The 72,089-nt window shown below is 37.1% G+C and overlaps 2 protein-coding genes and 1 pseudogene across 5 annotated transcripts; 1 reads left to right on the top strand and 2 right to left on the bottom strand.

Annotated features, from left to right (window-relative positions):
* Positions 1 to 29,417: 29,417 nt before the first annotated feature.
* On the bottom strand, positions 29,418 to 32,126 carry LOC109107709 (annotated as a pseudogene).
* Positions 32,127 to 32,203: 77 nt separating this feature from the next.
* abraxas2 (abraxas 2, BRISC complex subunit) lies at positions 32,204 to 41,558 on the top strand. 3 transcript variants are annotated; one of them, XM_042774638.1, is made up of 9 exons: positions 32,204 to 32,236; positions 34,262 to 34,352; positions 35,601 to 35,637; positions 35,739 to 35,805; positions 35,961 to 36,151; positions 36,330 to 36,470; positions 36,978 to 37,062; positions 37,744 to 37,861; positions 37,949 to 41,558. In XM_042774638.1, exons 1-9 carry the CDS (start codon positions 32,219 to 32,221, stop codon positions 38,401 to 38,403), a joined length of 1,203 nt encoding a protein of 400 aa, XP_042630572.1. In that variant the 5' UTR covers positions 32,204 to 32,218; the 3' UTR covers positions 38,404 to 41,558. The 3 variants fall into 3 exon arrangements, with proteins under 3 accessions (XP_042630572.1, XP_018976185.1, XP_018976186.1); XM_019120640.2 differs by lacking the exon at positions 32,204 to 32,236 and adding an exon at positions 32,445 to 32,597; XM_019120641.2 differs by lacking the exon at positions 32,204 to 32,236 and adding an exon at positions 32,732 to 32,750.
* Positions 41,559 to 42,106: 548 nt separating this feature from the next.
* On the bottom strand, positions 42,107 to 71,880 carry LOC109107363 (rho GTPase-activating protein 5-like). 2 transcript variants are annotated; one of them, XM_019120639.2, is made up of 7 exons: positions 71,596 to 71,879; positions 65,819 to 69,708; positions 65,353 to 65,506; positions 48,181 to 48,258; positions 46,379 to 46,510; positions 44,052 to 44,157; positions 42,107 to 43,851 (listed from the first exon to the last, which is right to left on the bottom strand). In XM_019120639.2, the coding sequence occupies exons 2-7, from the start codon at positions 69,533 to 69,535 to the stop codon at positions 43,536 to 43,538; spliced, it is 4,503 nt and encodes a 1,500-aa protein (XP_018976184.2). In that variant the 5' UTR covers positions 69,536 to 69,708; positions 71,596 to 71,879; the 3' UTR covers positions 42,107 to 43,535. The 2 variants fall into 2 exon arrangements, with proteins under 2 accessions (XP_018976184.2, XP_042630525.1); XM_042774591.1 differs by lacking the exons at positions 42,107 to 43,851; positions 44,052 to 44,157 and adding an exon at positions 44,182 to 44,912 and having other exon boundaries at positions 71,596 to 71,880.
* Between the last annotated feature and the right edge of the window lie 209 nt (positions 71,881 to 72,089).

Here is a 72,089-nt window from a genome sequence, read left to right as displayed (position 1 = left end):
TCGACAAAATGTGGCCTGGAAAAATATGGCTTATTTTAGGCAATTTTGTGGAGATATTCTTCTGCCTGGTCTGTTAGAACGTAATTACAGGTCCTTAAATTAGATTTAACGAGTGAACGAACAGCTTCATTGAGTGAGATTGAGTGCATTCCCCTGACAACGGACAGAACTGACCCTTGAGGACTGAGAGCTTCGGCTTGTCACATAATGACATCGCCAGGGACAATTTGATTTCTACAACACCAAGTGCACACCCACATAAATGTCATGAGGCTCAGAGTTGTGGAACCTTTCTCAGTTTTGGATTACAAATTAAAGAAGCACACATGATTTTTTAATGAGCTCTGCTACTATCAGGGGTGAGAATTGTGGTTTCAAACTAGCACGTAATGGGAGCTTCACTTGGGGTACATTCTGAAACATAATTTCCATTGATGGTTGATCTGGTGTCTGGAACGCAAAGCTAACATTTGCATTGTGACAGAAGCTCGTTCAGCTACAGCCCACATGCCTAATTCATGTGAAAGATCATCTGAGCTTGGGGGAAAGTTATCATGGCTCTATTATTTTAAATGAACAGCTGAAGCTCATCCAAAGTGCCCCAGAAAATTAAGCAAAATGGCAGTATGGGCTCACAAGAGCGTACAAATAAATAAAAACGTATGTAATGCTGAGATCATGAGTAGCTAGGCCTTATTATTTTGTCAGTATAAGAATTTCTAGAAAAGTAAAATAGAATATTACTCTCCCTAAATTATCATTATTCCTTCTATGCATAGTGGGGTTGTTCTGTAAGACCATGTTTTTTTTACGTTCATCTGCAATCATAATAGTAATGAATCATAATTGACACAGTTAAGCAATATCACACTAACAGTTGTGTTGCTGATCTGAATTAACTGGGGCAATCAGAACAGCTGTGATTACCTTGCTTATTTATTTTTATACAATAGTTCAAAAAACAGGAAGTTAATATTGACTAACTTACATTTTATACACAATATTCCGAGTTAGACTTTTGCTCCTCCAACAAAAATGTTTCAAAGTCAAAACAGCTGCATCTCTGACACTTTACCATCCCATGAGGCCACAGGAGAGAAGCAGTGAATGGTAGTGAAGCAGCGCCACTGGTGCAAACATGACAATGACAACGTGGTAGATGTAATATTTTCAGATTTCATTCATACAACACTCGCTTATACTATATAGAACATTATTTTTTTTATCAGTTGCAAAGTAGGTTTTAATTCAAATATAGTAGTGTGATTTCTGAGCTTCGGTGTTTTAAACCAATCTGTTGCGTGAACAATTCAATGGCTTAGAATGTAGATTGATTAATTGGGATCAAGTATTCCATTAAAACATGTTATAATGTGGTTCACCTTTGTACCTGATTTATATTAACTATCAGAATCAAATGTTTTGAAGTTGCTTCGTGGGGTCGAGAGGAAGGCACGTATTTTCATCTCTCCTCTCCCTCTGTAATCTGCATCAGAAAGTTAATTAGTGCTACAGTCACAGCCGCACCTCCTTGTTATTAGTGCTCAGCAATTACAATCAGCACATTGTCACACTGAGCACAGAGGAGAACAGATACCACATTAACCTCACTGACAGTTGGCACTCATCCACATGAACTTTGTTTTTGTTTTTTGTTTTCCTATGAAGCACTGCTAGCATTGTCATGGTATACGAAGGTGTATAAAGTGCCCTTGAATGTAAAGAGAAAAAGCAGTCGGTTTATGCAAAATAGTGATTTGCACTCAAAGATGAACAGATTTTAACAGCATATGGATTCAGACACCCACGTATATTGAATGAAGAGTAATTTATTCAAGGTGTCCGGCTGTGTGAACACAGGTCACATCAAAAAATAATCACTGATGTTATGATAGCAAAATATGGAAACAATTTTAGCATCTGTCATTTATATGTCATTAACAAGTATAAAACGCTGAACAGTTCAGTAGTTCATGTATATTTAAATATGAATATATATAAAAATAAATGAATCAAACTTTTGACATTCCTAATGACATATTTTATCAATTTTCAATTGATATGAAATTAACAAACTTCATACTGTATATGCCAATTTATTTTTTCTTTGAATCAAAATGTTGCTTCCAGAAAATCTTTCAGAACAACTTCCAGATTCATCACCTATTTCTTAATAACCCATTTAATAATTTATGTGTAAATGTATTGGTTTTCAAAGCTAATTCTTTTTGTTTTTTTGAGAGAAGTCCTGTAAAGATGCCCTTTGGGATTTTTTTAAATATTTGTCCCTGATTTATTTTTGAATAATACAAAATACAAAAAAATACATTAATTAAAAAATATTATTAAAAATCTGCTATGGATAATTCAAGTCCATTGCATGTCTTTCATTGTTATTGTGGTTATTCTTAATGTGTCACAAAGCTGTTGGGAAAGTACCTGTTCTCCATTCTTCTTATCAGGCAAAGACAGACTTATGCAGGATAAATCTGCTGTACCATAAATATCATGAAGTTCGATTAATTGCTGGGCAGGATGTGTGTAAAATTGATTTTGTGAGAGAGTGAGAGCATGAAGAATAGAGAGAGAAGTAAAGGCAGGATAGAAACATGTAATCATAATCCCAGATCATTTTGAGTGAGTCTGAAATCTACAGAACTGCTTCAGCTTTTAAGGAATCAGTCTTTTAAAAGGTGAATATTGTAGTTTTATGACTGAACTTCACTTAAGATGGAATGAATGTGCTCAGCTAAATCACTGTGGTCTGGATTTAAAATTTGGATCCATGGCATTTGAAGAATTTGAAAAGTATTTTAATTCACAATCAATCTGTGATACTTTTTTAGGATACTTTGATGAATAAAAAGTAAAAAAAAAAAAAAAAAAAAATAAAAAAAGAAGAAGCTATGTTTTTAAAATATAAATATTTTGTAATAACAATATACACTACTGGTCAGTAATTTGGGGTCAGTAATTTTTTTTCTTTCTTTTTTTTAAATAAAATCAATACTTTTATTCAGCAAGGATGTGTTAAATTGATAAAAAGTGATAGTAAAGAAAATATATTATTAGAATATATATTATTAGAAAAAAAAAATTATTTTGAATAAATGCAGCTCTTTTTAACCTTTTATTCATCAAATATATTAGACATCAGAACTGTTTCCAACACTCATAATAAATCAGAATATTAGAATGATTTCTAAATGATCATGTGATAGAGATGTTACATGTGACACTGAAGGCTGGAGTAATGATGCTGAAAATTCAGCTTTGCATCACAGGAATAAAAAATTATTTTAAAAAACAACATAATAAAAAAAAAAAAAATCAATTAAATTAATAATAAATATATTTCACAATAGTACTGTTTTTTCTGTATTTTTGATCAAATAAATGCAGGCTTGATGAGAAGAAGAGACTTATTTCAAAAACATTAAAAATAGTAATGTTTCCAAACTTTTGACCTGTACTGTATATATATAGTCTATATCAGTGTTTCTCAGTGGTATTGCTAATGTGTCCTGGGTGGTTTTTAGCATGTTGATTCAATGTGTCATGATATATAACCAACCCAACAAATCAATAAGAGATCGATCTAGCAGTGTTGTAATTGTTAATAACTAAAGCAATTAAAATTTCCAGTAACTGAAATAAATAAAATTCTGAACAAAATAAAATACAAATATTAAATTAAAAACTGAAACTGTTAAAAGTTTGCTCAAAGTTCTAAAATTACTAAAATTGAAATAAAATTAAAGAGATATTTAAAATGAATAAAAATAACAAGAGCACATGACAAAATTACTAAAATGGAAATGAAAACTAAAAATATAAAAATAAAAGCAAATTCAAAAATATAAAAAAATATATATGATGCTATATAGATAATATTAAATGAATATTGTCTAGTTAGTTGGACAAGACACCCAGAAAAACCTGTTAGATCCGGTGTGAAATGAGCATGAGAGATAAAAAAAGAGAAGGTGCCTGTTACCTGTGAGTTTTGTGCATAAAGAATGCTATTTACTTTGCGCACTCCAGAGAGTATGTGCCTAATCAATGGCCAATTATCTCCCCAGCACACAATAAAATGAATATGCAGACGGGATGCCTACAGTAAGATCCATATATTTACCTGTCACATGCTAAAATCATTATATTGCCATGTTAGAGATGCTCTCTGTGCATGCTAGGTGAGATTATGTGCACGGTTATTGCCAGTAAATGAAGCGTGAACACTGTGGCTGAGGCAAAGACAAACAGCTTCAGGCTCTGAGTGCCAGAGGACTAGATGGATTACATAGCTGCCCAAATCTGATGTTGTGCAACTACTTTGTCATAGCAGCAACTGTTAAGGGGATTTAGACCTTGACAAAACCAGAAAAAAAAGTATCATATATGAAATATTTTACAAGCACATTGTTCGACGGTGCTTTGTAGTTCATTTTAGTACATGTTAATGAGCGCAGAGGTCTGCGTTATGACCCTGAACCAACACAGTGATATTAGGGAGCGACTGATCAATCTAATGGACGATTAAAGCTATAATTTTGTCATGGAGTTATCATAGCTTAAATAATTAGTCTTATTAACTGATGAAAGCAAGCATAAGCATTCATTTTTAAGCAGATTATCCTAAGCTCCTGTTTCTAAGGAGGAGTAAATTAATTGCAGAGCTTCTTATAAAAATATTCATGGCAGATGTAGGTATCGCTGCCCCGGTGAGTTCTGAGATCTATTTTGGAGCTGATTTTGTGTATGAGTGTTTTCTGTGCATGTCCTATCCCCAGGATACTAATAAAGGCAGTGGATTCAGGTGCAAAATGATATGCATAATAAGAAATGGGCACTCAGCAGAGCGGAAGTGTGAAGAGGTGTGAAGTCATAGATTCATTCCTGGAATATTAAACTCGGCCTTCTCTTTTTTCCAGTCACTCATATGAAAAATAATGTTTCCATCATGTTTTGGAAACTTCATTAAGGCTTTCCTTGACTTTTTCCTTTTGATGTTTATTACTTTTCTCACCATATAGATCATATCAAGCCTCTGCCTTACAGACATTCTGAGAATAAGGCTGCCCTTATGTTTATTGCCTATTGCTTGAATAAAAATAATATCAATTTAAATTATAACACGTGTGCAAACATTGCCACAAGCTTTTATTCCGCTTTTATCAGAATCCTTATTGGATTATTTCAACAGCCACTAGCATTAAATTTAAATTTCACCTTCTAAAATTATACTGTTTTCCAAGACTCTGATTAAGCTTAGTTCTGGATTAAACTCTGTATAATAGAAAAAAAAACTTTTCACTTTGTATCCAGGCCTTTGAGGCTGTTTACACTAGTGCGTTTTCCTTTTAAAACACATAACTTTTGCTACAGTTACACCTGTCGTTTACAATACTCTGCCAGTTTGAAGGAGAGATTGGAAAATGCTTCAGACCCCGTTTTAGTTTGAAAACTCAGGGGCTGTGTTTCAGTGTAAATGGACCAAAACAGAGACTTTGAAAACGATGGCATGGCTGCCAACATTCGCTCTGCGTATCCTTGATGACCGTGTAAACAATAACATCATGCTCATTGTTGTACTTGCATGAATGGTCATGTGACATGCGTTTTCGGTTGTGTAGTGTGGACGGAGATCGTTTCTGAAACACAAGTGTAGACGAGGATCTTTTACACTGAAAACGCACTGGTGTAAACAGGGCCAAAGTCAGCAGGCTGAGCAAGATTCCAACAGCACTGGCACTTTTCACTGTTTGTATCACTTTACTGTATTTGCACAGTCCAGACAGACTGTCATTCTATGTATTAGTGGTGGGGATTTTCAGTGATTCTTTCTGTAGTTACACTGCAAGTGTCCTTAGTCATTGAATCATTCAGTCAACCCGATTCGTTCAAAAACCATGATTCATTCTGGAACTGGCTCTGTGAGTGTGTCATTGAACTACTTTGTGTTGCTCAGAGACATGCAATGGTCAATTTTGCTTTGACTTAATCTGAAATAATTATGTTAGCTGAGCAAAAATAGAAAATGTTAGTGGCAATATTGTGTAAAATAATATCTCCATACTGAATGTTTGACTGACTGATCCTTAATTCATGCTCACCTGATTACAGTTAGAATATACTTTATGAAGCATAAGGTTGTTTTGATTGAGAGATTATCTCCAGGTTTGTCGATGTGTGAAGCAGCCTTGAGATATGAAGATAAAATACTAGACTGAATTATGCAAGAGCCTTACAGAGCAGTAGGCTATTGGTTTACTGTATCTAACCAAACAGAGGACCAGTTCTCAAATCTGCAGAAGCTTAGAAATATTTGCAGAGTGCTTGAATTTGATTAGTCTTGTCAAAATATCCCGGAGTCAGTTCTGCCTGACGTTGTCTTTTGATAGGCTTCTTTGATCACTGCAGTGGCTGGCCGCCTGTGAGAAACTCATGGTGTTGTTGCCGACAGAAGTACTGTGATACTGTTTATGTGTTTGTGTGTGTCAGAATTTTCTGTTTCTTGGCATATTGGCTTTGTTCTTGGCAGGCTCCTACGCAAATCTCCAGTTTCATCTCTGGTCTTAACACAATCACGTCCTGGTCCACCATGTGCCCACACAACTCTCATCCTTGTCCGAGGCTTCCCCATTCTCTACATTCAAAGTCAGATATAATTTTGAATTATTATTATTATTAAATACTCAGCTTTTTATTTTACAATATAATAGCAATATATTTCTTTACTGATTTAATAAAAAAAAGTAAACAATAAAAAAATAAGTTTGAATAATAATAAAAATTATTATTAAATATTCAGCTTCATATTTTACAGTACAATAGTATTGCAACAGTAATTTATTTATGTGTTAATTTGTTTGTTTGTTTTTAATTTTTAAGATTTAAATAATAACAAAAATATATTGAATAGCAATAACAACTGATCATATGTCTGTGTTCTTGTTAATAATTAATTTATTATCAAGTCATTGCAAATGTTTTATCGTTTCCTGTGTACATTTACGTGGGTGCCTCCATGTTCATGAGATGTCATACACCCACATTGTGTTGAAATCAGACTTGTCTGAAAAAGTTTCCAAGTATACAGTTGACTGCCAGTGCTGTTTAGTTGCATTTTCCCAAGGAGGGGGGTTAAACATCTTTCCTTCCGGGCCTGAAATGAAGCATTTCTCATCCAGGATTGTGTGGTATCCTCTTCAATATCCAAGCATTAGATTCAGTTTGTTAGCATGACACAGGCATATAAAGGTACTACAGGAGCAGGTAGATGTTCAGAACTGTAAATCTCGGTTCTGGATCAGCCCAAGACTACCATATTCTGTTACCATGGTAGGGTATGAATTCATCACCATGGAGACAGATGGTGAGGTCGAGTAAAGTTCAGCCTTCCCTGAGTTTCATTTCCTGTCAGGAGGAAAAAAGAGGCTTGGTCTAACCATGCGGTGACAATCAGGCAAATATCAAGAAAGAGTAATGGCTTGTAGTGATAAGCACAGAGCCACATGTTAATAAAAAAAGTTCTCATGCCGCAGTTACATTGCAGTAATGTTACAAAATGGGATGTTACAAAAAGTAAAAATGAGCTCATGTCATCAGTGACAAATAAGGGCACAGTAAGAAACTCGACAGGATATGGTGGGCACTGCTGGGAATTGCTTCACTGCGGTTTGATTTATTTGTTCTCACACGTATCAATCCATCTGTGGATGACTTAGCAAGGACATTCATTTACAAGAGTTTAGTCATTAGTGCATTTTTAATAGGTTACTTATTCCTGACATGAATATGCAGTGTTCTGAAAGAATTATTGGGCTTTGGTTTAATTGGAAAAGCCTTTTCAGTGATGAACACAGAGAGATTTTGTGCGTGTCGCAGCTATTTTGTAAAGCACTAAGCAGACATGATGTCCAGAGTTCTCTTGGCTACAGAACTGACAATATGTTTTAAGGATCTTCTTCAGGAACTCCTATTCATTTTTAATAGCTCCATTTCCTTCCTCTCAAACAGGCACTGGTTCACTATAAGTGCAGAGCACTCAAAGGGACAACAGCAGAGATGTGACACTCCGTAATGACACTGAGGGCAGACTAGAACAATCAATTTCAGCAGCAATCATGAAGCTTTCTGAAATGAACCAAGAGCAAACAAAAAAAAGTTTAATTTTCTCTGTATACTATGAATCATTGATGAGATGACGTTGAGTTATCATGTTCCTACTTTGTGTATAACTGTAGGTGCTTTTTTGCAGGTCAATAAGGGCCTCAATCCTCTGTATGCAGTACATATTGACTACGAATTTAGCATATATTGACAGTAAAGGGCACCTATCATGCTTTTTTATTTTATCTTTCATTTAGTGTGTAATATAGCTGTTTATGCATCTAAGCAATCTGCATCATTACAAAGCACAAAGTTCGTCTCAGAGGGAGTCAACAGAAAACACTTGCCTGAAATGGCTTGTTTGTAGTCCTGACTTTATTTATGTGACTTGTCTATGTTACAGTGTTACACATTTGCATAGTGCCTGCCCTTCCACTTCCAATACCAACACCACCATATGTTTAAAACAGTTTACAGCTGTTCATGAAGCCTCGGGAACTGAAACCCAATTATGGTAAGCGGTGTTCTAAGCCATGTTCTAAGCTGCTGACCAATCAGAGCAGACTGGGCTTTTTCGGAAAGGCGGACTTTAAAGAAACAGGCAAAAAGCAGCAGGCAAAAAGTATACAGATGTCCTGCTACTTTTGGCTAGATTGTGAACTGTGGATCCACTGGACACTTTACGATCCCATGAGGCCATGGGAGAGGATGGCACTGAAGCCATTCATGCAACTGATGCTGTAGGTCACATGGTGGATGTAGTACATAAGAATTTCATTCATTCTAAACACATTCATACTATATAGAACATACTTTTTAACAGTCACAAAGTAAGTTTCTAACCAAATATAGTAGCTACTGTATGCAACTTCAGACCCAGTAAAAGCATTTCAGGCAGAGAAAAATAATGTGTTTTGAACTTTAAATAATGTAAATGTATTCTAGCAGACCCCAAAAATAAAATCATAAACTTGTAAATGAGCATAATATGAGTGCTTAAACATTTGACTTTCAAACACATGCTTTTCTCTCTTCTCTTTCCCATACACATGATCACAAACCTGCTCCTACCAAATGCAGATCCCATGAGGCCCCTCTCTGGAGCCGATGCCCCTAGTGGCAGACAACTTGTCCTACATTAAGTGACAAGGTCAATTTGGCAAAAAAAAGGGGGACATGCACATAGGCTAGCAGGCAAACACGAGGATTAATAATAGTACAGAGGGTCTGGAGGTTCTGCTATACTCTCTGAAAGACCCTCATTTTGTATGCACCAAGGGGTCCATGTGTTCTACTTTTGCACTTTAAAATTTGTTTGTAATTTTAACAAAATGGAGTTACATATTAATTATATATTAATTTAATTTGACAGTTTAATTTTATATGTATGTGTGTGAGTACAGTACCATCAGATTTAAGTAGGTTGGGATATCAGTGTTATATATAGAATGTCTTCCTGTAATGCCTGAAACTTTGCTACCATATATTTTCAGGTAAGTGTGTGTAGACTTTTACTATTTTCTAGAGGTCAGCACGTGCCCCTGGCTATCCAAGGGCCTGGGGCCCATTCAGCTGTGGTTAAATAGAAAATATAGCATTTCAATGAATTTTTGGTTTTGTTTATTTTTTCAATAACATTGTATGTGACACTTTATATGACCTATTTTCACCATTTGGATGGGATCATTTTAAATTTGGCATTAAATGAAAATTCAGCTTATGTATTTTCTAAATGCATGTTATAGATCTTAAAAATTTAATGGCATAACTGTCATTCTCTCTGGTGACCTATGCAGAATTTCTCAAATCATTTAGTCACTTCTCAACAACCTATGCATAGAACACCACTCTACATTTTTTTTCATTTCTGATAATCCATTACACTTTGATGTACATCACAATACAGAAGAAAAGATCTGTTGCTACTTCCGTTTCATGCAATTTAAACAACATAAGCGTAGCAAAGGCCCCAAAAAGCAGTTCTTTAGTATTTTCTTCCTAATTTATTTATTCTCCATATCAACTTTTTGAGGTAGTAGTGTCTGACTAGGCTTATTCTTCACTGAGACCCTGAACCTCATAAAAAGTTTAATGATCAACACAGTGATGTACCGACCAGCAGCCAAGAGCATTTCTTATACCTAACTATCGATGCACTGTCAGTCTGTCTCAGTCTAAAGTTATGTCAAGCTGTATAGCCTATATGGGAGGCTTCACTTCTGGGAATCAGACGACTTGTGATCAATGAGAACCTCTACTTTTAATGTTTATATTTTACAGTTATAGCATATGTGCAACACAGTAGTTAGGCTTGTGTCTGAGTCTACCTGTGAAATGCTTCTATTTTGCATTCTTTTCTATTTAATATGCCAGTTTTCATTAATATATTTTCAGCACAACAATTTAAGAGACAAAATTAATTTATGCAACTTTTGCTATAAAGACTGCAGTTCTTGAACTAGAAAGTTTGTATAAAACCTGATGAATCATGTTATCTAAAATTATTTCAGAATGATCCCAAAAAATAAAAAAAGAGTTACCTTAAATTAATCATTGTCACAAATTTGCTTACATTTGATTAATATACATAGATATATATATATATATATATATATATATATATACTTTTTGCTTGTCTGACATCTAGCATAGTGAATGTAATTACTTTTTGCTTGTCTGACCATAAGGAACTACGGCTTCATAAACAAAAAGCCCAACCTAACCTTGAGATTAGTGAATCATTACATTCAAATTGTAACAGACAATCCCCCATACAATGGACATTAATTAATGTTGTTATCTTCAGAGGCCTGTATGCTGTGTATGTAAACCAACAGAACCTCCCTTCCGGAGCTCTACTTATTGAAATCAAATCCACTGAATAGGCATGGCTACTTAAAGACCTGACTCTCCTTGGAGATGGTTGCCGGAGCAATACTGAAGTGTTTTCAACCTCTTTCAAATATCTTATAATAGTACTAGAGGATTAGAAATCGAATAGCTCATATAAAAGGGATCCTGTAAGACTAATCCAAATCTCTTTTTCCATTCTTGTTTGTTACCAATTTTATTTTGTATTATTTTATACTGAACTGTGTTAAAATATGATACTAGTCATCAATGCTGCACAAAATAATAGCCTCAGTTTACGGCTATCGATTAGACTCAACTTTAGAAAGCAGCTCTGCATAATTAATGTGATCGTGTGATTCTCTTGACAACAGCCATTTCAAAGAAAGTCTCCAGATTTGGTGCTAATCATCATTCTTTCCTTGTGCGGAGACTCCTTCAATGGTATAATGGCACAAATAACTCATATTAATATTGTAGAGTGACTAATAAAAGCTGGGAGGCCCGTTGGTGAAGCAGCTCTCGATTTTACCCCTTTTGAATTTGTCTGGCTCTATTAAAGCAGAAACGCTCCTGTTGATTGATGATGCGCTTTGTGTGTAATCAGTGCCCTCATTAAGAGGTGCCACTTATTATTCATCTTCTTCTCCTTCATCGAAGCAGATATAAACTGAGCCATTCCCATCGAGCACGAGAGGTGGGCAAAGATTCCTACACATTGTGTACTCTGACATCAAAGTTCATATGCATTTTAAGTTCAGCAGGAGTCAGTTATTTTGAGCTTCCAGTGAAACTGAATATTCCAGTGACTATTACTGATAAGCTCATGAGTTAGGAAGAAGAGCATGAATTATGTTTAGAAATATTATAATTTATGATTTCTGAACATAATTCATGCTCTTCTTCCTAACTCATGAGCTTATCAGTAATAGTCACTGGAATATTCAGTTTCATTAACCTTTAAACAGTTTTCTCAGTTCTCTGGTAAACTATAGTTTGGATTACCACAGCCTTGATTTTCTAATTTTTTGATCCATGATAATAAAAATCTATGCCCTTAAAATCAGTAAGTCATGTACTGTACACTGAGAAACAGATTCACTAACAAAGAAATAGCTTACTTTGTGCATCCAACCAAGACATAGCAAAAAAAAATTGTGAAAATTTGATTGAAGGGGGAGAAAAAAAATATTCTTAACTGTTCATAATAATATATGATATTCTCTTAAACTGTCTATTGGTCAAAGAATCTTTTAAAAAAAATCAATGTTTCCATAAAAATAAGCAGCACAACATTGATGATAATAATAACAAGACATGAACAGCAAATCAGCATCAGAGAATAATTTCTGAAGGATCATGTGACACTGAAGACTGGAGTAATGATGCTGAAAATTCTGCTTTGCCATCACAGGCATATATTGCATTATAAATAAATTACAATAGAAAATAGTTATTTTTGAAAGGTAACACTATTTTACAATATTTCTATTTTTGCTGTATATTTGATCAAATAAATGCAGCCTTGATGAACATAAGATGCTTCTTTTAAAAACATTTTTACAAACATTTAATAAAACCCCAAACTTTTTAATGGTGGTATATCATAAAACATAATAAATGATACATATGCATATACTGTGCATATACAAATATTGTATATGCACAGTAAATATTGTACAGTATAGATTAAAAGACGCCTGACAACATTGTCTAAGTTGGTGTGTGTGTGTGTGTGTGTGTGTGTGTGTGTGTGTGTACTTTTGATACTTCCCACTGATTATTAATCCACCATTATTTCGCATTTGACAAGTCAATCAGACTGACAGAAGAAAAGAGACACAGGCCCAATAATGCTTTTTGTGCCTGATCTCCACCAAATGAGATAATAGTGAAGAATCACAGTCTCTCAATCTAAGCTAAACATCACTTTATCACTCCTCTTGCATCTTCTGTCTTCCCTCAGTGTCATCGATTTACAGGGGGCATTTAATGAGACAAATTGTGGCTATTATTCACTTGTGCACCAATAGTAGGGCACCCAGCTTCTGTAATTAGGGGCTCTTCTGCAGAAATGGGTGGCACCCCACCTTCTCAAGACCATAGACAGGCCAAACGAGAGGCTGTTTCAAGGCTATCTCCAAACAGCAGGGGACCAAGAGACCAGGTTGTGTGTGTGTGTGTGTGTGTGTGTGTGTGTGTGTGTGTGTGTGTGTGTGTGTGTGTGTGTGTGTGTGTGTGTGTGTGTGTGTGTGTGTGTGTGTGTGTGTGTGTGTGTGTGTGTGTGTGTGTGTGCTTGCGTTTGCCAAAAAATCTGCCTCTAAATCAGTGAACTTTTCTGCTTTGCAGCAGGAGATGAAGCATATTGATCCAAGAGACACTTCCCAGCCTGATAGCCAGAGCACCAAACACTCAAACACACACACACACACACACACACAGTGTCTCCAGGATGGATGGGCATGGGTGGGCGAAGCACACAAAAGCTTGGGTTCAGACTCAAAATAATCTCCTGTAGGGCAAATATCTAGTCAAAAGGGTTTTTTTCCAGGTATTCCTAACTATCACTGTCTTAAGCAGCTAGTCCTTTAAATGTCCTTCTCCCTCTAAAGAGGGAGACAGCAGTCATTTAGAAAGGAATGGCTTTCATTTTTATATTATTATGGCCATCAAAGACTCCCATATGAGACTACAGAGGTCAAACGTAACACCCACACACAGAAAAATACCATCATACTGGTAGTCTCTGGGTTGAGAATGACCTTGTAACATATTGTCTGACAAAAACCTTGCACATATTTATCCTTAAGAAGAATTTGATTTTTCTTATTAAAATATATATGGTGCCTGTCTTCTATATTTATATGTAGAACCTGGATTTGGCTGCTCTCTCTTTGCAAAATCTTCAAAAGCACAATCTTGGAACAATCAACAAGGGATTTAATGAGAGTGTAAATGAAAATCAATGAAGAAAATGCCTTTGTACCAGTGTTATTTTAGTATCACTGATAAACTATTATAGTTTTTGTTCATATTTTGAATCAGATTTTATTTTTATATTTTGTTTTCACTTTATTTTAGTAAGTTTTAGCGATTTTGTTGTTTTTTGTCATTTTTATTAGTTTTTGTGTTTTTAAATATGTCTATATAGTTTTTATTAATTATTTATTAATTTTATTTTAGCTGTTTTTAGTTTAAGTTGAAATACTAAATGAATTTGAGAACTGTTGCCTTGGCAGCTAGCTTAAAAATAAGTTTATTGGGGAAAAAAATGTTTTTTTTTAGGTTTTTATTTTTTTATTTTTTATGGTTTTAGTTTTAGTAAAAAATAACCCTGCTCAGTATGTTGAATAAGCTGCTTTTGTGTGGGAACGGTTCAGTATAATAATTTGAGCTTCATGTACTGTGTGTAGGGTTCGTCCTCAGATCTATATATGACTGATGACAGTAGCCTCTCATCACCTAAAGTGCTCTTACATTATGATTCGATGAGGGCCTCCACTGTACCTGGCCGCCAGTGGAGGGTTATGGACAGTGTTGATTAATAATTACATAACCACAGCTCGCCTTTCCTCCCACTCAATGAGACACATAATCATACATAATTACAGACATGGCTGTTCTTCCATCTGCCCTCACCAATGGAGCAAAAGCCGCAGGCTTCTCTCTACAGTGTGACACATAAAACACATGTTTGCAATAGTAATGATTACTTTGGAGCCAAATCACACCTTGAACTATTGCCGTTACTGAATAATAAAGTAAATGTTTGGCTATATAAAAATATACAAAACACATACAGACATCTTTCAAGGGATTCCTACTCCTAGCATTCACATTAGATTACAAAGAAATCCAAAACTGACAAAGAAAAACTTAGGGTTTTTTGTTGTTGTTGTTGTTGTTGTTGTTTTTACTTCTAACTAAAATAACAGAGCTTGTTTCTAATGCCCAAACAGCTCAATACTTCAAGTAAATTATAATGTTAAGACATCACAGCACAGACTGGAGGAAATACAGTAGAAAAGTGTCCCTATTTACAGTCCATCCCTCTCATTACAGTCACACCCTTAGAGTAGGTTTCCTCCCCGGTGAACAATTACCAGCGTGCCCCATTCCTCCCTCTCTTGTGTGGGCTGTGAGACGGCACAACAACACTTCAGTTCTGACCTTGACAAGCCACTCCACTCACACAATAAATGAAGCACTCTTATCTCCATGGCGATGAGAGCCCTTTTCCACCCCCGCATGAACAACGATTACCGCGGATGCCATCAACTTGATTCATAACTGCAAAGTTGTCAACCGATTTGTAATGTATAGCATAACAGAATTTACACAAAGGACATTTTTCAGGTTTAGGCATGGTCAGTTGATGCACTGACTGTATAAGGTTAAAGATAAAGATGTCCCTAGTTGAGAGAGTGCATCTTAATGCATGCAATTGGTTTACTGGTAATATGGTGCAAGGGTAGTTTATCCATTTAGATTAGCTGTCAGGTTAAACTCACTGTGATTTAATAAACAGCTACTAATCTACTTAAGGGGCAGCAAAGCATAGGTAATAGATCAGACCTACATAAGGTTGGCATAACAAAAGCTGTTAGAGGAATGGTTCATCCAAAAATTAAAATTTGCTGTAAAGATACTCACCCTCAAGCCATCGACGATGAGGATGAGTTTGTTTCTTCATCAGAACAGATTTGGGGGAATTCAACATTATATCATTTGCTCACCAATTGATCTACTGCAGTCAATGGGTGCCGTCAGAATGAGAGACTGAGCAATGTTTATAGGCGAAAACAGTCCAAAACAGTTGTTAATAAATATGTTGGTGGATTTCAATGTGAGAGGACAACAGGTGATGGACTTATACACTGGAGGAAGAGTTGTTATGGATTATGAGCTCTTTCTTGGCTTTATGTGGAATTTTTAAGATAAATGCATTTGTGATTGTTTTGTTTCTCACAAACATGCAGATTTTAATTTCACAAGATATTAATTGGTGGACTGGAGTCATGTGGATTACTATGATGTTTTTATCAGCTGTGTGGACTCTCACTCTGATGGCACCCATTCACTTCAGAGGTACCACTGGTGAGCAAGTGATTTAATGCTAAATTTCTCTAAATCTGTTCTGATAAATAAACAAACTCACATATTTTGGATGGCTTGAGAGCAAGTAATTTTTTAGCAGATTTTCCTTTTTGTGTGAACTATTCCCTTAACCAGTAGTGGATTTTTTTTATTATTATTATTATTCATTTAATTTCAGATAATCTATTAAAATGTATTTTGTTCACCAGAAGGCACTTGAATCATTTGAACATTTGTATCATAATCATTTGAATCCATATAAACAGTTTTTGCTTCAGTCAGAAAATATTGAGAATAATTGCCTCATTGAAATTGTATAGACATTAATTAGAACAAATAATGGGAGGCCATCATTTTTGTATAAACAAAAAATAGATAAGCAATTTTTGGTACTATTTTACCATCTGAAGCTAAAAGAAATTTACCGCATAGATTTATACTGTAAATAATTTTCCGTTTTTCTCAACCTAATGAATAATTTTAAGTGAGGGATTTTCTATTTGATGGCTGTACTTTCACCCTGTGTCAACTTTCTTTCGATAGCTGTTATTTTTGTTCTCAGTTTAGTGTTTTGTTTGACTAAAGTCTGTTTGATGTCTATTCAGGACTCTTCGTTCCTCTCTCAGTGTGCACTGAATAAACCTCAAACAGCATGATGCTCTGAAGCCAGATAAATTCAAGGTAAGCTTTTGTATTAATTTTAAATGCTGATATTAGTCAGTTTATTATTTTATTTTATTTTTTAAAAGGTCTACTGATTAAACAAATTGTGTCTCGCTATTTTCTGGATAAGGCACAAAGGATTCATATCTGAACATGCTAATGATGTTAAATCTCTGACCCCACTGAAACCTGCACTGATTTCATAACCAACTGACAGCCATCTTGTCATTTCATTATTAAAAGTACACTATTGTATTTTTGTGACATGCTATCCTTTTACCACACTGTCATCATGTTAACAGTTGCTCATATGGGTCTTCATTTAGTCATTAATTACAGTCACTGATGATCACATAACCTAAACAGCTTTAGTCAGTGAACTCATTGATAAGATCAGCAAACTCCTCATGCATTTGTAATGAGCATTGTTAGATGCTTTCTATACATTCTATGACTGGTTGGTCATATTTGTATCAATTCTACATGTGAACACATTTACAGGAAAGACTAGATTATTATGCAGTGCGATGTAAGTTTTGATCAATTTAATATACATTACCATTTCAAAGTAAGCATGATTTTTTACAAATGTTTTTGAAAGAAGGCACCAAAGCTGCATTTATTTGATTAAAAATACAGTACAAAACAGTAATGTTGTGAAATATTATTACAATTTAAAATAATTATTAATTAATTATAAATTAATATGAAAATATAAATTAATTTATATAAATTAATAACTCCAGTCTTCAGTGTCACATGACCCTTCAGAAATAACTTTATGCTGATTTTCTGCTCAAGAAATATCTCTTATTATTATCACTGCTTAATATTTTTGTGTTAATCATTATACATCTTTTCATGATGTTTTCAAACTGTTTTTCTTGTTTGTTTGTTTTTTTAAGCATAAATCTTTTGGAATATTATAAATGTCTTTACTGTCAATAATGATCAATTTAATGTGTCCTCACTCAATAAAAGTATTTATTTCTTTGAAAAAATAGATTATTAACCCAAACTTTTGAACATTGCTGTATATATCTTTACATATGTTAAAATACATTTTTTCAGTTAATCACTGAAATCAATTTATTCAGTTTATCAATTAATTTACCATATACATCACAAATTTATATAGTATCTTCTAAAAACTAAATATTGCAAGTTTTTCATTTCTAAATCTTACAGCTGTATGGACATCATACAGCAATCATCTGATGAGTTAAACTAAATTCATTATGTAACTCTTTTTATAATAGTCATTATAGTCACTTATAATAGCTAAATCACTTAAAACTATCTGTGCTTTTTACATGACATGACAAAACTCAGTAGAGATTTGTGTAACCTGTTGATTTTGTATGCAGTATATATATTATTCAGCACCCTAGATTTAAATATAATAAATTCATAAATGTAGGCATGTACACTCAAGAGTCTTATATATTTATGGGTAAATAGGAGAGAAAGAGACTGAGAGGCAGAGAATGTGTGTGCCATACAGATGTGCACAGAAGTGTGTGTTGGGATAGTCATGCTGGCTAGTGCTGTTTAAGCGAGGACAAATGTCCAGCATATATGACTCCTGAAAGGGGTCGAGCCCATTGAAATCAATCACCTGAGAGGCAGGGTACTACAGCGTACAGTCAAGACATCAAAGAATAGCACAGACTCCCACTAGCTGGGACACGACTTACATGTGCAAATCTAACTGAGAAATTACGATGTCCATTTTTTTGCATGTCAAAGCAAATTTTCGACATGGCAATAAAGTTTTAGGTAAGTACGTTTTTTTTGTTTTGTTTTTCAAGAAATTAATCCTCCTATTCAGCAAGGACACTGATCAATCTGACTCAACTGATCAAAAGTGACAGAAATACATTGTTTAAAAAAATGTCTATAAAATAAATTGAGTTCTATTGTTCATAACCATAAATATTAATTTGCGAGTGACGTTTTTGCTGAGGTCGCCACTTGTGTATGCTAGGTCTTGGTGAATTCCCACTGTATAAAACATGTAAATTATTTAGTTAAAGATTAGCATTAAAAATTATATATATATTAAATTAAGCATTTTCCCAAAATGGAAGCTGTGGTGTAAAATGTGTCACATGCTCTGGTGTAATGATTTAGTAATCATATTTCTGTTCCTTTGTTATCATTTAATCTAATTTCTCCATTCGTATAGGACAACTAAAATGTGGCTCCTCTTACCCCACTGTCAGTAATCACTGGACATCAACTGCAAAACCATTCCATTTCTCTCATCGAGCATTTCAGTAAGAGTCGATGGCTTGAATGAGAACCTTACTTACAAAGCACTGCGGCTCTCACTTCAGCTGGTTGGAGAATTCAATTTGGTGGTTGCCTGCATTTTGGAAAGAGTCATGCCTTGAATTGAGGCAAAAGGATTTTTGATATCTGTCCTAATGCTGCCTGTTAGAGCCAGACAGCTCTCACTTGATCAATACTGAAAAAAAACTATTATACATTGACTGTATAACAACATAAATAAGGGACAAGCATCTAAATATTCATCATACACATATACAAACGCAACTGGAATAGATTTCAAATCAGATCTCCTCTGAATTTGTTTAACTGAGTCATAAAAGGGATTTTATTTTAGAGGGTCTTAAAGCAGAATATTCTATTAAACTACATGCAATGTAATGAAATGATGACACTGATGATGGCAAAACTACTTCTACTTCATCATAATCAAATGTACCCTGGTTTTATGATTTACATCCTTAAGCTCACAGCATGGAGAAAAAGCAATATCATACATCTGAAATATAGATCTTTTTGAGTCACAACTGAAACATCTTGCTGCGTTATGAATGAAACAACTTTTTTTCTCAGAAATATAAAGGCAGATATGTTCATTATCACTGCTGTGATGAATAATACAGACACTACATGGGCTAAAAACCTCATTGAGGGTTTTACGAAAGTGTATTGAGGAGCTCACAAATTTGTAAAAAATAAGAGGAACTCTGCTTACTAATGCAATACTAGTAGAACGCACCCCTTGAGGCTGATGAATCACAGAGAACATAATACCAGGCTGATCAATGGGCTTGTTTCAGGACTTGAGTCTGATGATCGAAGAACAGCAGAACTCCTTCATATAATAAGCTAGAGAGAAGTCTCGGTCGGCCTCTGTGATGGATTCCTCATTAGATCAGAAGGGGCGTACAGATAGTTTACTTCATCAACAAAGACAGAGATCCAATAAATCTGAGGCTCCAGAGACACTTATCCAATTACCATTGCAAGGGTCAAAACATATTTGAGCCGTTATATGACCGATCGCTTTGAAGAAATTAATGAGCAATTAAGTATGATGATTATTTTATAAATGTCTTTATTTAATGATGCTTATCTTAATGGTCCACTGGTTTCTGTTGTTTGTGTTGCACATCATGGACTTATACTGACTATATTAAGCCTAAATTGTATTCAATACTTCACACAAAGCTGTTATTCCAGACAATATTTAATATTTACACAATTTGTTTGCTTTTTTTTTTTTCGTTTGGAAAACCACGACTATTATTTTTGTATTATTTATATACTGTTATAATATTTTGAATTTGCTTTTATATTTTTAGTTTTCGTATTAATTATTTTAAGAATTAATTTTTTCAATTTTCATTTTAGTATTTCATACTAATTAAAGTTAGTTGCCAATGCCACAATTCCAATTGTCATTTAAGTTTAATGTTTTCATCTAATATTTATATTTTATTTAAACTTTATTTTAATGTAAAATTTTTAGTTAATAATAACAACACTGAACTATATATTGTGATGAGCGTCCCGAAGCTTCATCAGCGTTGCCCTGGAAACAAGCGAGGAACACCTGCCCGTCCTCATCACAGGCTGATCGGTCACACCTGCAGCTCATCAGGCGGCGGCTACATAAGCCACGCAAACCCTGCCACCTTTGAGACACTTCTCCATGAGACTGAGCATTAACTCGCCCTCTCATTTCTCCCACAGACAGCAGCGTGTGACCGACCAGCCCCGCACTGGGACGAAGGAAGAGAGCACTCACGGCACCAAAGCACCCACCTGGACCTTTCTCTTAAATCCCACTCACTTGTAAATAAATCCACCCTCCGGGGGATTTACTGAGCACTCCTTGTCATGTGATTCTTCACCCTGTGACACTGGTGGAGAATGCGGGCATATCACTGAAGAATTACCGACAAGCGATCTCCTTCACCTCACTTTTTTTGTCTTTTTTTTTTTGTTTCCGGTTTTCTGTCACAGGCGAGCGCTTCTCCCCCAACATGGACAAAATCCTCCAGCGGCTCACCGAGGTTAGCATCCGCCAGCAACAGATCGTTGAGCACCTCGCCACCTGTCAAGGGGAGACAGAGCAGGAGCTCATGGCCCATTGTGCCGCCACCGCTCAACGCATTCTGCTGCCGGACCCCCGAGTACAAGCCACTAAGCTTCTACCCAAGCTGACCCCCCATGATGATGTGGAAGCATACCTGCAGATGTTTGAAACCACGGCAACCTCGGAGGGATGGCATACAGATGACTGCACGAGTGCTGGCTCCCCTACCGATGGGTGTAGCCCAGCGTGCATAATTCGCTCTTCCCGCTGCCTCTGCCAATCAGTATAAGGAGGTCAAGAAGGAAATTCTAGCCCGCCTGGGGTTATCCTCTATCTGTGCCGCTCAGTGCTTCCACGTGTCAATATATAACCCCTGTCTGCCGGCCCGTGCCCAGGCTGCCGAACTCACGTGACTCGCGCAGCACTGGCTGCTGGAGGGGGCTCCATCGGCTAGTCAGGTGGCAGAAAGTGTCGTGATAGACCGACTTCTCCAAGGCCTTCCCCGATCTCACCGGCAGGCAGTTGGGATGAGGAACCCAACCACCACCTCGGAGCTCATGGAGGCTGTCGAGCCGGTTGATGCGACCCAACATCGGGATGCTGGGGAGTGAGCGCCGCCGTTTCCCTGGAGGGTGGTCCAGGAGTGACGTGCACCAGAGGGCAACCAGCGACCAATAAGCAGGCAGGCGGCTCCCTCTCCGCGGGATGAGCCCATGCCAACAGAGGCCTCCGTGCTTCCTGCACTGACCTGGCTGATAGGCTGTATTGTGCACTGCGACCTGCCGGTTGGAGCGCCAGAAATGGATGTGAAAATAAATGGGAAACCGTTCCAGGCCATCCTGGACTCCGGCAGTGCAGTCACTTTGGTACAGTCTCACATTCTTGCCCCACGAATGGAGTATAAAACCTTCCTCCCCATAACCTGTGTCCATGGAGATACACAACAGAGTGACCATTTCTGCCGCTTCCAGCGCCTGGCCACAGCTACGCAGCCTGCCAGCCCAAGAGGGGGCCGCCGAATACGGAGGCCCACGAAAGGACCTCGACAGCACCCCGTTCTTCTAGCCTCGAACAAGGAAGCTCAGCCTGGCCCCCACCCTCTCCCACATTTCGTCGTCCAAAACATCCTGCCCATCATCGAGGTGCCCTTCAAGCGCATCGGGATGGACCTTGTGGAGCCATTGCCTAAGTCTGCCTGGGGACATAAACACATCCTGGTGATTGTCGACTATGCCACCCGGTACCCAGAGGCAGTTCCCCTCCGAAAAGCCACCGCCAAAGCCATTGCCCAGGAACTCTTCCTGCTCTCCAGCCGAGTCGGCATCCCAGTGGAGATCCTGACTGATCAGGGTACCCCCTTTATTTAGGAGGCCTGGGAACAACAGCCAGCGGCCCATCGCTCGGTGATCGAGCACATATAGCAGATGTGGGAAAGGATCGACCGAGTCATGCCATTAGTCCGGGAACACTTAAGTAAGCGCAGCAAGCTCAACAGCGCCACTACAACTGGGCAGCCCAACCACGGGAGTTCCAGCCTGGAGACAGAGTCATGGTCCTAGTCCCCAATGCTGCGTACAAGTTCCTGGCCACCTGGCAGGGTCCCTACACGGTGCTGGAAAGGATTGGGCCGGTGACTTTCCGTGTGCGTCAGCCAGGAAGGAGGAGAGCCGAGCAGCTCTACCACATCAACCTGCTGAAGAAGAGGGTTGGGACTAGAGACCAGCTCGCAGCCCTTGCCGTCTCTGATCCCGTGGTTGTCGATGTCAATCCCCACCATTCGCCAGCCCAGAAGAGGGAGCTGCAGCACCTGATCGGTCAGTTCTCTGATGTGTTCTCCTCTCTTCCCAGGCAGACCAGCATCCTGAAGCATGACATCTGGATGCCGCCAGGGGTCGTCGTCAGCGAGCTATTGAGGAGGAAATACAACAAATGCTGAAGTAGGGAGTGATAGAACCATCACGCAGCCCATGCTCCAGCCCAATCATGATGGTCCCGAAGCCAGACGGCACCCTCCGTTTCTGCAATGACTTCCGCCACCTCAGCGAGGTTTCCGAGTTCACCTCGGAGCCCGTTCCCAAAGCCCCGGACTTTAGCTGCCCCCTTCCTGCTTCAGACGGATGCCTCCAACACAGGACTGGGAGCCGTCCAGTCACAGATCCAGGAAGGTGAGGAGCATCCTGTCATTTATATCAGCAGGAAGCTGACCCCAGCCGAGAGAAACTACGCAGCGGTGGAAAAGGAGGCCCTGGCCGTCAAGTGGGCAGTCCTGGAGCTGCGGTACTACCTCCTCACCCTGGTCACTGACCACGCACCCCTTCAGTGGATGGTATGCGCTAAAGACACCAATGCCAGAGTGACCCGATGGTTCCTCGTGCTCCAGGACTTCGACTTCGTGGTGGGTCATCGGGCTGGAGCCGCGAACACCTACACTGACGGCCTCTCTCGGATCTGGACAGCTTTCGCAGGTCTGTCAGGGGTCACTCCCCACCCACCCCCTATTTCTACTGTCTCATATCATCAATAGGACCAGGGCGAATTTTTATTAATTTTATTAATTTACTCATCCTCATGTCATTGCAAACCTCTATGACCTGCATTTAACACAAAAGACGAAAATGTCTTTCTTTTTTTATGTCCATTCAGAGAAAGTCATTGGGGTCCAGTGTTTGGACAACCACGACAATTTTATTAAAATATTAAAATATGACACTGCAGTGTAGCCATATCATATTTTAATAAAAGATCATTGCAAAATTTTAGAAATTAATTTACGTAGTCTCTGACGGCCATCTGTAGAGTTCGGTTGAGTTATTCCATGGAGGTAGAGTCCCTTGTAAGCTGCAAAAGTGCATTGTAATGCGCCTTGGCGAGTGTTATGCAGTTCTTAATGAGATTAATCCACAGGCTGAGAGAGACAGAAAAGAAGAACACCAGCATGATTTACAAGTCTTACAGGATCAATTAGCAGAGCTGCTTAAGCGGCCAATTGCTCAGCTGAGACAAAAACTGTGTCACAGAATTTAATGCAAAGCAATAAATCAGCAGGAGGCCTGAATGATGGAGGGGCAGTGCAGTGTTTGAGGAAGGGAATGATGAACTATAATGCTTCTTTAACTTGACAGACAAGGGTCATACCAGGAATTTAAAGGGGTCATATGACATGTTTTTATGTGGTTTAAGGTTCAAAAAACACATTATTTTCCACATACTGTACATTATTGTTTCTTGTCTATGAAACGCGTCGATTTTTACGAAGCTTATCGTTCTGAAAAGAGAGGTTTACTCTGATTGGCCACCTATCCAGTGCGTTGTGATTGGCTGAATACCTCAAGCGTGTGACGGAAATGTTACACCCCTTACCATACTGTGATGCAGTGTCCCGATGCGACGAGACAAAACCAATAAAAACCCATTACAAACGAGGCATTTTTTCTCATCCAGTGGGAACATAATTACTGATTATAATGACTTATATTGTCTTTTTACGCATTGCGTTACGTATCGCGCTACATAAACATATGAAAACACACTTAAAACACACTTACAGGCTGTGAATCAGAACAGCCGGCTCTGCACACATCTGAATATTTGGGTTGAACTTTTCTGGAACAGTGTTGTAAATACAATTTAACCACTGATTTATAGTTGTGTCCTCTTTTGGAAAGCCAAATAAAGTATTTTCGCTTTCGCAACGAAACACACAGTGTCTCCACAACACGGCGGCGGCAGCGGCAACAATACCACAGCAAGAATCAATGTTACGCCTCCTTTCTTTGCGTGAACATTTGGGCGGCGTTATGCAAATCTTGCCACACAGTGACGTAGACGTGGGGACGTGTTCAAACGATGCGTTTTAGGGGGCGTGGACGAGTCTTATCTTTTAAATAGAATATCTCCTTGGATTTAAGACTTTAGTCTCTGCAACTTTAGGGATCTTATCTATTCATGAACAGCTTGTAACACTCCAAAGAGAAAGGAAAACCTGAAATCGCATCATATGTCCCCTTGCAGTCAAAGGTTACTCATTCTATTTTATTATATACACAAAATTACAATAATACACACACACATGCATTATTAATACACACATACATTTTAAAGTCATATGTAATATATTAAATCAAATATATTTTAGCTTTCTCAGTAGCCAGTTCTTCGGTAGTTACCATTCTCTGGATTACAGCTCTGCACATTCTAGGATTCTCAACTAATTTTATGCATCCTAGAATGCTTTTAAAACAGTGTTGAATGTGTTCCCACACTTCTTGGCTGCTTTTTCATTATTATTCCATCTGTTTCATCCCATCCATTAAAAAATATATAATAATAATACATGAGGTAATTTATATTCTGCCAAGTAGGCACAATTAATCTAAAACTTTTGACTTTCATTTAATCATAAACCATTACAAAATATTTGAAAATTCCTGAGATATGAAGTGTGTATTCAAAGTTTTAACTGGTAGACCCATGAAAAATTATGGACAAAATGAAAAGGTATAAACATACATTTGGACAGTTTAGAAGGGAATAATAATAACACGGTATCAAATGTGCAAACAAACAATGCCCTAACTTCACTTTCCTTAGTCAATTTCACAGTTGTTCATCAAATTAATCACAAGGTGATTTTTAGTAGACTTGTGAATCCGTAAGTTCACACAAGTGTAGTTATGGGATTGCTCACCCAAAAATAAACTCTAAATCATCAACATGTTGTTCAAAAATTGTATGACTGTCTTTCTTATGTGGTACGTAAGAAGATATCATTCATTCAATATCATTTAAACAGGTTTGCAGCAACATGAGGTTGAGTAAATGTTGACAGAATTTTCATTTTTTGGGGGGTGAACTATGTCTTTAAGTGTGACTGACTTTGTCAGTCCTTGGCACAGCCAAAAGGGCAAACGGTGAAAAACATGGACCAGTGTAGACAACTAGCAGGATGTCACCTGATGACATGTCTGAAGCATCTGTTCTGTCCAGAACGTTAATAGCACATCCGTCTGCACAGTCCCAGATGCAGACCCCAGTGAGCTGCAGATGCTCCTTTAGCCTCTAGTTATCATATGGTAATTGGCTCTATGAACTCTGTGCAGAAAACTCACACTTGTGATCTAGCCAAGGACTAGCAGCATAATTCAAACCTTTCAGCACTGGCCAAGTACTTTCTGTTTCAGCTTTATCGATTTTGTGGCAGCGAGTTACTGTAGAGCCATTGAGTTTATATGCCATGTTGAATTTGAATGAACGGTTGGGTTTTTAAATCTCTTTTGGACTGAATGGGGGTCAGACGTGCTACTTTTGACTGCTCATTAAATCTTACCCAACTCCATCTTTGCATGCATGTAATTTGGCACCTTCCAAGATCTTGGCTCTTGGCTTGCAAAGTAGATAACAGACCAGTTCCTCCTCCAAATGGTTATCATTAACCATGTCATATACACAGTGTTGGGCAAACTACTAATAAGCTAAACTGAAAGCCACAGCACCCTTCAGAAAAAGAAAAAGAAAGAAAAAAGAAAGAAAAAAAAAGCTGTTTAAGCTGCTTCACTAAAAAATTGAAAATAAATAATGTACATAAAATATACATTGCTCGCTGTTTGTGTGTAATGAAGGGAGTCTTTACCTGTAGTGAGGCATTCACAAGCTGCAGGTGGACGTGTTGAACTAAGTGCTTCTTCATCGCTAACAGACGATTATGATTTCAAATGATTGCAGGTAATTATCCACTTCATCCAGTTCTCTTTTTGCTCACTGTATTTCAAAGTGTCCAATTTTAATAAATGAGATACTGCTCTAAACGGTTCAGTGCATGGGTGAGCGGAATGATTCAAAATCATTAACCGATTCAGTTTTGCTAAACCCATGTGACCATGTGTTCATTGAAAAGAGAAGAGTGATTCATTAGCGATTCGTTGAAGAAGAAGAAAATGACTCACACAGAGTAATTCATTCACAAACTGATTATTGATAGTTTTCTAAACAGTAGAATAGATCATTTAAGCGTTATGCTGCCTCAAAAGTCTGTCAGTTTGGGTTCTGCTACATTTCAACATTTTAGTTCATCTTTTCAGGATCAACCCAATTAAATGTAGTTTAACCTCTACTATAATAAAACATAATTTTATTATGATGGATGAAGAAATAGAAAGCTTCAGAGGGCATTAGGTACTTATTTTAAAAAATATCTGAAAGATCAAAACATATTAATTTCCCTTTTCCACAGTTTTAGTGTCCCAATTTTACTGCAGTTCATCTATATGAACAATGACCTGGCCCTGTCAGCATCCACACAGACCCTAACTCAAAGAATTTCATCACTGAGTTCCCATCCATCTCTATGAGGACCAAGCAGGTGCTACATCTCACTGCATGTTCTGTTTTCGACCGCTCCATCTTTTCCCAGAACTCTCCACCTCCTCTTTAAACAAAGGTGATGTATTTTAGTCCGACCATTAGTCTGTGCTCAACCTGCTGGGGCCCATTCCTGCATGACGAGAGAAGAACCGAGTTTAAGATGTTACAGAGGAGCCTCCACCCCAGTTCTTTCTCCTCTGTGAATTTACATCTGCTGAAGAACCTTGGAGAGTGCTAAACTAGTGACAGAATAAAGCAAACTTTCATTGTAAAATATATCCTGCCTGTATTTAGCCGACTAGGGAGAAGGCAAACTTGTAGTAAATTAATTCAGTTAAACACAAGGGATACATTTTTCTTCATTAGCGAACCCTGTGCTTGGATGTTGAATTAAAGGCTTAACACTCTAATTCTTCAGATAAATGTGAGACAAATGAAGCCCTAACCTTAAATTCAAGTAGAGGATAATGGTCAAGAGTCATGAACAGTCAAGACTTTTATATTTAAAAACACTGAGTGGCTTTTCACACCAGCATTCATTATTGCAGCCTGTTGAATGATCATCACCTGGCAATGGAAACTGATTTTTCTTTTTTTGTAATGGTTTTGACTGGAAGGTTTAAAACTGAATTTCCTGATGGCAAATAATAAATCAGATTTAAGATCACAATATCACATGAGCAAGAGAGCTCTGGGTATCAGCATGTTCGTGATTAAAAAAATAATAAAAAATGCGTCCCTTTTCTCTTCAACACAATAAAGCGAATAAGTTACCTTGTGTATTGTTGATCCTCCAGTAGAGATAGTTCCAAACATATTCAAAACAGAATTAATGTCCATGATTTGTGTGTGTGTGTGTGTGTGTGTGTGTGTGTGTGTGTGTGTGTGTGTTCATTTAAGTGCCACAGAAGTCCCCAAGTTTTATACCATTCTGATGAAGTTAAAAATATTTAAAAATGGAAAAAGACTACAATTTTTCACTCTAAAATGCCAAATTAACTTACATGGCTATTATTGTTTTTCACCTGCAACCATTTACCTAATACATGTTTGTCCATGAAAACAAAAGACTATTAGGCATTAAAGTTCATTAGCAATTGATGACATAACAATGATCACATGATTTGCACATTTATGTACACTGGCTTCCTATCGATCTCACACACTATTAATTTACTATTCAACATCTCTGCTTCAATAAGAGCTGTCTGGATACTCTGTGTTCTCAGATTCTTACTGACAAGAAATGCTGATGCACAGAAAAAAGGTGAAGTTTTTGCACTCTCAATCCATTTATTTAATGTAAACTTCTGTTTTCGTCTCTGGAAGGTGCCAAGAGAGATTTAAATTCAGGTCTTTGTTTTTCATTTCATTCTCTGGCTAGGGGACGGGGTAATAACCAGAGAGGTATGGGGGATTTCGCTCTCTTTAAAGCACCACAGCATCATGGCCCAAAGCCAGTCTTTTATTGCTCTTTCACTGTTGCCGTGGTAGCAGTTGTGTCCTGGAAGCTCAATCATTTTCTTATCAGGTGCAGCTGTCAGACTTTTTCTTAAAAATGACCAAGAGAAAGAGAAATATACCCAAGAAAGAGAGAGGTAACAGAGACCGCATGGACGCTATTTCTGAGGTGTCAATAGTGTGACCCAGAATATAGCGAGAGACATTTGTTAATGTTCAGCCGTTTCAAAGGGACACACATTCACATTAATGCAAGAACTTCGCAAGAGTGCTTGAAAGCTTCAGGGTAAAGCTCTGTTCAGCAAAAAAGCTTAATTACTGGATGTTTAGTGAATGGATAAACAAATTATGTTGCACAAATAAAGGGGCTTTTTGACAATATTGGTTATTTAGTTAAATTGATTTTATAATTTGGTATTAAATTGGCTTTTACAGTGCCGCCTGAAAACTTGGCATTAAAAACAAGCAATTAAATGGAAATGGAAATGTTATTTAACAAATTCCACTGCACTTAACTACAGCTGGCATTTTCATTACATTCAGTTCCATTGTATGGCCTCAATAGTTTTAGACAAAAAAAATAACTTTACCCAACAGTGTACACAACAATTAACTACTCCATGTTTGTACTTTAGTACATTAGTACTTTTTAAGAACTGCGTAAAAATGGACATAACTTTAAGATTAAATGTAGCTCAATACTGCCCTCATGTGTTCCTCTCAGAACAATACACTAGGTTACATGTATTCTTATTACATTTCTTTCATTACCTTAATATTAAGAAAAACAAGTTCAATATTTCAATATTTTACAAAATAGTTTATTATAGATGTACATAACTGATATTGCAAAAAAAAAAAAAAAACGGAAAGTTTAAAAAACTTGAGGATTAGTCAATCTTTTTCAATTCCAAAGCTGTCACACTGTTACCCGTCACACCACCACACTGGAAACGTGGGGTGGGCAGCTCTTGTACCAACTCAAACCCTGCAAGAAACACAACTATGTTACAATCATTACAGTATTTGAAACATTATTCATTTAAGAAATATGCCAATATGTTAAGGTACCAGGTGTGAAGATCTGCAGGAGCTGCTCTTTGGTCCAGTTGCAGGAGGTGATGATGAAGAAGCCGCCTGGTTGCATTACAGTTTTTAAAGAGTTCACATAGCACTTTTTTGCCTCCTCTCTGTCCTCTGGGCGCAAACTAATGGCATCAAATGTGCCTTTATCTATACATACATCAAAACCCTTCAGTTCTGCGCTGGGGTTCAGGAAATCCACCACCTGGAGTCACATGTAAAACAAAAAGATAAATAAAAATTCTCTTTTATTCTGTGTTCTTTTTAAATGTGCAGTGAAATTATTTATTTAATTTACGTATGTTAAAAAAAACTAATCATTACCATTACCTGAATTTTAAAAAATTTTAAGCCTTCCTCTTTCAGAATATTTATGGTGAGCTCTACAGCAGCCTTAGAATAGTCGATTCCAGTGAGGTTTGAAAAACCATGCTTGGCCTTAAGGGATCATTCATAAGATTATTATTTATACTTATTTACATCATCCAGGTTTCTGCAAGTTTTATGACGGTAAAGACTTTTTAGGACTTAATAATATAATAAAAAATAAAAAAAAAGCAAAAATAAAAGGAAATTTTAGTACTAAATTGAATAAACTAACATGATAATTCAGTATGGTAATAATAATAATGTTAATGGCTTGAACAAGCAATGCTTCAATGTATGAAAAAACAACTTTATGAACATTTTTATTAGTATTTTATTGTTTTTGTTTTCTTTTTTTTTTCCAGAGCAAATCTCTAAAGACTTCTAAATCAAGATACATTTACTTAAACATTAAAAGTCTTCTTAAATCAAAAACTTTCTTGTTTTATGAGAAATTGATGTTTGTGTTTAAAACAGGAACACATAACAGCCAAGTTGAAAAATCATGAGTCACGCCCTCCTGACAGATGTTTGTTCTTGTTTTAAACATAAATCCACTTAATTTTGTTAACATTTTTAGAAAATAAGACTGCATATGTTTAATTTGCATCTCAAGTAAATGTATCTTGATTTAATAATGTTTCGATATTTACACTGAAATAAAAATATTCATATATTTATTCATATATGTGTGGTTGTATATGTATGTATATAGACCTGCAGAAACCCTGATTATTTTGATCTAAAAAAAAAAAAAAGTATTTAAATTAATAGAATGATTGAATATAACTAAATGCAGAGACAGATTGAACTTTGACTTGCCAGTTCCACAAGGAACATCCCATTTCCAGTTCCAATATCAAGTATGGCAGCATTTTCAGGTAGATTTAGTGCCTCCATCTATCTGATCACTCTGTCCATGCTTTCCTCACCAAACCTAAAGGGTGACCAGAGGAATACTAATTGTCCTAAATTGCAGAACACAACTAATATACACCAGAAGATGGTACTGGTTCAGATTCAGTCATATCCTTCCAGAACAGACTAGTACTGAGACACTGTAGTGTTTATCTGATGAAGAAAGAGCATTCATAAACAAAAACATGACACAAAACAGCTAAATTACCATATTTCTCCCACATCACCAATATCCTTATAAGTCTGCAGCTCTCTCTTGTAAGCATCATCCCAGCTTCAAGGAAAACGGTAGAATGGCCAGGAAAAAAAAAATTAATAACAACAAGCTCAAGTCAAAAGTCTGATTACATTGAAAGTATTCGAAACAACCCAACTTTTTTATTAACAAATAAAGGTGTAACTTTTCACTTGCAGCAGTTGCTGGGTAGAATATACAATATTCTTGTGAATATTGCAGAAGCAAAAAACTCTTACTACTTCTTTGTTACGAGTTTTGAAGGAGCAAAATCTTCTTCTAATTCTGTACACTGCACTTGTGTGCTCACTGACGATTCCATCATGATGACGTCTCGCCTCATCAACTTCCGCTGACGTAACAGAACATGACAATCGACGTGAAACTCCAAAAAAAAATAAAAAAAAAATAAAATAAAATAAAAAAAACTCCAAAATAAAGCTTTGTAATACAGGTAAAGGTGCAGTTTTATTGCATATTCAAACCTGAAAGCAAAGCGATACTAACTGAATACACGGGTATAAATTAAAACAATTAAAAATAAAACTAAGTAAATAAATAAAAACATCACGCAGTTGACAAACGTGCACTTTTTTGGTGAACATAATTCTAAACAGTTCTTTATGTTTTACATCACTCCACAGTCATGACGTAATGTGTGTCGTCAGTTCTGATGAGTATCATTGCACTTATTTCAATACTAAATACAGAGACAGATGGATGTTGTTTTCAAGGTAAACACTATGGGTTATACAACAAGTATGTAGATACATGTAATTTTAATTTTTAAAGTGTTATTTATTACGTTTTAAGAATGTTATGGTAAATATTAAATTTAAATAACAGTAGATAAATGTATTGTATGTATAACATTTTATTTATATTATTTAATTAGTCCAGTCAAGCGTTTAATAAGTAAATAAAAAATACATATTTTAGGGTGAGAATCTTTCACCTCAGCAGAGGGTTTGTTTATTCAGTGCGTGCGCAAAGGATTGTGGGCTCGGCGCGTAGGTTTTCATCATGGCGGCGTCAATTTCGGGATATACTTTTAGTTCTGTGTGTTATCACAGTGCCAACAGCAATTCCGACCATGTAAGTACTCTGCCATCTGACTTTGAGGGTAAATGTTTAAGAGCACGATCGCACAGCGAAACAACAAACAGTTTATTCCATCAAATCAGCGTGAAATCATTTCCCGGTGTCATCTTCCTGGTGTGGCTTCAGCGGGGCTGGTATGAAAACCTGGTGAGCCGCCTACCTAGTCAGCTTTTGTAACATTCGAAGGTGCGATAGAACGTTCAGAATTCCGAGTCAGCGGGATTTTTGTAGTATTTCATGGTATTTTGGAATGTCGTAAGTCGAACAGAGCTGACTCAGTACACGCCTTTCGTGATGAACAGAATGCGGTCTAGGTAGGCAGCACACTAGGTTTTGAGACGCTGCCTGGCTGACAGCTAGCAAACCTACAAGCCGAAAGATTTTACAAGCTTGTCAGAAAGTGTCATTGCCGTTTATTCACTGTATGATTGCTCGCTGTCATAAATGTGCACCGCCCAGTAGCGACTGGTGAATTAAATCTCGTCGATGTCGTCTTATAGGTGTCAAGATAGTCACATTAGCTGGCTAGCTAACTTATTTGTGAGCAATAGCTGTCAAATGCAAACTTGAATGTCTTAACAGACATATTAAATGAAGTGTTCACAAATTGCTTAACATTTTCTAGCCGTTTTTGCTCTGTGTCATTCCCTCTAGTGTACTAGTTGAGGCATTAGGAAGTAGGTGATCTGTCATTGACCCTGCAGGCTTCGCATAGTTTAGTGCTGGTTAGTCTGCTGTTATGCTTAACCTGTTTTATTTCAGTCAAAGATCTGACAGATTTTACTGTTTTTCCTTATTGAATATCTAAATGGCAACCATTCTCATGTTGATTGGCGCTTGTCTATGGGATTGTCAGTTTGCATGGTGTTGTTATGTGGGCTTTTGATACTAAACCACATTCATAACGTAATTTTATTTTAATTGGAAAAAAAGAAACATCTGCTTTTTCTGTGTGATCTGATCTCAAACGGAACAAGTAAATAACCAGGGAAGTTGTGTTGTGTTCCTGAAGAACAGTGTTTCTGTTGTTCGATCATTGCAGCAATGGTTTTCAGACCTTGTAAAAACTTGTCTATTTTGAGACATTCATTGCATGAATTCTGGGTACATTCACCTAATATGAAACATTTTGGTATCCCATGACCATTAGAGGTACAGATTCGGTTTTTGTTTGCTTTTTAAACGCATCAAATATCTGTATTCCCCTTAAAATGGCATTTGCCCTGTTACTGCAGGGAAAAAATAATTAAATATACATTTTTAATTATGTAATTATTATTAGTTTGTCAACTAAAAACTATAACCTAGTCACAGACTAGCAAACCCTGACTAATTGACATCTTATAGGCCTATATGATCAAGTTGAAATGCAAATTTTTTTAGATAAGCAAGCAAATAAATAAATGTGTTTGTACTTTTAGGTTGTTTTTAATATTTGTATACTTAATGTTTGTTTATTTCATGTTTATTGCTAAGAAATTACTAAATCAGACATCCCGAATTTTGAGTAATAGTAATTATTACTTTGTTTTAAAACAATTGCAGGCCCTTTTTTGTACCCTGTTTGTTAAAAGTGTCTATTAACTTGTGGTCATAATAACATTCTGTCTTAACTACACTGTCTTTGCCATTGAAATGCCATTTTATGCCTCTTTTAGGAGGGCTTCCTGCTGGGAGAAGTGAGACAGGAGGAGACTTTAAGCATCAGTGACTCACACATCGGTAGCTCAGAATTCCTCAATGTAATAGGTAAAACCATGGTTGATTATTTTTTACCGTCCCAAAGCTATAAAGACAAACGTTAATGACCATTTTAGTTTGGTAAACCTGATCATGCAAAACATGAAGGCTCAAATCACAGACATAACACGTTTCATAGTGAGGACGTGACAGCCTTCCTGTGCGAGCAGAGGGACTTTATCAGTTCAAGATATGACTTGATGTTATCTGTTTCAGTCTCAACCATTCAGTACTTTAGCAAACTGTTCTGGTTGTCAATAACCTGATAATCCACCCAACTGTTCGAGAGAGCCAGCATTGTACATCAACATAGATCATTTTTTGCTCCCAAATGCTGGAAATAGCTCCTCTCCAACATTAAGAGATCATGTTTCTGAGTTTGGCACTGCTCCCAGGAACCCTTCATCTCTGATAACTTCACAAAGAATTTCACAAAGACATTCAACATCAAAAGTGGGACCCGATAGTATCTTATATTTGCAGTAAGATGAGTCATTATAAAGGTCATATTGTCCTAGCATATGAGCATATATATGAGAGCATATTTTTCTTTGTCTATTCCAAGTTGTCTGTATGTATATTAATATTTAAATGTTTTGAACAGCAGTGTTGGGGAAGTTACTTCCAATATGTAATACACTGTATGTATATTACTTATTACTGTCTTTTGAAAGTAATTAGTTACATTACAATATTACTGTCTCTGAATTTTAATGCATTACACTACATTTGAGTTACTTGAGTTACTATTTTTGGTCATACAGATCATTCGAAACTGCAATGTGTTTATTTTTATTTTAGGATGCGCTTTCTGTCGTCTCGGTTTCCTTTCCATTTGTAGAGTGTCGCACCACACAAAAATGAACCAAACTCGTCAGCATATACACTCAGACTTTTCCTTCCATTTTGTTAATCTGTTCATTATTTAAGTCAAATATATTTTGCGGATTCATTCCTTTTAAATATAGACTATGATTTAATAAAAATAATTAAAAATTTTGTTGTTTAGTTAGTGTTTGTGGCACCAGTCCCGGTGTTTCTTCAGTTACTCATTTGTTCTATTTCTCGATGTTGAGAGTTAAAATATGTTGTGTTAACGAGATTGTAACGAGTATAATATTACCCAAATTTTATTAGTAATGCGTTGTATTACTGCGTTACAGCAAAAAGTAATATACTACTGTGTTACTCCCAACACTGTTGAACAGTCACAGCATACTTTACTGAGATATTGAAAATAATTCACTTGTTTTTCAGAGGTCCATAATCATGAACCTTGTGCACAGCTGTTTAGGTAAGAATGTCTTGGATGGGTAATTGGATTTAATAGATGCGTTCTTTAATGTTTGCTATCTGTAAGTTTTAACTGAAAAAAAATTCCTTTGTATGTTTCAGCTTTTATGACTATGCAGGTAATGTCAATGAAGAAAATCTCAACAGAATCCTCAAGGACAGAAGAAAAGTAAGCAGTTATCAGGACATATGCATGAAAGTTTTAGAGAGGAAAATAAATAAATAATTAGCAGGTGCTTTGACGGGTTCTTTGTCCTTTGGTGTTCGACTTTGTGTGTTTTAATTCAGCCAACCTACTTCACAATGTCTCTTCTTGCTGAGCAGAATGTCATCGGCTGGTACCGGTTTAGAAGGAACACTCAGCAGCAGATGTCATTCAGGGAGCAGGTGATCCACAAGCAGTTGACCCATATACTTGGCATCCCAGATCTGGTCTTCCTTCTCTTCAGCTTCATCTCCACGGCCAATAGTTCCACACATGCTTTGGAGTATGTGCTCTTCAGACCCAACAGAAAGTATGTACATGCTGCTTAATGCATACTTGTAAAATGTAATCCTGTTGGGTAAAAGTTCTCAAAATATGATAAAATCATGATTCTGTTTAAAGACTTGTCTTTTATATGGTTATTTCATAATACATGCATAATGTTTGCAAATGCTGTGAGACCATGTTAATGAGTGTTTCTGTTGCAGTTTGGATCTTTATATCAGCAGGTATAATCAGAGGATATCTCTAAGCATCCCAAACCTGGGCAACACCAGTCAACAGGAATATAAAGTCTCATCTGTGCCGAACACCTCCAAGAACTACGCAAGTGTCATTAAAGAGCATGGGTGAGGCAACCTGACTGCAGTGTTCAATATTCCTCTTTATCCGGGTCACAAAATGTAGTTATTTGCATTACAAAATGTAAATTATTTTGTTTTCACACTACCATTAAAAATTTTCACCAAGGCCGCATTTATTTGATCAAAAATGCATCAAAACAGTAATATTGTGAAATATTATTAGAATTTAAAACTATTCTATTTGAATATATTTTAAAATGTAATTCATGCATGTGATTGCAAAGCTGAATTTTCAGCATCATTACTCCAGTCTTCAGTGGCACATGATCCTTCAGAAATTATTCTAATATGCTGATTTGTTGCCCAAGAAACATTCCTTAATAATATCAATGTTAATAACAGTTAAGCTGCTCTATATTTTTTAGTAGAAACCATGATACAGTTTTTCTTAATTTATTTCATTTAAACTGCACAGCATGTAAAACAAAAAAATTCAGAGTTTTGCTGCAGTAAATACTTGAATAAGTGTTTTTTTTTTTTTTACATTTATAGGACTGAGTTCTTTGATAAGGATGGGGTGATGAAAGACATTCGAGCTATTTTTCAAGTATACAGTGCCCTTCAAGAAAGAGTGCAGGTGAGTTACTCTTTTAATGTTTTATATGAATTTTCAAATAACTTCAGGAGATGTTGATTAAAATACACCACAATTTGCAACATGTAATAACCTTTAAATGTTTTAAATAAATAATGCTGAGAATTAGTACTATCTATGAAATTTAAGGATTCACGTTACTGGATTTTTGCCGATATGTGATGTGCCAATATGTATAAACTCATTTTTTCCGAAACAAAACACCTATATTTATATATTATTCTATAAAAAAATCAAAAATAATCTCCTTTACATATAATATAAACAAATTATTTTTAATTTTGGTTAGTTTTAAGTAAAAACTTACTTGTTAGAACTAAATAAACATTATTAAAGCTATTTTTCTAAGTACATTGAAAGCTTTGAAAATAACTAAAATAAATCACTGCTTGTTTTTTTTTTTTTTTTTTTTTTTTTAGTTTTTTTTCGACAGATGCAGTTGTAAGCTTAACATTTTATTTGAAGATTTAACATTTGTGGATGGTCTAAAGCAAAAGAGCTGTAAAAATTCTAAATATCGCTAGCACACCTTGAGCACTTGTGAGTTATTCATCTTTATTTAATATTGTGACGATGCCGATGTTTACATTTTAATCATCCGCCAATTAGGATGATGTTCCGATAATATCATGCATCCCTAAAGAATTTTCTGTCATCCTGCAGGCAGTGTGTTGTGAAGTGGATCAAAGTGAACGAGTGAGGGAGAAAATCCAAGAAGAAGTGAACAAACTCAAAGAGGAAATCGCTCTCAGGAAACGTAACAGCGCTGAGGAAGAGAGAAGTATGTACTGATGACTCTGTGCATTTAATGCTTGTTTAACAAAAAAGGAAACAACTTCTTTGAATATCTTCTCTATTTTCCTCACAGGACTCCAAGAGGCAGCCGCTGTCACGCTTCCTGATAACTCTGCCCTTCCCGACTCCTCACACTCTTCGCTGACTCGAGTCATGCTCTCAGGTCCCTCGGTGGAGCCCAGTTTAGAGAGACCCGTGAACTCGTCATCTCCACCAGTCTACAGCACCACACTGCCTCCAGATTCACCAAGCGCTATACTGCTGCCACGGCCCCAAGCCGTAGGTTCGCCCGGCCACCCGTCTCCCAGTCTGGGCCTGGGCAATGGAGACGGTTCGAGCTCAGATTCCCTGAACCGCCAGGCCACCGGCCAGGAAGACCAGGAGGATGACGATGACGAGGACAGTAGCGAGTATGAAAATTTAGTTAGCGAGCAATTGCAACCACCTTCCTTATCAGAAACTGTTACATTAGGACGACCGGCTACCCTGTGGCCCGACGGAGATGCCCACAGCCCGCCGGGCTCATAGTAGCTGAACAGACTAACGGGGATATTAATGAACGAACCGGACTAGGTGTGATCGTGAGGTCAGTGGTGTTTAGAACACAAACAAGCACTTGCCTTTTGTGAGTTATGACAATGCTGTCCTGTTGCACACATTTAACAGCTCTGTGCAGGGGACAATGAAGTGAAATGGAATGATATCCCCATTCATGTGGACAGACAGGCCCCCTTTTCTTCGTTTTATGCTCTCCTCTCTGGTTTTGTTTGGGTGGAGAGGTGCATCCTGCTTATCTCGGCGTCTGCTACTCACTGGAGCCATTCGGTTCTTGCACCATTTACCTCTTGCACTGTTTTGCCTTTGTTTCATCTGCATTTGAATAGAAAAGCAAAGGGAATGAATGATGATTTTTTTTTTTTTTTTTTTGCGGCCTTCAAACACATCTCTGTGTGAGCTTATTCCATGACTTGTTCATTGTCTAGCTTCATTTATCTGAATGGACAAAAAAAAAAAATCACAGTTATATAAGTGCTTAGGATTTCAGCTGACTCTTGAACAGTTCTTGTTCTAGAAAATGTATTTTATTTTTGGTTTTATCAATTATATTTGATTTGAGTAATATAATGGCCTATTAATGAAAAAAATTATCATTTTTGGTCAACGATTATAAAAGTTACTTTGATAAGGGGTGCTTGTATTTTCTATGACACACTGTAGATCACTACTAATTTCATTTGCTTAAATCAAACACATTTTCGTCCTAATGAATGAATCAAATATTATATTGTTTTCTGCTGCACTTCAAACGTTCACCATTGAGCTTTAACTGAAATGTTTGACGGAGCCAATCAGAAACCGGAAGGGTCAGAATGCAGCATCATCGATCTCAGGATTCTTTTACAGTACAAGGACTGTTGCTTTCTCGCATCTTCTTGTCCACATGCCTTTTGTTGTTTAGTTGAGAAGACGTGATTGCTCAAAGCAATGCAGCGGTGGATCAGTTTAGCGCTCCATGATAACGTCAAATAAAGATTTCAGCCATATGCAGAAGATCTTTAAAGATAGAAGCACAGTTTTGTCATCTGTTAGTGGATGTTTTGTTGCGTCTGATTGTACCAAAATGACATTTTCCCTCAAAAGTTTGTATGTGTGTGAATCTCAGAAAAACATGTCTGGGTCATTTTACTATTAATCATTAAATAGTAATAATTTACCATTTAATAACATTAATATGTATATGTATGTGTGTGTGTGTGTGTGTGTTTGTGTGTGTAGTTTACCATTAAATAACATAAATAATGATAAAAGATAAATACATTTATATTATTTTTTAATGGTAAATTTGTAATATACTCATAACTGTAAACAATCTATAGGTTTCACTTTCCAATTTGTTCTTTCTCATAATACAAGTTTTACTGTGTCAGTGTAGGCAGAATAACATACTGCCATCATGTATAAATACTTGACAATTTAATTTGACATTTTAAAAACATTTTAGATTTAAGGGAAAAAAAAATGTCTCAAAAAAACTTAATTGTCCAAAAACAAGCTCTTAATTTTTTTTTTTTTCCAGTTACAAATATTATACAAATAAATATAGACTTTTAAAATGTAGAGTAAAATATGACTGTAACACGTTCTTGTGAGATTCACCCATATATTGTCACGCGTATTGTGAACAATTTGGGCAAGTGACTTGAATCAAATTGATAAGCCGTCAAACTTTTTCACCAAAAAAATCCAAAACTCTTATTTTTCTTTTTTTTTTTTTCCTCAGGATCTGACGCTCTGATATTTATTCAGGCAGAGGCCGAGAATGTCTCAATTTTCATTCAGTATATTTCTCCAGTTCAGTGTAGGACAGAATAATAACATATGGTTGTTCCCTGGCATAAGTGTGAATGAGAGTACACTGACTGAGATGTTTTAGTCAGCTGTATCATGTTGCATTGACCGTATGCTTTAAATGTTTCTGCTTCATATTCTGACTCTGGCATCTGTCTTCATGTGTACGGCCAAAAACCACCACCACCACCCAACACGAATACGTAAGCGTTAAACTGATCAATGATACTAAAGTGGAGAGATGTTTGGACAGCTGGCCCTAAAAATGTCATTTAATCATAACTAACATGTTTTTTAGAAAGTTCGGATGAACATAAATGCCACTTAAGATGGTAATATATATACACACACACACACACAATCTTATATGGGTTTTTTTTTTTACAAATATTTACAATTAATGATTAATCAGAGTAAATTTGCAGTGACCTGAGTGTCTGAAGACAACTCAACTAAATAAGTCTCAATCCTGTTGCCATATTGCCTTTTGCCCTCTCCTTACAGATGCTTTTAAATCTGATAACAAAATAAATCCAAATGTGGCCGTGTGCCATTTTAATGGGGAAATTGCAATGATGTGATTGTCGTTTTTATTGTCAGTTTAGTCAGCTGCAGGTCAGACGTGACTGTTTCCCTGCGATCGAGCAGCTGTTAGTGATCAACATTGCTCCCATCAGAATTGGACTGAAGTCTCTCATGTTTTAGAGAGTGCAGGCTGTGTTTGGCAGGCCGCTGCACTACTGCAAGCATTAACCGTTCCATCTACTTCTGTTATAAATCTGTCAACATGTATAAAAATACGAAGCAAATTCCCAATTATAAAGTAGCAGCAAAAACATATGTGTTATCAGTATTCTTAGGTGGCTATTTTGCCCATTCTGTATCATTTGCTCACCCTCATGTCCTTCCTAGGCTTTTTTTCTTTCTTTCTTTCTTATGTAAAATGTAAAAGAAGATAGCTGGGGATTTTTCATGCTTCTCTTTTCCACACAATGAATGTGGATGGGGACGAGGTCCTGTCAAGCTCCATAAAGGCAAAAACAACGTAAAAGTGGTCCATACATATGCACTATAGTCCAAAAAGTTAGCTGAGCGAACAAATGTAACTTATTAGGTTAGCGAGCAAGAGAAATTCCCCTTTCATTGAATGTGACCGGTTTAAATTCCTCACCTGGGATGGCAAAAGCTGACTTCTTTTCAGAAATGTAGAATTTTCGATCATACACAAGCTCAATTTTGAGGCTAGTTATGTTAGCATATTCGCTACAAAACACAAACAGGTACGAATTGTGCAACATAATGTAAACAAATCAAATAAAGCGCAGTACCGCTCACTGTTGGGTTGTGTAGTTCCTATCTTGACCCGGAAGGTGGCGCACCTCATTCACGAGACTGCAGCAGCAACATTGCAGACAGGGTTGCCAAGAACTGAGCTACTTTAAACTTGCCCGCGGTTAGATGTTTGAAATATTTTTACATAAATTCTATTTGATTGACATGCTTGTATGTAAATATTATAACTTGTGTTTGCAGAAATGTATGACAAGGACCAAGAAAAACAACAAAGAGTAAAAATTAAATTTTCAAGTAGTTAAAAAAAAAGGATTGTCTACACTAGTTGACAGTCTTAAGATGATCGTTTTTATAAAAACAGACCGTTTATGATCACTACTGCGTGTAATGCATAGCAGTAACTAAAATATGTATTTTATGTAAAAGAGTGGGATATTTTAAGTTTTGATATTTTATTTGAAATAAAACTAGCTAGTTTTGATTGGCCATCAAGCTGGTTCTGTTGCGTATATCTGGCAACCCTGTTTGCAGGAGACAGATTACGTTTGTTGATTCTTCATATACTGTTAAAAATAACATCAGGCAAACATCATTTGTCAAAATCATTTATTTACTATAATACATAGCAGATGATGTTAAAATATTTAGTTTGTACATATCATATGAGACAGTCATATGAACATAATGTTGCTCTTTTCTTTTAAACTACACTAAATGGGATCCTAGCAGCTGCACACTTACCCTATTGAGCCCTTTCCTCCGTTTTAGTGAGTCAATTGAGATAAATCTTGTAATTCTTGTTCCCATCCATTCACATACAAGCTCCTGCATCACAACTAAACACCTTTGAATTGTGCTGTATTCCACACAAAGACTGCAAGCTTTCTAAACAGCACCTGTTACAATGGAACAAAATTCAGTACCATCTAATATTTAAAAAAAAAAAAAAAAAAAAAAAAAAAAGTTTTATTAATATAGGGATTTAAGTACAGTCAATGGATCTAAACCCAATTTTTTATACATCATACCACAAAGAAATCTGATTATAGGTTTTACAAGGTTATTCAGAGCTCCAGTACCCCGTGATTTTTATTTTGCCAGCCATCAAACGATGCTGACATATCTATATCTATATATAGATATATTTATATGTTCCTATTGTAGGGAAACAATTAAAGCCAAAATATGAGTCGAACTATGGCATGACAAACGAATATAACAATTTTACCCCAGTTTAATGTTCCCTCAAACAAGTTAGATTTATAAAAAAAAAAAAAAAAAGTCTTGCATAAAAAGCATTTGTTTTTTCTCTCTTTCAGTTATTACAAGTGGCAAAGAACATGCAAATTCAGTTTAAGAAATGAATCAACAGAACCATAGTAATTTTGGAGGTGGTCTGTGGAAACAAAATGAACGAACATGAAACGAGACGGAGATAGCCGGGCATCTTCTGAAGCCTGGATCTCTGAGATGTGCCAAACGGCTGCAGTGGGCTGTTTCCCTTTCTGTGGTTTCCGGAGTACGAGGGGCTCCCGGTTCAAAGTCTGTAGGACAAAGTGCATCCTAGGCAGGTGCCCCTGATTTTATAAACTCATATTAGTTCAATCCCAAATGCCGTGGGATACCACCACCCCAACTACAACTGCTGTCTTTAAGATAAAAATATCCTAAAAATATATCTTTAGTCCATTGTAAAATAAAAAGGGGACAAACACAAGCAGAAAAATGGCACATTTTGCCATTATGGCAAGCCGTGCATGTGGTGTTGCTTTTAGTGAGTGACTGACAGCTTCATTGTCTTTCAAAACAAACAAAAAAGTTTCATAAATATATCTTATGTTTGCCATGTTTGAAATTAGTCAATGTGCACATTTACTATGTCAAATTGACAAACATTTTCTTTATAGTTTTATTCAGCCTCTCATTCAGACTGGCTGAGGAACAGAAAAGGGGAAAAATTCACTTCTTATTTTAAGAGGCTTATACGCACACCTACAAGCCGAATGGGAGTAGAGGGTCTATATGAGGGGTTCGGGGGGCAGCGGGTGCTGGATCTGCTGTGGCTGGAGGGGAGGAGGGAGCTGCAGGGCCAGCAGGGACTCTAAGCCGTGGCCGTGTGGAGGAGGCGTCCCCTCGGCGCTGGAGGGCTCTGTGATTTCACCACCATAGAAGAAATACTGGCACTGCTGGATGAAGGACTCGATGACGGACTGGTTGAGTTTGGTGGTGGACAGCGTGTCCTTGTTCTCAAAATCTGGCCTCATGAGCGTGGGCCAGAAACAAATGGACAGATTGTCGGCCGTCATCAACGTGGTCTTACTATGCTGACTTACCCTAGTGGAGAAAGGAGATTCAAATTTATTTATAAATTTTAAACGTATTCTTGAGAAGTATTTTTACTCAAAGCATACATTACATAATATTTTCATAATATTTACAAAATGAAAAAACTGGGAATCAAGCTCTGTATAAATAAAGCTGCCTGGGATACATTATTATTAACAGGATTTTAACAGAGAAAGCCGAAGCTTTACCTGTTGAGGTGAGAGATGACATATTTGAAAACTTCATAGTTCACAGGAGGAAATTTCCGCACTATTTCCTTCAGCACTTGCAGTCTCTCATAATGATCTACAATTTCTGGAGAAAGACACATTTAACAAACTCATTAGACAGAGAAGTGAGGACATATTTAGGCTTTGTTGTATTTATTAATACCTTCTGATTAATACCTGTTATGGTTTATTTTGTGATAATAACTGGCTATTTGTATATTACTCTGCTTATTACACAACTACTAAATAAAATAAAATGGACATGACGAGTTTATTATGTGAGAAAGAGTGATACAAAAGACTATACACTAGCAAAACATAATAATTTCCCCTATTTTAAATGTTTGTTTACACTTATGTCATCTAACACTCACTTAAAGTTGATCTTTATACAGAATAGTCATTAAATAAATCTCTTAAATGTAATATTTAGTGACCTTAAAAATGAACGTCATTTTCTCTGTTCATTAGAATGCCGTGATGCATAAATTCACTTATAGAGTTTTAAATAATTAATTTTAGCTTGTAGCATTTATTTTCAAAACAAAAAAGCATAACATTTTGTTATCAGTCAGAATTTTAATATCTGTGCATCCCTATACATTACATAAAAGTATTCACCCAAAACTGACCAATCAGAATCGAGTATTCAGAGAAACGTGCAATCAGTTCATAATCAAGTTCAACAAGAACTGAGTATTTAAAACTTAAAAATATAAAAGCACCTAATAAATACATATTTTATCTTCTCCAGCAGAAAGACAATCAGAGATTTGCATTTGTGTCTTACTCATCATCAAAAAGAGATTTCTGTATAAGAACAACCGCCTGGCCAAAAAACTGCAAGGGGAGGGAAGAGATAAAGCGAAATATCAGTACATTCAGAAACAACAGTATCCCAGCACTTAATGTCATTTCTCTACAGCAGTGTGGATCAGAAATAACGAGGAGTACATCACAGGGGGGCCCTGGATTAGATTCAGCACTCGGAAGCATCAAACAGAAATACAGATGCATTTAAATGACTTCTCAGCTACCTTGGGCTGGGATTAAGCGTTGTGGTGATGGGATTAATATTGAATGTAGTTGAAAGAAGAAACCGAGTACGGATAGAAAATAAAAAAAACTTGACTCTGGCTTGAAACGGTGAAGTAACACGGGCAGGTCGCTACTTGTTCTCATAGTTGTAGCAGACACACTTCCTGTCTCTTTTGTAGCCACAGCCGGTATTGATGCAACGGATGAATGCTGTGTCACTAAACCTGCCTCATTTAACCTCGACACACTGCCACCCACCTGCTGTTTGTGAAGACTGAAGTTTGAATGAGAGGCTGGGGTCAGACACATGACTACAGATGGAGTCAACTCCTTACACCTTCTAACACTGGCAAAATTATAATATATAATACAGCTGCTAACACAGATCTTCAGCCATTTTGCTACAATTTGTCCAATCCTTACGTGAAATATTTGTTTGTTTATAATTAAGTGCCATGCCAGCTGCCATGGGTATATTCATGGCGAGAAACCAGTGCCTTTAAACATCTGAAAATCATAAGCTAGTCAACAACAAGGTTGAAAAACGCCTTTAACTCACACCATTGGTTGAGTCAATGTTTCTATCGTTGTAATGCTTAAAGAAATGGAAAATGTTTTTTTTTTTTTGTTGCAGGAATCAAACTACAAATGACTGACTGACAGCATTATGTATTTTAACGAAACAAAAAAAAAAACACTATTACTTAAAGGTGCTGTATGTAGGATTGACACCGAGTGGTTGAACTAGGTATTGCAGTCCAAATTCAAATTATTGGAGAGGATTTTTTTTCACCCGGCCCCTCCTCCTCAGACTTGACGCACACGCAGGTTGACGACACCAGCAGGAATGAGCGCACTTTCCACCAACTGGCAACCCAAAGTGCCGAAATACAGTTGGGTAAGCTGGCAGTGGGCGGGTTTCACAAACCAAAACAGAGACCGACATTCTGGCACGGAACGCATCATTTCAAAGGAGAATAACTGCAGCATTGTTTTTCAGATAAACAAATATGTTAATTTAGCATGTTTCTTAAATATCTCCAAACAATATTATGGTATTTTTATGCATTAGTAGAGTCAAAAACTTACATACAGCACCTTTAAGGTTAGATAAAGCCATTTAATGCCTTACTTAGCAGAAACTGTCAGCTTAAAGTCTTAAATGAAACAATCAGTAATTAATAAAATTGAATGTTCTAAAGCAGTCTGTTACCACAAATCTCAGCCAAAGAGGAAGCACTTGAGAATCTGAATGAATCGATACTTACTGGCTGCTTCAACTAGCTCTGGGTGGAGAGAATACGGTATGAGGGGGTCGGGGAGGTCGGCAAAGAAGGCCTTCAGGGCCCCAGCCACGGCATTCACAGCTACATCCATCACTATCAGGTCAACACTGTGGTCTGAGAGAAGAATGAAAATAATGTGAGCTTGCGTAAGCATCTAGCTCTCTTTGTCAGTGCTGGTAAAGCCACCAAAACAGATTTAACGGAATTAAGCAGAATAAAAGGAAAACTATGGAGAAAAGGGAAATAAAGAGGAATGGGAGAGGATGGGGAGGAGAAAGAGGCTGTAAGGAGAAATGACAGCTGTCAGACTAGATCTCTCTGCAAAGACACTGAATGAACACAAGAAAGGGGAAAAGCACCCAATTCACAGTATTGTAAGGATGGAGAAGAGAAAAAGAGAAGGAGACTAATGGCTCCGGGCCAGCAGGCAGACTGATGCCTATAGTAGCTCTTTTGGGCAAACGATGGCTCACTGAGTGAATAATCTGGTCACTCGGATGAAGATTTTCCACCCACTCATCTCCACAACTCACCAGCTAGAGATGACTAGTGTTTGATTTAAAAGATATATGAAAACAAGAGTGGATTCACTTTAGCCACAAAATAAAAATGTATATCTTCTGTAATAGTGAGCGGTATGAAGGTATTTACACATGAGAGTGACGGGGAAACAGCAACGCAAAATAGTAATGAGGAAATACATTGCAAATTTGTCAAAATAAGGAAGAACTTATGAGTTTTGTTAGGCACAGCATTATTTTTTTTGAGGCTGTTGTTTTTTAACTCAAGTGTTACATAATGGGCTAAAAGCCGCTTTTGCATGGATGCCAGGCTTCATTTGTTATGAATAATCTTATCATTTGGTTCCTGTCCAACTAGCTACAAAGAAAAAGAAAAAGACAAAACCAACAAATCAAGTAAAAGACTGAATTCTCTACATTATCCAATATAGTCACGGTTATTTGATATATTTTCTCAATGAATCTGCAGAAAAAAATAACTACATTTTAATATAGACCATTACAGTGAAATAAAATAGTTTGTGTCATGCAATAAATTTTGGTCAGACTGCCCACCACTAGCCTGTAACTGCTTCAATATATTGTCAGCGTAGCGATGATTTAATTCTGAGCTTTAAAATGAGAATATAACAAATCACTTTTATGTGTCACAAGGAGATTTAAGCTAAAAATGTCCTGCATAAGCTAATAACTAGTACAAATCACAGCTTGATGGAGGCCTGCAGGCATCACGCCAGTACAGAAGCCACAAATGTCAAGTTTGTTTTTACAGGAATGGTCCATTTACAGTGTGACAGATAATAATCATGTAATTCAGGGCCTGTTTCTCGTCATTCATGCTGCAGAATGGAGTGTTCACCCTTTAAGTCTCGATAGCTAGAAGTTACATTTTATTATGTAATCTTTTCTTAATTTAATTTATATTAATATTTATGTACTATAAATACAAAATCTTATATGTAAAAAAAATATATATTATAAATACATAATTTTTATATAAAATATTATTAATATATTGCACATTAAAATTAAACAGCTGAATCAGACAAGAGACCTAAGACTGTTTAGCTTTCTGATGAATGCTGCTGAGCAGTGTGTCTTAAACAGAACCATTATGAATCTAAGAGGTGACGAGGAAATCAAATATACAAATTAACCCTTCAAACTAGAGTTTATCAGAGCCTCCTTCTATCTTCCAACATGTGTCCTAGCCTGCAAATGAAGCCTAATTTCTCACAAAGCCTACTTAAAATCAGTATGTACCCAGGTCGAATTGTTTCTGAATGTTGTCTTGATCCGTCTTGTTTCCACTCACTCGATAAAGGCCCTCTGTGGTGAGACCTGCAAATTAAGAGCGACACTTCATTAAAATCAATCCCACAAAGGTTATGTGACAAAATCTCAGTGGAACAAAGCAGTCAGTGCTCTAAAAAACAGCTAATGCTTGAAGCAGCCATATAAAAGGATGCACAAATGAACAAAAGGTGTCAGTTCCACAGTTTCTTATTGAACATGAAATTAACACAAACAAAGAAACAGTAAAGGATGAAAATTTAAAGATACTAAAATTAATTCAGGCATTTACATAATTGATAATTAAATAGAAGTTTAGTTTAGTTAATTGTTTGTGGGTATCTTACTCCAAATACTCTGGTTTTAAAATGTATGCTTATTGAGATTATCGGCTGTTTCTTGACTTGAACTGTAGGAAAAATAAATAATAATTTACTGTTATATGGTTATTTTTATAATTAAGTAATTTACACATGATAAATAAAACAATTAACAATTAATTTCACATAATAAATCATAAAAATCATAGAAAAAAGTATTCCTTAAACAAAACACTTGATATATAAAACAATTAGACAATTAAAATAAAAACTAATTTACCAATAATCATAAAAAAATTACACATAATAAATCATAAAAACAATATCATTTTAATTTTACACATAATAAAAAAAAAAAAAAAAAAAAAAAAATCACAAAAATCTTGATTTAATTTAAAATAAATACAGATATAAGAACCTGAAGTACTGTTTCAAAATCATTGTGAAATCAATATATGAGCCCTAGACACTACAGTTTGGCTTTTATTTCAAGAAAGAGATGCCCTGCTAGCCTGAGCAGCTTCCATCTAAAGATTTAAATATGACTAGCTGTATTTGCGTACTTTTACTTTTGCTGCTGTATCCATCCGAGTACTAATAAAACAGTTTGTTGTTGTCAGTCACTGGTAAGAAAGCATCTGCCAAAACAGTACATGTTTGTGTCACATCCGCAGAAATGCTGTCATTACAGAGGAGCAAATCTTCCTCAGAAGACCAAATATTACTGACAGCAGTAAAGCTATAGATCTATAGCCTTCCCACATCACAGAACAGCTCTTTTTCTACATCCTTCGCTCAAATATTTAAAATCATGCACTCAACCCAGTAAACTGGGCCACTCCAGATGGATGAATGGACATGTGAGCTGATCTCACCGAGAGAAAAAGTAGGCCAGAAATGCAGGTAATGCTGCACAATTCAACCCACACTTCCCCATTCCCTAACAGATAATGCAGCGTGTATCACTTTATTTTCATTACATCTAATCTACTGAATGCCGTTTTTCAAGCTAAAGATAGCTCTGTGAAGCCATGACCTTGTGCAGCTCTTCAGTGCTGATGCAAAACACAGGGCCCACACAGTCACTTCCAAAGCCTTGTGGGCTGCTAACTGCTACAAGTCAAAACCGCTGTGCATTCTTGAGATGCTCGCACATGTCAGAGCCGGTCCCTCCTCCAGAGCAGTGGGAGACTAACCAGAGGAGCCAGCTTAACTTACCGACATGTTCACGGAAATGGCAGTTGTGTAGTGACAAATGTGTGCTGTTTATTACTTCCTGGGTAAATCATCTGTTTCCCACAAATGGGTCAAAAGAATTGAAACATGACTCTTTTGAAATCTTGAGATCTAGCTACGGGTGTGCGATATAACGATTATTGATCATGGACGATTAAAATCTCCACAATCTTTTTTTTTTTAAGAAATATCGTAGTATCGTGCTACAGTGCACATTCTATCAGTTGCCATTCCGGCGTGACAAACATTCACATCAAATGCTAACTCAGTGATAGAGTTACACCCATGGGACACTGCACTTCACAATCACAAAAGTAGATTATTTGCATGCGATTTAAAATTCTTGCCAGTAAAACATTTCATACGCATGCTGATCTGACATTCCCTGATCCAGCAGATCGGCGCACCCCTAGCATTTACTACACAGAGCCGTAGTTCACCGACAAGCTACGCAAAAAGCTTTCATAATCGCTGAACGATTTCTTAGATTTCATAATTGCGCGATTATGAACACAATTTTGCATAGCATGTCAGTGAACTACGGCTTTGTGTAGTAAATGCTGCTCCATCTGAAGGCACGTGCTGGAGATTTACTACTAATCACAGAACCGGCTTTACTGACAAAATACGCATGATAAATCGCATTCGATTAATCATGCAGCCCTTATTCTGTGACACCTAAACAAATTATTTGGTGCCTAATTTTGTTTCTTACAGGAGCTTAATTTATTTTTTTTGTCTGGAGCCCTGCCTTTAAGCTCAGAGTTTCCGAGTTGAGAGTCAATGAGAAATTAAGTTGGACACAATGGATGCAGTGTTTGATTAATAGTAAATTTGTTTTGTTTTCTAAATTGAAATTGTGTTTACAAAATACCACAGTATTGTACGATTACAATGGAATAACAAATAAATTTACTGCACCTTCAAAAATAAAATAAAAACATTACGCAACACACCCAATGTTAAAAAATTAGGAATTTTATTTAGAAAAGGTGCATTGCAATCTGACTTTGTAATTATGACTTCACAACACAAATACAAACTTCTCAAGAGGACTCTAATGCACCAATAACCATGGTATCCAACAGCTGGCAGCCATAAAAGTAAAATCAGTCAGCGCATGTATTTCAAACATGGTGATCTTTAGTCAAATGCTGTGAGGAAGGTCAATGTCAAAAGTGTTGTAAAAAACCAGTAACAGGAAGCCAGACTAAGGGAAGTGATCTTAATTTGGATGCACTTCTATTGTCCCCTCTATGCTCTTCCCATCCACCGCTGGACTTTATCTACACATCCTCATCAGCAGATTACCATCGCATTCAACCTCTGAGGCAACAAAAGGCCACCATGATACAGGAAATCACAGGCACAGCCGTAGCACAGGAAATGTCAAAATAGAGCCCATATGCAAAAACAGACAATAAATCAAATCAGGTTCTCATATAAAACCCAGAAATCACAATATAACAGATTTATCAGTCAAGCTTTAGTACTTCTCTTTTAACAGCTGTAATTTTGAATCTGGTTTGAAGTGATGCCAGCTGACATACACAAAAGGTCAGCATAAGTAATGAAAACCTGTGATTATGAGCACTGCTGTTTTAGCTCTTGATGAAGTGTTTACACAGCAGGAAGTGGACAATAATCACAAAAAGTGCACTGCACACAGATTCTGCATGTCTGATGCTTCATTAGAGGAACTAAAATGTCATTTATTTGTTTTCACAACGAGCATTAAGCCCTGTTCATAGTAACACCAGAAGGAAGTAACCAATTGTCAATGAGTGTTGGTGATTTCAAAGGGACATAAGCAACAGTGACCATCAGTGACAAGCAAGCATGTCCAGAGACTTAACAAGGTTAAATCCAGTTTAAACTTTATGCAAATGAGCAATTGTACAATTTTTACAATTCAATGACTACCACTAGAGTGCAACAGTGCCTACTGTCAAAGTCTTTTTCCCATTCATTTTCTGCATGGAAATTTTTAAACAAATCAACAATGACAAGTTCTAAGCCTTAAACCAAAACAAAGTTACAAATGTACAAGACCATGACACACTGCACATGATGTAATAAATGAAAGTCTATAAATGCATACAGTAGTTTTACATTATACCATAATTTTTATCGTTCATAAGTTTAAAATACAATATTGAAGTTTAAATCACAACGTGGTTAAAAATAAACTTTACTGTATACTAAATGCAATACTAAGTGTGGGGTCTGTAAGATTGCTCAATTGTGACAGCTGAATTTTCAGCATCATCACTCCAGTCTTCAGTGTCACATGATCCTTCAGAAACCATTTTAATATGCTCATTTGATGCTTAAGAAACATTACCATCAATGTTGAAAACTGCTTAATATTTGTGTGGTGCTGTGAAATTCAGCAGTGAAAGAGTTCAACAGCTTTCATTTGAAATATAATTTTATATCTGCAAAAGTCTTTCCTGCCACATTGAATCAATCGATATAAACTTGATGAATAAAAAAAAAAAAAAGATTAATTTCCTCTCGTATTGACCCTTAAACCTTAGGTGTAAGTTGTTCAGAAAATGATTTGTAGAGAAACATCAACTGAAGTCTTTTGCCATGATTCTCATTTCTATGGCAACAGCATCGTCTTTCATTGGTGGATCCAAGTGTTGCAGGATTGTGGGCTGCATAGTTCTTTACTACTACACAATGATTTTTATAAAGGTTCATTTATTTGTGTTTTCTACAGAAGCATATCCAATTATTTAACAATCATTTTATATATAAAAATTAAACCCGTTTCTGTTTTTCCTAAAGATCTATTTCTCCATGGAGAAAGTGAATGTGATATTTACTTCCAGAACCCAACTGTTGTGCTCTATAGGAGTGAAAGCAGTGGAGCCCACATTAGTGTTGGGTGATATGCTCCATAGTCATATCATCCTGTCCTCAGCCTGTGAGATTGCCAATACATGACACTATCATCCATCTATGTGAGATACTGTAGTTAAGTGTGACAAAGATGGAAAGTTAATGTGTTACAGTGAGTAATTTCACTGTTCATTATGATTTGTCCCTAACCACACAGAGAGATATAATAAAAACATTATGCATGGAAAACCATGTCAGAAATGACCGCCTGAGTGAGCTGATCATCATTCATCTTGTTCATCATATGATTCACTAATGCAATTTATATACCGTCCCCTGCATAACGTTTACTTTCAGCAGCAAGAAAACAGATTTCTTGTCAATATACAATAACAACTTATATCTGCTGGTAATACATCTCATTTGTGATCACAGTCAGAGACAGCAGAGTGACCTGGCGACCTCCAGCAATAAAATCACTGTCAATGTGAACGCTTTAGGCTGGACTCTGGAGCATAATGGCAAATGTCATGCATCGTATTCCCATGCTACCACGATGTCTTGAAGGGGTCGTACACAATAAAAGGGCAAAGCTCAGGGTTACAGCTTCTGTAAATGCTATAGCACATGTCTGCGTGAAATCAATGCACCTGCTTCAGAGCTGGGACGAACGACACGCCACAACTGCAACCTTTTCATCGAGCTTCCTTTATAATGCTGTCATCAAATGCTTTCTGAAAAAGGCATGCCTGCACAGGAACGCACCAGGGATGGGCTGCTATCAAAAGATTCATACCTACAGAGGCCTGTGTAAAGGAGTATTCCAAGTACACTTGCTTTGATCCATTTTACATGCTTCACTTTTTCTTGTGTATTGTATCTTATCTGTTTATTCAGAAATGTTTGAGAAGATTAAAAAGAACAATCTGTTGTAAAAAAAAAAAAAAAAAAAAAAAAAAAAATCAAAACGTTTTATGTGTCTTCCTTCTAGGTAACAAGACTGCACTATTTAATTCAATAAATTCAATAATATCATAAAAAATTACATTTATATAACAAAAAAAAACTTAAAAATACCCTAAACTACACAATAATATTAAAAATAATAATATTAATTACTGTGCCATTTTGCATTCGCCACATAACAAATTAAGATTCTAATGGAATCAATTATAAACTTTAAGGCAGGAGCACCATTTGTATTGATGCTCATATAAACCGTTCTCAATCAGTCACTTATGAGGTTCAATGCCAGTTAGGATGATTCCTATGTAGGCAGCAGGCAGCTAGGCAGGCAGGACTTTGTAGCTAGGCAGCTCACTAAGGAACACAGCTACTGTGCAAGGAATTGGGAGTGATTTCCGATCCATCTTTCCAGTATGAGAGAGCACCCATAACCATTCAAATCAAGAGAAATGATTACATGGAAGATCATGTGCATCTGGTACTAAACCATTATACAAAATCACTTGACACCATCTGCTTAATTATTCTGCCATAACGCCCACCCCCATGGTGGAGTTCAAGACCACATATCAGGGTCCACAAATAGACATGGAGGGAAAGTGCTTTTCTAAACCAACCTCCATCCGTCAGTGCAGTCGCCTGGTAAAGAAATGCTCCATGAGATACAGTATGATTGTGTTAGCGGGGAGGCAAACGTGAGTTTCGAGGCTATTGCCTCAGCATTCCACTAACACATGATAATAAATCAGCAGAGGGGAAGCGCCGGCTCACATGCTCGTTCCACAGGAAACTGGTTTAAAAATATACCAACCCTTATTAACCTTATTCCTTACAGGGTTTCAATATACGTAATGAGGTTTAGGAAATAAACTCAGGTCAGGGTTGATCCTGCGACGAGAGACGTGAAGCCTCAAAATGCCAACATTAGTGTCACTTAGTCACTCCGCAAACAAAAGCCAAAAATCGAACTTTGCAGAACGTAGAAGGAAGCAGAATCAGAGTCAAGTCATCAATTTCCAAACTACTGTGATAATAATTGCCCTTCCCTGCAGCTTTCGGCGAATATAAATCAAAGCAGCAGATGTGAATGAAAATATCAAAGCATATCAGCTCTCCTTTTATTGATTTCCAAATCCATGCAAGAAAAAAAACGTGTTGACAATGCCTCTTTTGTTAATGGGATAATTCACCCCAAAATGCATATTCTGTCATTATTTACTCATCCTCATGTCGTTCCAAAACTCTATGACTTTATTTGTCTACTGAATGCAAGTTTTGACGACCAAGCTGGCTGCTACTTTTTTTCATTCAATTACAGAGAGCGGAGTCTCAAGCTTCAGAAGGCACACAAAATCACCATAAACCAAAGTGATGGTTCTTTTTAATGTGTTCACTGTAAGCAATAAGTACTCCATATCCTTGTGCACTACATATGCTTTCTGAATCCATGTGGTAGACCGAAAATAGTCGTTATCCACTGAAAACATTGATATTTGTTCCAGCTTTCCTTGGTTCATAAGTAGTGATGCCTGATTCATGAACGAATCATTCTACTGAATCTGATCCTACTCACAAAAACAGTCTAAATGTTTAATTCACTAACCATACTGATCCAGGTTTGAGTTCAACTTACTAACTCAATAATCCAAATGCAGAAGTTGACAGCTCACTGCAAGAGAAGATAACAGGAAATAACTTAAATTTCACCTGTTTGTAACACAGCTTTTTAAGTATTCTTTGATTCAGATTCTTCTTTTACAGACGATTCTTTTATGCTACTTTGTGACCATTTTGAAGCTTAAAAGCTCCAATCTTCATCACCATTCATCAAAAAATAAATAAATAAATAAATAAATAAAATAAATAAAATAAATAAATAAATAAATAAATATATATATATATATATATATATATATATATATATATATTTTCACTGAATTAATTAAAAACTTTTTTTTTTAAATCTTTCATGTAAAAAATAAAAAATAAATTCACATAAGTTAAAAAAAACATGAAAGAATATAAAACTGAAGAAAGAAAGTCATAGATTTGGAAAGACATGAAAGCAAGTAAATGATGACAGACTTTCATTTTTGGGTGAACTCCTTTAAAGTAATTGCAGACACAATCTGCAGAAAATGCAAAATGGGGATGGAAAATGATGTCAAAAGAAATCCCTATAAGCTCTGCTATTCTTTTAGGTCAAGCAGTGGCATGTAAGGTCCTCAGCTTATGCTTTTTACATATTCACTTAGATGTCTAGATTTGAGTCAACCAACTGTCTGAAAGTGGTTAAAAATTAAGCCCTGACATATTTAGTCATGCTGCGTTGACAGCTTCATGAGTGGCATAAGTGCTTTTAAAATAAAACGAGTCCAATCTCAGTTGTGAGCACAGCAAGTTGGCAGTTATCAAAGAGGGGTGGGTTTGCGTGTGTTTAGCCCCATGAGAAATTCATGGCAGTCGAAAGGATTTAGCAGAGCCGAGTGGCCTTATCTACTGCCTGCAGCTAAAAGGCATCCCCTCGCCCAGTCCTAAGAACTATGTGGCATTGATTTAACTCAGAATATCTGTTTGCAGCAAAGAGGCAAGCAGCACAGGTGCGCAGCGGGCTGATGCACTTAAATTTAGATATGATGAAAAGAAGCTAGCTGTTTGTGGAACAAATGCAAGAAGCCAGAATAAAAACAAAACCACCAAAAAAGACAAACAACAAACCACACATTCAATTATTCAGGGTGAATTATCATCAAGAGCTCATTGTGAGGCCACTGCAGCGAGTCTGTACTTAAAGCAGTAATGCATGTGTAATGTGTCGGCAGATGAGCTGTGGTCAGCTCGACCGTGACTGACCGGCATACCCAGGACATCTGTCCTTCAGCAAACAGTGACGGCATCATTCGCTCCAGCTCATCTCTAATTCATCATGAACAGATGGGATATGCTTAAAAATAGTCATTTTTTTAATCCGCAAACTACTGAAATTGCGTAATCAGCGCAGGATAGACAGCGTGTCCTTTTGGGAGTAGGTGTGTTTCCCGAAAAACCAAAGTGATGGTTCTTTTTAATAGTTATGTTCACTGTAAGTTGCATTGCTACTACATTCTTACTTCAAAATCTGAACCAGTAATTGTTTTTCTGCATGTTTGTGGAGTTAACATTTGACAATGAATCAACGGGAAAAAATATAGCCTACTACAATATACTGCTAACTAGGTTTTAAATTCAGTGTGTAAAACAGTACACATAATGAGCTATTAAACTCTTTAAATAGTAGCATGGTATAATAGTCACATGATCTGTTACGCGTTTACTCCCATAAGTGCCATCAAGTTATCTTGTGTTTGATTCACTTTTGTGAAACCAAAACAAAACAAAGCAAAGCAAAGCAAAGCAAAAAAATAAACACAAAACTAAAAAAAATCAACAAAATACTAAACTAAACAAAAATCATGTTTACTCTTGCAAATCTGATCAAATATTTAAAAAAAATAAATAAAAACAAAGCAAAGCAAACAAACAAAAACCTAAAAACCAAACAAATGCACCCAAAAATAAAATAAATAAATAAATAAATAAACAAAAAACAAACCTAAACCAAACTCATGGGTCTACTCATGCAAATCTGATCAATTTTTTTTTTTTAAAAAGGGCTGATACTTTTTCCAGTATTTTGCCCAGTGCACTCTCTTTTTTCTTTTTTTTACAAGTCCTGATTGATACATCTTTAGATTGACTCAATAAAAAGATTCCCACCCAGAGTAGGTCATCAGGGTATTCTATGCGTACAAAAAATGTGAAAACATTGCAAAGTATATCAACTACAAAAATAAAAATGCTATTTTGAACATAATTCATCTTTTAGAAGTATCCAATTAGATGTTTTAAACCAGCATGGTGAAGTGAGCATGGACAGTAGCCCAACCGACGACCCTTGGGCACCCTGGGAGCTTAAAAAGTTAGCAAAGTTCTGCTTGGAAATCCTAGCTTTCTTACAAACTCCCAGAGCTTATGGCATCATCGCCCTCCCCTTCATTACATTTTCTAAGCCACTTCCTGAGTCTAGATGCACTGGCTGATGTGTGGTGACAGCCTGTCAAAGCCAAGCGCTTCTGACATCCTCTCCCCTCAAGCACGACAAGCAGTAGCAGGCCAAGGGGAATAACAGGACTTTGCATTGTCGGACACTTATTACTAAGCATTCGCCAGAGACCTTGACGTGTCAAAGGAGGAAAAAGCCAGAGTCATCAAACTTCCTGCAAGCCTCCAGTAAGGTGTGTGTCTAGAGTGGGCAAAGCAACAGTCATCAGGAGGGAAACTCCACTTGCAGAGCAGCCTAGAAGATTAAATGTGTCCTTTATATGCTTAATTCAGCCATATCATATAAAGGGAAGTGTGGTAAGCCATGGCACACAAATTAAGACTCATCCCTTGACATGGCTCTAGTTTCTATCTGTAAAAGGTTAAAACACAATTAGAAGCTACAGTGGGTGTAGAAAATTAATCACCCCCCTTTACAATAATCACATTTTGTTGCTTTGAAGCCTGAAATGAAGACTGACACAGTTTTTGTTTTATCCAGCTGTATTTACTCAGTGCAACGATACATTAATCAGCTTACATTAAAACAACATAGTTCAGGCTATATATAACCATTACTTCTGGAATCAGCAGTCTGAATGATTTTATTCAGATTGATAAAAAACTGTGCTTGTAAAAACAAAGCAAGGTGGTAAGTTAAGGTATGTAATACAAACCACACCTAACATTTACATTTGTATCTGTGGGTTAACCTAAATACAACATAATGGATCAAGCAACCTACATTACAAAGAAATGGGGCAAATCACCTGAAAATCCAACATTTCCTGCAACTGCAGAACTCAATGTTGTCAGTAGGGCTGCACAATTAATCGAATTTCTAATCGCGATTACAATTATGCATGCCACAATTACGTAATCGTTCAAAGCGGCAATTAATCGTTCAAAGTCCGCTTATGTTATTCTGCATGCTTAAGATGCATTTTTTTCTTTCTACATGTTATCTTAAGGGTTTTTCCCATTATTTTAATTTTAGTTCTGGTATAGCATTATAATACCATTCATATTTTTACTTTTTTATAATTTAAAGAAGAAACCAATCCAATGTATAGTTGACATTTGAGGCCTAATACTATATAAAATATAAAAATTTGGCATGCAGTTGCATCAAACAATGGTATAAACATCATTAAATGTAAAATGTGATAATCGTAATTTATAATCGCAATTACAGTTTCAAGGTAATAATCGACAATTATGATTTTTGTCATAATCGTGCAGCCCTAGTTGTCAGTTCAGATTTATGACACCTAACCCTATAAAGCCTACTGTATCATATTTGATACACAAATCAGGCTTTATCGACATGATCAAAACTTTGCTGAAAAACCTCTCTTCTACACACCTACTATTATCTGATTAATAGTTTATAGTTTTTTTCTAGGAAGCAAAAGGCCTTAGTATAATGCCAAAAATGCTCCCCTTCAGGTCATGGTACTTTTTGCTTTCCGAAACTGATTTTCTTAAAGTAAACATAAGAATAACTTTTATATTGTAAGTAATATTTCAAGAAAAACACTTACTAGACTCAAGCATAAAGTTCATTTGTATCTCTCAATCTTCACTGTTTTATGTTTTGCCTCCCATAATAAAAACAACAAAGCTTTGATCATAAAACTATTTAAATACCAGCTTGCTAAGAAATATTATTGGGAGATAAAGCTATAGAGTTACAATAAATATTCTTATGCGTTTTATGCAAGTAGTCTGCTATACAGTTATAAAGAGGTCAATGATTCGCATTACAAAAAGAATTTCATCTTACTTTTGGCCACGTAAATATCAGCTGCACCAAATGCATAATTTTGATCAATTACTTGTCTTTGAATAAAATTGAGGTGTTTTTTCCTCCTTGAGCATGAGCTCCATTTTCTCGATATATCATTTTATATGGTCCATAAAAGCCGGATGTATTAATTTATGATACTGAACAAAAAGTAAATATGCAAACTTTTTTTTTTTTTTTTTATCTAAAGGTTCAAAAATTGTTGCATTTCAGAAAATTAGACCTTAAATGCTGTAATGCCTGATGTGTGTGTGTGTGTGTGTAGATATATAGGCTACTGTGTACATATAATTTTGAAGTCAGAAAAATCCAAGCGCAAAAAACATAATTAGCCTAATGATTATAACAAACTAACAAAAAAATATGCCAGAGTAACCACAGTTTTCACCAATATACCAAAAAAAGAAACTAACTCAAATTACAGATAGTTTCTTAAGTTGTCAAATGAATAAAACTAATAATTTAAATTACATTATTAAATCCCAAATTAAATGATTTCTATGGTGATTTTCAGAAACAATATCTGAAATAGCTATACTATAGTACCATGGTACTTCCTCATTAAAAATACAAAATGCATTATGTTGAGATCTGATACTCCGCAAACCGCAGAAACAGGCCATGACAATTATTCCCAAGCGAGTTAAGTAATCCCTATGGCTGAGAGGAAGCTGCACCGTATTGAAAAGCAGGGCTAAAGGGCTAAAGACTCGTGAAAAGGCTGACTCCTGCTTTTTCACCACAAAAGTATCACCTTAAAAAGTGCATCATTGCATCAGCATCCTTGGAAATGCACAGCATCTTGCTTTTGTGACCTGGTCGCAAATGCGGATGCCCTGAAAAGCTGAGATGTACAAAGACTGCAGCCAAAGACCTAGCCTAAAACCTGCATGTTTGCTGTCTAACTAGACAGCTCGCTGGGTTTTAAAACACAGCCATAGACACATGCAGGCTGCAATCTACTACTCATTTCTGACTCCATAAATACAAGGTGACGTATGCGTGAAAGGCATTTTTTGTGCTGCTATTCAAACCACAGTATTGACACATTCAGTGATGATCTGTTATACAATAAAAAAGTGCAGTATAAAGTATCATAATAATTAAATAAACTAAAACATAGACCTTGAGAGGAAACATCAACAAGCTGTAAAAAATCTTGTCCCATTCCAAGAGTTCTTGGAAAAAAAGTCCAACGTTGCAGAATGATGCTTTAGAGATTTTCTGTAAACACAATTATGATCCTTTCAACCTAGCGCTGTTGCGGTCATGAAATATTAGTCAGCTGATTTTATTGTTGTGTTAAATACTCTCGCTTAACACTACGCCTTTTTCTTCATTGATCAAAGCAGTTCCGCACGTCTGGCTAACAACTATCGGCTATCCGTGCTTATGCAGGATATTTTCTGCTAATCTCATACCCAGTCTGCCAAAACTGAAGCCATTCAGCTATGAGCTTCTCTGGTACATATCTTATTTCACACTTGGTAGCATCCAGTCATTGGTGAGGTAATGTATTGTTAAGCTCGCGTATGGGGCAACATCTGCGCTTGATCACACGTGTGTATTGGCCAAGTCAGGTTCTTTAAACCTTGACATCTTTCATTTGGCTATATAGGCCGGGAACTGCAATTTTTGAGATTTTCCTGGCAATTCATACTGCTTGTCAAGCTTTTGCAACATTTCATATTGCATTCAAACTTGGGCCAGAAGCTTCAGCATTAGCCTTCTGCTGGGGAGCAACTGCAACTGCCATTTTATGGTCTTGGTGCCTTTAACTGCCACCGCTTCACTGCAAAGGCGGCCCATCCGTGTTATTGGGCTTTCCTTTTCCATTTGAGTTAAGACCAAAATGTGCCCACAGGGAAGTCTTTGTGTTTGGCCATGTTTTGGATTTCAACGACAGCTGATCAAATGATGCTGGCAAAGCAATGCCAATTGAACTGAAACATGGGTTGTGATGTTTCATACAAAATAAAACAGCTCCAGCTAAAACTATTTTGCAGACCTATGGGTAGCAAATAAATCATTCTAATTCCAATTCATTTACATCCCAACATTCTTTCAGGAAATGCTTTGTCGTACAAGTCATTATTCAACATTCCAGCTCAAAATAGATGGATATTAATACTCCAAATCCAATTCGTTAATATTAAAATATTTCTTGCAAATACTTTGTTATATAAGTTAATATTCCAATTCCAGTTGGATATAAACAGTATAATTCAAATATTTGCAGGAATTTATTGTTGTTTAAATAGATAATAAACGTTTCAAATTTAAATATATTAAGATTCTGATTCAAATTAGTTAAACATTCAAATTTGTCTAACAAATGCTTTGTTGTATAAATAATGAGTTAATATTCCAACACATTAGTTGGAATATTAACTAATTGGAACATTACTAAACAAACAACTGTATTGGGACTCTTTACATGCCAAAGCATTTACTGCATTAACTGGGCAGTCGTGGCCTAATGGTTAGAGAGTCGGACCCAAAGGTTTCGGGTTCACCAGGGATTTTAGGTAGGAGGAGTGAATAACCAGCGCACTCTTCCACCCACAATACCACGACTGAGGTGAGACCCTTGAGCAAGGCACCAAACCCCCAAATGTTCCCCAGGCACCACAGCAAAAATGGGTGCACACTACTCCAGGTGTGTGTGTGTTTGTTCACTACTCACTGCTGTGTGTGTGCACCTGGATGGGTTAAATGCAGAGCACAAACGAGTATGGGACACCATACGCCACAGCACTTCATGAAATGTTGCAACATTAACATTGAATATTTCCAGAAAATACTTTGTTGTATCAATAATTAGCTAATGTTCCAACTGTATTGCACAACCATTTTAAACAATTCAAACATGCAAAATTAAACAAGAAAGGACTGTCTGCAAATTACCTCCTTTCCACACAGCTGTTTAACGCACCACTGCACCCGTGAGGAACACATCAAGTCAACTAAAACGCACCTAATTTGCATCCTATTTGTTGCAACATTTCCAAAACTGGCATAAAATTCCTACATATTCCTAATATTTTCTAGTTTGGAAATATTTTCTGGGAACTGATGCAACCATTTTTTTCTGATCATGCTTTCTCAGTGTATGTTAAGTTTATGGTTAATTTCATAGTTAGTCTCAAAAAAATATCTAAACATCCATAACGTTTCACACAGAAAGGGTTTTTACTGCAATGCCCTGCAAGGAGAAAATGACAATGGGGGTACTCTTCTGATGGATAAATGAAGCATCCAGGCCTAAATGAGCCATGAAAGTCAATTAGGAAACATCCATAAAGTCCACTTTCTCTGTACAGTTTTTAACGCCACAGGGTTTGGTTTTCAGAATGGATGGGCCGCGAGAAATAAAGGACCGTGTGTGTGCATACACCATGTTTGGAGGAGTGGATTGTTGGACTACTTGTTCTTGACCACAGAGAAAAAGGGAATCAAATATTATCATTTCCTCTGGGTTTCACAACACAGTACAGACTGAGATAGAGGGGCATAAATGGGAGGGAGTGAGCGTTTGGCTTGGGGGGCAGGGTGTTTGATGAACCTTTTCATCTGCACAGCTCTTTGAGGCAAGATGCTTTCAAAAAGCTCTTAAACAGAGCCCTGTGATGCTCAGACGCAGCCATGGGCACATTGTGCCATCTCGTCCTGTTCCACATGAACCAAAAAAAGCCCAGATTCAGCCACAGTCAATACAATGGCTTGATTTTAAAGGGATAGTACAACTATAATAAATACTAATACTAACTACTAATATTGAACATTTACTGTATATTTTTACTTTTTTTTTTAATGTAGCAGAATTGGTCAATATAGGACATTTATAATCATGCCTCCCCATAAATAGAAAGGACTTTCCAAGCACTACTTTTTTGGTTTTCAAGGACTAAAATCAGAGATCACAATATCGTTATTATCTTTCAAATTCTAATAAATAAACAAATAAAACAAAATGGTACAAATAAAGTGCAGCACATGCAAAGCATGTGGCTTGGCTGTAGCAACCTGAAAGGATACTATGAAAAAGTTATTGCTTTCCTTATTCATAGTGATTTTTTTTTTATGAATATATGATTGACCTGAAGAGTAAAAGCTTCAGCATACATTTGGAAAGTTATGAGCTATATCATGCTCGTAGACACTAGTGGTGTGACAGTAAACTTAGCTCAGGAGATGAGACAAAATACAAATACTTGGTTTACTAGTGCAAGACAATATTTTAATACTATTTTTAAGAAATTTTCAATGACAAAATATTTGTCTTTAAATCACAAAATGCAAAACAATGTAGTTGTATTTTGAAACATTTAACTTATCTAGGGCTGTAACTGTAACTGATTTTTATGACAATTTAGTAATCAGATTTTTTAGTAATAGACCTGAAAAACAGTGAAAGTGAAAAACAGTTCATGCAATAAAAGACGTAATAAAAATATAATAAAAAGTAATATAATACAAGCACTATTAAATGTAAACTTTATACTGCTATCGCGAGACCGCTTTTCATCTCAAGGAGTTAATATCGAGAGATCTTGTGCGCTCCTGGAAACCAGGCGAAATGGCTCTGTATTTATACCAGATGTGCTGCTTTGTACCTTTTGCGAGAAAAGATTGTTTTTATCGAAAACAAAAATTAACCCTAATTTCATATATACTGCCTTTAAAACATTCAAATACCTTTTCATAAATATGGCTATTTTCAAGGGTTTTCCAGGACTTACATTTCAAAAAGTCAAATTCAAGTACTTCAAGCACTTTAAGCACCTTGTACGAACCCTGGATAAATGATTCCCCATGGTCTACAAACCTGCATGTCACTAAACAGAATCAAGCCACCTAACAACAAAATCAATCGTCCTGCACATTAAATGTGGACACAGTACTACGAGAGATCTAAACGTGAGATCAGCAAAAAAGTGTTTCGGATCATCACGTATAGGCTTCATGTATGTACGGCCACACACACACAAAGCAAAGCCAGTTCAAGCAGCAAACCGACCTAGTATTACACTCAGCACAGACACTTTGCCCACTTCCAGTACACAACCATAAAAACCACAAACTGCAGCTTAATAATTTCCTTAAGAAACCACATCAGTGCATGTCATCCATGCATGAGTTTCACTGATCTACAGCCACAACCAACCTGAACGGTGGTATGTGGGTGTCACCAACTCGCTAATGAAACCTCAAGCTATATATGAGTCTGCTGAGCTTATTGACAGCCATGTTAGTCAGAGTTTCCATTGAACACAGTTACAGAACAAGCTACTGAAGGGCATGTTGTAACCAAACAAACAGGCACAGTTAAAGGGCCTCTATCACTGCTTGAAGCATATGAAGCAGACTTTGTTCGAGTCCAAATATGGTCAGCATGTCCTGAAATGATGTTAACCCACCCCGTGGCTACGATATGTGATGGGCCTCAGTGTTTACACAGCACTTGCAGAGTCCATGAAAATGCAAACCACAATCTAACTGAACAAAGTGCTCACAAAGTAATGGATTTCATTCATTTACTCATTGATGGTATTTGAACCGCATGCAGAATTTCCTGTGCTTTAACATATGGACTGTATCAGACTCACAAAATAAGCAACGTGAAATGCACAAATGTACAATTTTCAGTAAAGTATCTCAGGACCAGGAAAGACAAATTGTTTCCAAATGTTCCTAAAACTGCAACCTACTAAATTAAAAATGGCAAGAAAAAAAATAACGAACATAAATCAGCTTATGCTAGTAAACTCACACAAGAAAGATTCAACTGCCAAACAGCCTCTAACCGGAGAACTGAGACAAGCGGTACCACATTTTCAGGTGCAATTTAGTTAATCAGCTTTAGAAAACCAGGAAACTTACCTGTGAGCTCAATGTAGTCAACACACTTCTCAATGAACAAAGGTATGGGCCTATCAGGTGTGACCAAGTTCTGAAGAGGCACCCCAAAATAGTTGCTATCCCAATTTCTTCGAGTTGGTGGGTACAATGGCTTTGTGGTCTTTGTTGACTTTGTCTGATAAGAAAAAAAATGACATTACATATTATGATTACCACAATGCTGATGACAATCACATTTCATTCTGTCTGCTGCAATAATCATCTTCTTATGCTTCTAAGAAACAATATAAAATCGTGTGGACATCCTTGTAAAGGATGCACAGATACTAAAATTCTGGCCAACAAAGATTTTAAAATTCTATACTGTTTTTTCTAAATAAATTAAATATAACTAAAAACTGGATTTAGTATGAAAAATGAATATTCATTTTGAGATTTGCTAAACTAACTGAAGATTTTTCAAGGTAATTGAAAAGTAGTAGCTTACCTTTTTGGGTTCCTTGGTCTTTGGTGGTTTCTTCTTCTTCATTTTCTTATCATCCTGCTCTGGGTCCGATGTGATGGCTGGATTGTCAATCCCTCCTTTCCAAGGATCCACTGGTGAGAGAAGTGGATCTTCTTCACTTCCTCGGTTGCCCCTTCCTTTCTTCTTCTTCTGTGTCGCAGGCCCCGACTCATCATCACTGACATCTGAGTGCACTCGTCTATGATAAGCTTTTGTCTTGCTGAAGAGGATCTTGGAACGATGTTTGTACTTAGAAGGCCTTCTGCCACCCTGAGACTTAGACATGGAGTCAAAGCCATTCTCCTCATCCCCGTGTAAAGCAAGTACGCCAAACGAATTGCGGATCTTTCCAGATCTGCTTTGTGCGTCTTCCGGTACGGCATAAATGTCATCACTGAAGCCTTTTGATTTGAGAAGAGTGTCGGCCGGCTCTGCATAGTTATCAGATGCTTCAAGGTCATCGCCGTGACCCAACATCGGACCTCGTGTCCACCTGGAGGTCCTCATTCCAGCTTCAATGGTCCTCAGAAGGTTAGGGTCCAGCTTCTTAACGTTGGGTTTAGGCAGCACATTGGGCTTGGGTTTTACCGGAGGAGGCACTTTGTGGTTACGCTCATGATCACCAGCAGGTGTGCTGTGAACTGGGTACTCATTCCCTTCCAGGTCGATTCTATACTTCCTTTCACTAGGATTGGGCAGCAGCTGCACATCATCGCCTATCGGGCTGTAAGGTGGGGGTCCCTCCCCATCATCCTCAGAGTCAGGGTAATATTGGTAGGCAGGCGAATGTCTATGAGGTGATTGCGGGAAGACGTCTTCACTGGTACCTGTTCCGTCCCTGCTGTTGTCGAACATGAAGAAGCTTTCAATGTTGTTCTTTTTCTCAAGAACCTCATTGAAAAACGGTGTGAAAACTTCTGTCTGTCTGTGATACTGGGACAAGGAGTAGAGAGCGGTAAACTTAGCTGTAATTTCTGTGGCAATGTGCTCCCCTTCAGTCATCAGCTCTTTTATTGCCTCGTTCTCAAAGAAGTCTGCTTGGCTGTCCGTAATGGCCACCAGTTGAACTGGAATGACATCCTGGACTTCGGCCAGGAACGCCCTCTGCATAGCCATGGAAGACTTTCGTTTTGCTGAGTAAACAAGAATGTACCCATGCACCAATTCGTCCTTTCTGATTCCAATGGAGGAGTGGTAGGACAGCACAGTGACCTGTATGCGTCTGCGGCGGTCGCCGATGATTTTGTCAAGGATCAATGTGTTGCACTGCCCGGGCTGTCCGGCGCTGCAGGAATGTGAGTCCAAGAATGGTGAGAGAATGAGATCCACCCTGAACGGATCTCCACACATGGCACACATGACTATCCGTAAATCTGTCTCAGACAGATCCTTAATGGAGGGCATGGGGCTCATCATGTCGAAATTGTGCTTCAATCCCTCCAAAACTGCTCTGAGGGCCTGTTTTATCTGAGACTCATTAAACTTTCTGGGAAAAGTACCGGAGGGTATGTCTACAAAAGTACACTGTAGCTTATTTGCAAGCTGTTGGCCCTGATGCCTCAAAATAGGCATGTTTTTGCAAACACTATCGCGCTGATTTGCTAGAATGAGAATGAATGGCACTGGCTGGCTATACCTATCCCTTCTGCTCTGGGCAATCTCAGCTCGGATCCGGCTTACGCGGTCACCGATGTAATTAAGCGACTCTATAGAGCTGAAGACACAAAAGAACCCATGGGGCTTGAAATTCGATATCCAGGAATGGTTCAAAAGCATGCCGGAATTGACATCCACAGGCAAAAGGTCTAATTCATAGATTTTCCCATCAAGGGTGTATTCATCATCAGTGGACTGAGCTCGGATTTCATTTGCGAGCTCCTGCGCCAATCCTTCTCTGCCCACGAGACACAAGTTAACCTTATCAATGTTTGCACTGTTGTAGTAGATATTCGAGCGGCCGTGATCCAGCTGAACTAGCCTGTTGGCGAGGACTTGCTCGACTTTGAGATCGATGCAGGCCGTGCCGCTGAGGCATGTTTCCTTCGTGGGGTGATAGACAAACCCGATGTGTTTCAGTAAAAGTGACTCCCTGTCAGTGGCGAGTTTCTGGAGAGCTCTGTATCTAGGTTCCTCGTTAAGTACGGCATGAATCTCACTCATCTTGTCACAGCTCGGGGTCGCATTCAAATCGAGGTCATAGAACAGCTCTGCATGCTCAAACAGCATTTCCTGAAACTCCTCTTTGGCCCTTTCAACTATTTCCTGCTGATGCCGACTGTAAACATCCCTGCGATCTGATTCGGTGATGTACTTGTACGCCTCGTCCTCCATGACAAAGCACATGACCTCTTCCCACGGCTGGCCGGGGCTAATGAAATGCACTCGCTCCAGCGTCTTCTTGAATTTCTCCTTCATCTCCAAACGCCTCTTCTCAGATATCAAATGCTGTACATGGTTTTGATAAATCCTCTCTCCTTCCATTGTTTTGAGGATATCGAAGGGCACTCTTCTGTCATCGGTTTTATCGAGGTGGTCTGTCTCATACCACGGTGTTTGTTCTAACTCAATGAAATAGTATTGAAACTCAGGCCTGCTCTTCATAAGGCTCTGAGCCTCAGTCCAACTCAGCGTCTCAATTTCCTCCAGGTTGCTCAGCAACTTATTAAGAATTTTTGGCAGACTAGTAAGATAATCCTCACGCCGCCTCTTGATATGCTCTTGTCTCAGCTGTTCTATGTGCTTCGAAAAGGTGTTTCTAGCCTTTTTGGTTCCTTCTAAGTTGATGTACTCTTCATAGTCTGGGTGGCTTTTCAACTTATTGCTCACAATTCTCCAGCTAGTGTGATAATCTCGGACAGTTTGAACGATGAGTTTTTCAAACTTGTCTGAAACTGAAACTACTAATTGTCTCTGGGATTTGTACGCTTCCAAATAAGAGATGATTTTGGGTTTACCTCTGGTTTTGTCCATCTGCTGTATCAGAGCATTGAAACAGAGCTCCACGTTCACAGATGCTCGAGCTGATGTTTCTACCAACATGAGATTCTTTTTACCTGTAACAAACGTCTGCACCTCCCTCAGGTATTGCTCGACACACTCGTCACATTTTGTTGCTGCGATGATTATGGGTTTTTTCGCCTTGGAAATTTGAGAATAAAGGCTGTGGACAAATTTCATCTGGTCGTCGAATTTCCTATTGCATCCTTTGCTTACATCTAAACACAACACAAAGCCATCGATGTTGAGCTTGCCATCTGGCATCTGCTTCTGATCAAAATCCTGTTCCAACCCAAGCTGGTCTGTGCAAATGTACATCAGCTTCTCAGCAGACTGAAGCTTCGTATTTGCAGCCCGTTTCGTGTAAGGCTGCAGATTTGTGCTCCGATGAGGCAAGAAGGTTTGGTCATCAATGAACTCAGTCTGCTCAATGACCTGGATTCGACACTCGAGGCCATCATCCCCTCGATGTAACACTTCACCCCAGTATAAGAAATGGTCGTTATTCACCACGCGCCCTCCAAAGTCAATTGTGCTCAACACAGAAGTGTGCTCTGAGTAATAGCAGTCCGCACTGGGGTGCACATATCTGTTGCATAGGCAAGATTTACCTACGCCGCAGTTGCCCTTCTCTTTCTCAGTGCCTGAGAGTCCGACGACACTGATTGCGTATGTCGGACGGGGCTCCTTATTCTTGGCCATTATATTGCCCCTCTCATTGCTTTTTATGCTAAGCAAAGTATGCTGGCCAAGCAAGCACGTACTTCCATTTGCTAGTGCAGGCGTATTTACATTTCTCACTTTGCATGAGCCGATGTAGCTATAATCTTGATCATCTGTCCCAGACGACTGCTCTTTCCTCTCCTATCACCTTCCTGCAACATAAAAATATAAAATTAGTCAACAATAACAAACTGTAAAGTTTCCAGTAGCCAAACACTTATTTATCATTCTGAATAATAAATCTGATAACAAAACAGGCACAATCACAATACAAAACAAAGAAGAACAATAAACAATATGATGACTCACAATATGCAACATAACTGTATGCATCATTGCAGATATCTAAAAATTCAAGTTTTGACAGTAATGTTTGTAATGATAATATTACTTCCGATGTATTTTATGGGGGGGGGCGGTATTTAAAATCTGCAAACACAACCGCTCAGGGTACAAATCTATCCCAATATTGGACACTGACACTGTGACACAAGCTAATATGCTGTAATATACATTTACAGCATGTACTCCAGTGTTTTTAGAAAATATGCATGCTATGCTTGTCCTCAGTGGTGATAAGATGTGTACGAACAAATAAATGCATCTGTCAGTTGAAATATGGCAGCAAATCAGCTACTTTACGCATAAGAGCATTCTGTTCATGATAGACACATAACAACTGCAAGAAAATATTTTAGAAATGCAATTCAATTCAGCGTTGACACTTTCAGCATAACTAGAACCACTTTTAAATAGGCCTCTAGTGTACTCAATATTTGGCAGTGTAAAACCTGAGAAAAGTGTAAAGCCTACTCTTTAAAAGATTCACATTTGTGAAAATTATTCATCCTCATGTCGTTCTAAACCTGTATGACTTTCTTCAGTGGAACACAAAAGATGATCTTAGAATGACAAGCCTGAGTCACTTTTTTATTGCATCTGTTGAATTTCACATAATGAAACTAAGTGATAACTGAAGGTGCCATTCTTTGTTCCACAGAAGAAAAAAAGTCATTTATTATTACTGGATAAGGATTTTTAAATGACATTAAGATTCTCATACCGTCTTGTTTTCAAGCCATTTTCTGAACCAGTTTGACCGATTCATTGAAAAGAACCGACTCACTTCACACAATATCAATACCTAATTGATGAAATATGGCAAAACTCAACATAACCAAAAAAAATGCATATTCTCTTTAAAAATGGCTATGACTTTTAAGATTGCCTTGTAATTTTCAGGTCTATAAAACACTTTTTAACATTCTCAGTCTCAGATATTTACAGTTCTTCCATGACCGTGGGAACCCTAGAGAAAATTGTGACAGAAATTTCATTTTGGCCGATTTATCCCTTTATTCTGAGAATGTCATTAATACCGACCGCATTTATTGCCCCTCAACGAAAGGACCTCACGGAAACACAGACGGCGGGCTGTGATGAGGATGTAAAGCAGACAGAAGCATCTGCTGAAGGTGAGAACGCGAGCAGAAGCGCTATTGTCACGAGCAGTCGACGATTCCCACAACTAGTCGAGTGAATTATTCACAACGATTGCTATGACAGCAAACTGAATTTGGGTTCCACGTTGCCAAGACTTAGTGTATAATTTACTTCGAAACACCTCAACCCAAAAGCGTCCACTGCATTACAATCCCAGGAACTGAATTTCACATCTGAATAATTTTATCACAGCAAATCAATGCCGCAGACACTCACTCTTGTTGCATTAAATAACACGGCGATTTAGATCCGTTAAGTATGTGTTAATAGGCTTATATGTGTTCGCATCGACACGGGCCTTGCCTCTTAAAAGGCATTAGATGTTTCCTTTGCTTGCTAGCTTCCCAGTTAGCCAAGGCTAGTTAAGTGTGACACCGACACAACGCACTGTACGCGAGACAGAAAAATCTGCATTTACATGAAGCTAAACAACTATCGCTTAGACATGGAAATAAATCACACACTAAACCAAACTCAGTAAGGCAAACGACTAAAAGCGTGCTAGAAAGTCACATACTCCATGTACATTCCCCTACCTAACATGGTCGCTCCCAGCTCCCGACACCACAGACAGGAGGAGGCATTCCAACTATTTCCTTTAATTTCCACCGAGGAGACGCCGAAACTAATTCCAGTTTTGTCGCGTTTCCCTTGAGTGGTTGGAATAATCAGCGAAATCCCCCCCAAAGTGGTTGTTTGCAGTGTTTTCTAGCAGTAAGAGTGGTATGCGTGTAATCGGAGAGGCATCCCCTCCCCTCTCATTCCAGTCAGTAATGGCGACGGAGAGATAGATCCGGCTCTCACTCACTCTCTCCTCACTAACTTTTCCATTCCGCTCACCGCGGGGGCACGACGCGCGCTCACGACTGCCTCTCAGGATCATGGAGGTTAATAATACTTTCTGATTTTTGATATCTTAATTTGATCTATGCTATGGGAAAAACAAGTAATAAACTGTTAAAGATGCATCGATTTGTATTAACACTATCTATCTATCTATCTATCTATCTATCTATCTATCTATCTATCT

Source organism: Cyprinus carpio, chromosome A17 (assembly GCF_018340385.1).
Source record: "Cyprinus carpio isolate SPL01 chromosome A17, ASM1834038v1, whole genome shotgun sequence".
Classification (NCBI taxonomy): domain Eukaryota; kingdom Metazoa; phylum Chordata; class Actinopteri; order Cypriniformes; family Cyprinidae; genus Cyprinus; species Cyprinus carpio.
Note: the sequence above shows the minus strand (reverse complement) of the source record. Positions and strands in the feature narration are given on the sequence as shown.

What these genes read in the sequence shown, in the direction of transcription:
- abraxas2 (XM_019120640.2), top strand. Translation starts at nt 32,526, where the DNA reads ATGGCGGCGTCAATTTCGGGATATACTTTTAGTTCTGTGTGTTATCAC. An exon ending in CTCTTCAGACCCAACAGAAA is followed by an intron (nt 36,152 to 36,329) that starts GTATGTACATGC and finishes TTTCTGTTGCAG; the next exon opens with TTTGGATCTTTATATCAGCA. An exon ending in AGTGTCATTAAAGAGCATGG is followed by an intron (nt 36,471 to 36,977) that starts GTGAGGCAACCT and finishes TTACATTTATAG; the next exon opens with GACTGAGTTCTTTGATAAGG.
- LOC109107363 (XM_019120639.2), bottom strand. Translation starts at nt 69,535, where the DNA reads ATGGCCAAGAATAAGGAGCCCCGTCCGACATACGCAATCAGTGTCGTC. An exon ending in TCAGAAACAATTCGACCTGG is followed by an intron (nt 46,511 to 48,180) that starts GTACATACTGAT and finishes TTCTTCTCTCAG; the next exon opens with ACCACAGTGTTGACCTGATA. An exon ending in AGAGCTAGTTGAAGCAGCCA is followed by an intron (nt 44,158 to 46,378) that starts GTAAGTATCGAT and finishes GTCTTTCTCCAG; the next exon opens with AAATTGTAGATCATTATGAG.